Below are 52676 nucleotides of genomic sequence, written 5' to 3'. Positions count from 1 at the left end.
TCAGAATGTTGAATCATCCGATCACCCAGACAGATTCGTTGTTACTCTTCAAAAGGGTTTTTCGGATAAGTATGGAGATCGTTCCGGAGTTGTGTCATGGAGTTTTGATGCTGAAAAGAACATGTGGTGGGTTAAACGGAAGTCCGGGACCACTGAGTACTATAATAAGATGAAAGACTTTGGCTCTTGGACTAAAGTGGATCTCAGTGATTTGATAAACTCCCCATTCCACAATCCGACAAATGATAAACGTGATAGGGATTTCTGGAACTTTTTGAGAAATCAAGTTGATCAAGGCTTTCCAAAGATGCCAACTGCAGATTCGTTCTTGAAGAAAGCGAAGGGGGTCGTGGATCCAAAGATAGGAAAGACTATGGTCAGTGTCATGTGGCCTGCTACAAAGAAAGTCACTCGTATTCCTGTGCCTAAAGCTATTCCAGATGGTACTCTGGATAATATGAGATTCTGGATGTATGACAGTGAAACTGCTACCGTGGTTGTTCGTCTGCAGAAGGGCAAAGGGTAGTATAGATTTGTTGACCCACAAGATCTGCTGAAGCTTGAAGAGAAAGACATCAAGACACTCAGTGCATTTCAGATAATTGCCGACCCAATTTTTTAACCGGCTGCAAAAGAATATCCGGCCGGGAGATGAAATTATTTTTCAAGTCTACTACTTCGTAAGAAGAACCTTTGCTATGTTTAACAGAAAATTGATCCAACCTTGGAAAGTGATAGATATACTGATTCTGTGTTCTTAACTAGTGAAGTTATTAGGCCTAAAAGACATTAGAACAGTCATTGTATGTCATGGTAGCTTTTTATGGTGCGTAAAAGTAGAAGTGATACTAACTAAATCTACTCGATTTTACGTGGAAACTCCTTAAGAGTTGTGCATGTCTTCATATATATCGTTCCGAATGATAGGCAGAAAAGCGATTACCCAGTCATACACGAGCCCGTGAGTGTTCTGATTTCCGTGATTATAGCGTGTCAAGACACTGCAGTGATCCAGATTCGGGACTTGCAGTTGTTTACTACTTTGAAGTTTGAAAAAAAAATGTGAGTTATTGAGACATTCTAGAGTACTTACTAGTTAATCAAGATGCAACAAAGAGTACGGGAAGAAGAGACTAGAGATCGAAGAGTACTTACTAGTTAATCAGACACTACGGGTCGAGGTCAACTCGGGGTGACTTGGGGAAAGCCAAATACGCTTTGAGAATAGATAGGAGGCATCATAATCTCTGAGTTGTTGCCCACTTAAGTTTTGAGCTTAATTGAACCTAACCCGTATCACAGAAACAATGAAAACCATTCTAAGTCATTTACCTGCTTACAACCTGTTTCTTTATGTCATAATACAGCTAAACACGGATCTGTGTGACAGTCACGTAATAAGTATGATTCCTGTTCGGATCTTTTCTAAAACATGGTAGTCCCTGTCGAGACTGAAATTTGATCCCGTGTACTTTAATTTTTCAAATTTTCGTTACTTTTGTAGTTGTTTGATTTTATACCTGGTTACTTGGTCTTGATCGTATCATTTATCTCTTTAAAGGATGTTTTTAAAACTTAATTGCAAATTGTTCAAAGTATGGGGTTGTTTTGAAAAATTTTAATATCAGCGAAGTTGTGTATAACTTCGCCTGCAATAGTCGCCGGTACATCTGTGATCCTATATAAAGAAGTTTTTAGGTCAAACATGTTCATTATTTCAAAAACCTCAGCGAACTTATTCTTTCCTGTCAACCGGCGAACTTATCATATTATCGTTCGATTCAATCTGTGTTCATTCTTTCTCGATTTCATTGTCGATTGAAGGTCTGTAGGGTTTATAGTTTCATATAATCATTGTTTTTGAGGTTAATCATCGGTCGTTTCGACTCGATTATCGACCTCGTCTTTCGAACCTTAACACCCGATTTTCAAACTTACTTTCACGTGATAGTAAACATATTAATCGTCCAAATCGACTCAAAATCTTGTGTTAACTGGCCGAAATCTTCAAAATTGTCCAAATCGATTCGATTGAACAGCCTTAACTGTCGCCGTTTCATATTCGGCGAAGTTACAGTTTAGGCGAAGTTATCCGTAACTTCGCCTGAGGTTTAACTTCGCCTGATAATAGTTTTTGAAACAGTTTATGAGGCGATGTTGTGGTTAGGCGAAGTTCTCATTAACTTCGCCTGGACCTTTTTACTTAACAGTTAACAGACGAAGTTCAAGTTGAAGCGAAGTTGTTTCCCAACTTCGCCCCACCTTTAACTTCGCCTGTACAGAATAGATCACAACTTCGCTCATGGTAACAGGAGAACTGGTGATTTGCTTTGACGTTTATATAACTTAGCCTGTTTGTTGCAGATATGGCTGCTGTAGCTGGAGCAGGTGGTGCAGGCGGTGATGACGGAGGTGATAACCAAAGACAGTTCTTCCCGGGTCACAACATGTATATAACATTAGACCCGGAGGCGAGCGGAGTTGATGATTTCCGCGAAATCATCACGTTTCTGTTACGCTCGCGTATATTCCACGCGATCACTACAACATTGCCGATATCCTTGCCCAACATTGAGGATTTTTGGCAGACCGTGGAATATGACTGTAGAGTCGAGCCCCCGGTGATGCGTGCAACAGTCAACAATCAGATTGTTCAGTTCTCTTCTGAATAAATCCGGGCGGCTTTACGGTTTGGAAATGAGACAAGGGATGACCCGACAGAGTTTGTGGCTCCTTTCCGTGATGGAGTGTTTTTGAGGATGGGATACTCTGGTCCCTTGGGGGATACGCAGAGAAAGAAAGGGTTTTTGCTTGACCAGTGGCGCTTTCTCATGCATGTCATGATTGTATGCATGTCAGGGAGAAAGGCTGGCACTGATGGCATGGGCGCGACCATGCAGTCGGCGATGACTGCTCTAACTTACAACAAGCGATACAGCTTTAGTCAGATGGTCTTCTATGAGATTGATCGTCAGAGAAGGGCGATGGCGCGTGAGAGATTCATCATGTATCCAAGATTCCTACAAATGATCTTGAATCATGTAGCTCCAACGCTACCTCAGCGCCGTCCGATCAGATACGTTGAAAGTGTGAATAAACGGATCTTAGCCCAATGTAGATCTTCGAGTGCGAGGAGCAAACCTGAGCTCCGTCCTCGCCATACTCCACTGTTTGGGTACTTAATCAACCCAGGGTATGTGCCTGCTCGTGGGGACGAGTTTCGGGACCCGGCACCACAACAGGCAGGAGCACCTCAAGTTATACCTGCTGCACCTGTTGTGTCACCGGAGGAGAACGTGGACCTTGATGCTGAGTTTGGAGGTCAAGGCTACTTTGATATGGAACGGGTGGACCCTGGAGAGTATGTGCAAGTCTCGGTTGAGAGGGTGTCGACTGTGAATGTTACTAGGACAGCTGCTACGGTGGCTGCTTCTGATTCTAATGATGAAGTGGCTGAGGCAAGAAGGATTATGGTAACTAGAGAAAGACTACATGGGAAGAGAAAGAGAACTGATGATGACAGCGAGTCAGACTGTGAGGAAGAGGTACAACAGTTAATACGCAGATCAAGAAGGGAACGGATAGGTGCAGGTTCTAGAGCTGGTCAGAGCTCGAGGGTGGTACGTTTCACCCCACCCGCACTATCCAGTATGACAATGGTTCCCTCAACATTACAGGTTACAAGACCAAGCGCTACGGATGTTCCCGTGGTGGCTACCTCATCTACATTTGGCCTCCCACTCACTACTTTCCAACTATCGGCTCCTGAGATTGTCTCGTTGCCGCCTCCAACTCTTACTCCAACGGAGGTCGTGGCACGCTTTATTGAGTCGACTGTTGTGGCCACTGCAGGGTTATCGGTGACAATACCACCTGCGGTTACGTCTATTTCTACTTCTGAGGTCCCGGTGACATCAGAAATCCCTCCTTGGTATACTCAAGATATATCACATATGAGGTTCGATTTCGATGCAACCTTATCAGAATCTGAACGAATAGCAACACTTGAACGGGCCGTGGCAGAACAATCAAGGATAAATCTTATCCAGACCCAGGCTATTCAACGCCTAGTTGCAGAGAATCAGATGCAGTCGTCCCTGCTGGTAGAACATGGAAAAATCATAGATGCTCTGAAGGAGTTCTTGGCATCTCAGGGGGAGACGAGCTGTAAAGGCGATGAGTTGAGGACCAAGAGACGAAATGATAGAGACGATGATCCCAATGCGTCGAAAGATGCAGGTGGTGAGTTGCCAAGAACTGATCAAGCTCTTGGAACTTCCACAACTCAGGGGGAGTCGACAACTGCAGCTGGTGATGATGATGTGGTGGTAGTGGACGTAGAGGAAATGGATGATGAGTTGGTTGGTGATGATGATGTACTACCGAGTGATGAGATAGAGAAGATTGGTGAAGAGATAGTTATTGATAATGAGATTGAAGAGGGAGAGATAGTAGAGGAGAATGTGGAGCATGAGATACCAGAAGTAGATAAGGCAGATATGAGTCAACAGATTGGAAGTGATGAGACGGAATGGGAAGAGCAGCCTAGATGGAAAGAAGGCTACGCTCAGTGGTTCGTCAAAACGAAGAAACCGCGGTCCCTACTATGTTTAAGAAGACTTACAACATTAGAGGCTATGCTGAATTGAGAAAAGGGATTATTTGCTGGATATACGATGAGCAGTTGAGGCTCTTTGTTATTAAGAGGTATGATGGTGTTCAGTACTTCAAAAGACTTTTGAGATCGTTGAATACACTGCCAGAATGTGAAGTGAAAGACTTAGCCAGATTGGGATTGATAAACCGAAGTGATGATAATATGGCTAGAGTTATTGGGAAGATTGTTTGGAAGGAAAGTATAAAAGAGAAGAAGTTTGAGCTGTTGAAACCACAAAAGGGAAAACTTATCGAAGACAAAGATCGTGGATTGAGAGCAGATGGTAAACCTTGGATGATTATGAAGTATAAGCCGATCCGGTGCCTTAAAGAAGTGCCGATGAAACAGATGCCCAAGGATGTGCTCAAAGATCTAAAGTGGTGGTATGTTGATTGTGAAACAGCTGAAGCAGTGATGGAAGACGAAGATGAACAAGAGCTGCTAAGAGTTTATGATCTGATGCATCTAGTGAACTTGTCGCAAGTTGATCTGCAGGTGCTGAATGAGAAGAAAATCTTTTAAATTCCTGCTTGGAAAGACGAAGCGAAGAAATATCAAAGAATTGTATCAGTTTGTGTACGCGAAGGAGTTCATGCTTGAAGATGAAGATGCAAGGTCGTTGAAGATTACAAGACACGTGTTTGAAGATAAAGAGTTGAAGCTACTGCCAAGGGGGAGTCTGTTGGTGCAAGATGTCAGTAGTTCAGTGTCAAGTGTCTGTAATCGTGTTAGTTAGATTTATGTTTTGTATGTAAGCGAAGTTGCTAACAAGTTCGCTGATATGGGAGAACTTGTTAGACAAGCGAAGTTAGGGACAACTTCGCCTGAACATGCCAGGCGAAGTTGTCGTGTCTATATAAGCTGTTTAGGTTACGGATTCAAAAAAGAGGCGAACGTATTCAGTTTATTATTCAGAGAACGAGTTAGAGAGAGTCTGTATTTGGTGATCTTTGTATCACGTGTTTACGGTTGCAATATAACGTGTTTGTGTTTATTGTAACGTGTTTAATCGTATCGTCTTCTACGCTCGTAACGTCTTACGTAGGGATTCCGCACCTACGTAGAACGCGATATCTCGTGTAGATCCGGCTGGGAACCTACAGTTTGAAAGACGCTGACATCGATTATATGGAGCATGATTGAGAACCAAGCTACAAACCAAGGGGGAGATTGTTGGGCCTATTATTTGGTTTGTACTTAGTATGTTAGTATTGAGCTTGAGTGGTTAGTTCCATATATATATAGAATGCATTGTATAGGGTTGGGTTGTTGTAGTTCATTCACGTGTGGTTTTGGCCGTCTAAGGGTTATCATAGACGAGTATTGTACTGTTAGTGCTTAAGCACCCGACGTTAATATTAACGTGTGTTTTGAAGCCATTTGTGTGTTTTACGTGTTTATGTTTGTTAGTGTTCTTGAATCATCTAATGTTGGATTTCCGCTCCAACACCTAGATTGTTGATATCATATTTGTAGTGATCCAGATTCGGGACTTACACTAAATGAGTTTTCCATACAAATCTCGAGCTCAGGCTCGACAACTAAACAAGCTTGGTTTGAGACTCGGGCTCGGATCGAGCTCGAAAAAGTCTGGCTTCTTTCAAACCTTTTATCAATCCAAACTTGCGAACAGCCCGGTTTATTTGTACCCTTAACATTTTGTAAGTAAAAAAAATGTAATCCCATAGCTTAAAGAATAAAGACAACCCAAATGATAGGATATGTGAGTCAACCTTTTAAAAATTTTAACACTCAAATTTAGGTCACTAAACTCTATATACAACTCTACTCTTTTAAAAATCCTATTTGATCATCCATTCTTTTTATTTGATATTAAAGCTCATAATTAATTTATGAATGGGTTGAATTTCATTGACATTGAATTAGCATGACATACTTTATAAACTATCAAGAAGTTATGATGTTGAATTCAAAATTATTGGACTTGACAAATCAACATAACAAATTAACCATTGCCTTTATAGCACAATTCAAAACTATTTTTTAGAAAAGACTAGCGACAATTGTTGGTGAATAATCACATATAACAGGAGAGAAGGAAGACGATAAAAAATTTCTTATATATCATATTTAAAGCAAGTGGTACAAGTGTCTATATTATCAAATTTAAATACACATGATTCTCTCATTTCTCAAAATTTAAATTTACTTATATGATTGTTTTAACCTATTTTATGTGATAATTTCAAATGTATAAAATGAAACTTGCATAATGCTTAGTTAGAACTTAGAAGGCTAAATTTGTCTCCAATCATATTATCTAATGGAATTAGTTTATATATTTCACTAAACATTTTTGTATAAATCAGATCATAGTATTCTATCTCATCTTTTCTCTTCTCTTCTCGCTCACTCTTTTTCCTTCACATCTTCCGCCCTAAATTGCCTATGATGAAAGGTTCTCTCTCCTCTCCTTCTTCTCCATCATGTTACCAAAATTACTTAGAGATTATACTCCAATAACAAGGATTGGAGATACCTGAAGAGGTATGTACCCGCCTCAACAACGAGTAAAGGCGGGTCAACCCACAAAGATACAGAAGTGACTTGAAATCAAGACATTATGAAGGCACAAAACCAAAACCTACACGCATGCGCCCAAGCACCACAGATGCTCGCGCATGCGCCCAGGCATCATATGCCCAGACACCTTACACGCATGCGCTCAAGCATCATGTGCCCAGGCACCACAGATGCTCGCGCATGCGCCCAGGCATCATATGCCCAGGCACCTTACACGCATGCGCTCAAGCATCATGTGCCCAGGCACCACAGATGCTCGCGCATGCGCCCAGGCATCATATGCCCAGGCACCTTACACGCATGCGCTCAAGCATCATGTGCCCAAGCACCACAGATGCTCGCGCATGCGCCCAGGCATCATATGCCCAGGCACCACAGATGCTCACGCATCACCTATGCTCGTGCATATCACACCTGCGCATGAAATATCTGCGCGTGAGAATAAAGAGAAGACCTCGCGCGTCCTCAGGATAGGCGCGTATTACACGTGTACACAATCAACCTCATCCTTATCCAAATTAGGATAAGGATAACCCTGATTGTACTCGTCAGCAACCTTCCAGAAGGTATCCGTTAGAGGATAAGAATATGCTGATGCTGACAGCTACCAATGAAAGGTGGACAGCTCAGCGCAACCCATGTGCCACCATGTGACTGCACATGGGTCAGGTAAATACCTGAGTCAGAGGATAATCATTGAAATGTACCAGGTGTCCCAAGGACACGTGGCGCGAAGCAATATGAGGAGGCCCAAAGGGCCCTAACAGAATCTGAGCCCAATCATTGGAAAACCCTAGCACTATAAATACCACACCATTCCCACCAGGAAAGGTACACAGACTATTACACAGTATTACACATATTACTACACTATATCAAGTACTATCAAGCAATACTAAGCTGTACTAGGCTATTACATACTCAGATTATCTATCCTCCTACAAACTCTTATTCTCACACCGGAGGGTTACCCCAAAGAGGACCCCTCTGTCCCTTTCTGAGGGGTAAGTTCACGGTGTTGTTCGTTTTGTAGGTGGAAGATCTCGAGCTCCGGAAGATCATCGGTGAAATCGCATAATCACACCCGAGGAAAGTAGATCTGTTACCAGCGTGCAGATCCACGTTTCTTCAATACCCTTCGTACCATAAGTGTTATATATGTTTTAAAAAAAATGATAAATGAGTGTCAGTTGAACCAAGATGGTCGGTTTTGATTCATACTTAACAAGTACTTGTTTTTATTTACTGGTTTGGGTATGCTGGTACCAATTTCACTACACACTGTCTATAGGTATAAAATTTTAATAAAACTTTTATCTTTTGTCCTAGAAATGCGAACACTCGCCTAAAAGTCACAACATCTGAAGAGTTGTGAAATAATGGTAAAATTGTTTTTTTTCTTTTATGTTGCAAGTCATAATATGAATTGCGTGTGTTTTTGTTTCTTTTTTAACGTGAATCCAAGACTTTTCAATTCTTTGATGTTTTAAAGCCTTTGTTTTTGCCAATGGGCCACCAATCTCATACGTATGCATGGCATTAGTTGCATTAATAACAAACCGAGAATATATATTTGATTCATTTTGATTCATACTCAACCCATTTGTAATACCACCATTGCCGTCTTTATCTAGCTAAACAGTCTTTCTAAATCCGTCACTGCTGATTTTAATACGCACTTAAATTCGTTAGTTTGATTGTATGCAATTGACATTTCTAATCAACGTTTGTCTTGTTGTACCCGACCACTTAATGAAACCATTTCTTTTCAATCCATCGATCTTTGAGTTGTCTGATTTGCTTTCAACCTCCCATCATTAAGAATCTTAATAATTAATTTATATAACTTTTAACATTAAAAGTCGATTTCATAATTGAGACAAAATTAAAGAACCCGGAAAGGATGACACTACACAAAGTTTCAAACACAATTTGTATTTTTCTTAATGAGGTTGACTAATCATTAATTACCATTAATTTAGAATAAGCAATAAGTGTTTTTTACTTTCTATATTTTTTTTCCTGGGCTTCTTAATTTTGCCTTCAATTTTTCATGATGATTTACTCGCTGTTTACTATGATTGTTCTGGGCGTTCATGATGATTTATGGGAAAAATTCTCAAAATATCATATACATTCTAAATATGTCATCTCAAAATTTAAATTCAATATTTGTTCTTTTACTATCAAGTCGTCGCTTCTATGTTAGGAGTTCGAGACGACACTTTTTTTAACTCGTTGCTCTCTGCCATGTTAGCTCAAAACTCGTCGTCTCACCGTCATGTTAGCTCAAAACTAGTTGCTTCCCGCCATATTAGCTCAAAATTCGTCGTCTCCTCGCCATGTTAGCTTAAAAATTAAATTTAATAAATCTTGTTATTTAAAAAATTATATCTAAACAAGGTACATATAAAATGATTCTGATTGTGACATGAGTTTTCTTAATCGTATTATTCTTATCCAAAATTCAATATACAAGAATTTAAACCAATAACATTAAAAAAATTTTAATAATTTTTTTAATTAATTAGGATCCATGTTTGTAGTTTAGATAAGCTAGAATTTTTTTTTTGCTAACATGGTGGGGAGATAACGAGTTTTGAGCTAACATGACGGGGAGAATGGGTTTAAGCTAACATGGCGGGGAGGCATCAGGTTTTGAGCTAACATGATAGGGAGACGATGAGTCAATAAGCATGCCTTCTCAAACTTCTAATGTAAAGGTGACAACGAGTTAGAAAGGGGACAAAGATGGAATTTGAATTTAAAGAGATATTTAGAATCTCTCTCTTAAAATGAGATATTGTGGGAATTTCCCCTGATTTATGATGGCTGTTAATATTTGTTTAAGACGATGGTTTCGTCAGCTTTTTCACAAATACATGTTTTCGTTTTTATTTTAGATTAGACTTGTTTGAGTAAATACCCATTGATTGTGTAATCCGTGGTTGTTATTGACTTATTGGATTTTTACATATTACCGATAGATTTAACAAGATAGCAATAGCAATATGTCAAAACTTGTTATAAGTAATTTATACGAGAGCAACATGCTGGTGAATGGTGATTGTATATTTTAAGTCCTATCAATGCCATTTTACTTCAACCAGATTACTTAAAACCAAATAAAAAATTAAAATAAACATTAATACGATATATGAGGTATCAAGTATATGTTCATTCATAGCTATCATGATTTGGGGACCGAGGAATCTCTGTGGCTCTAGCATGCGAAGCCTTAGACCATTGGGGGTTCCAAGGGTTTGGAGCAGTATCGGGTGCGGTGGAAGGGATTAGTAGTAGTACCAAGCTCAGTTATAACACCGTGTCTAAGTTAAGCTACTACATAAAACACATTGCGTTTATTCAATATAAACCGCAGGTCAAGATCTTTTCGAATTTGTTGCTAGATTTTAATTTTCTTGATAAGAGAACATTGGGCGTGCTTACCACTTAACTCTTAAAACACAAGACACGCTAATTGTTTTTCAGGATTTTATTCGAATTCAATACAACTTGTCATTAATTTCTAAATGACAACATGAACTTGTCATATAAGAAAAACAATATTTTGTATAATTTTCAATGCATATCCATTGTTTATGTTTATTCATTCTTCGCTTAAATAACTTATAATTTTCAATACATGTTTGCTTGATTAAACTTAAACGAGCATAACCTTTTTAGTCTTCATTTTTGTTTACAGCCATCAAAACCAACAATATTTTTCCTTTCCGTTTCTAAAAAAAGAATTCTTCTCGATACATAAGCTAATATTTTATAAACAAAATTTTTTATATCAAATTTAAAGTGTCATGCAATATTCATCTATAATATATATAAATGAAACCCTTAGAATCCTACGTGTCGCGATGTGGTCGCTTCCCCCTTTTATGGAAGACACCAGATTGCTTGATTTTTAAATGGATGCCTCTCATTGATTTAACCCAAATTCATGGGTATGGGTTTTACCAAAACAAGATAACTCTTAAACGGGTTATAACATCTCATTAAATTAAAAATTAATCTTACCAATTATTTGATATGAAAATCCTATAAATAGAGATATACTAAAATTTAATATCCAATTTAAAAAGAAAAGAATATTATTTATAATTAATAAACAATTTTATAGTAAAAAACATAAGCAGGTCATGGGTCACAAAATCCAGATAACTTTTAAACGGGTTATAACATATCATTTATTTATGAAACTCTTTCATCATCAAACCTTAAGTATATTATTAGCTTTCTTACAATAAAGAAAATTTAATCCAAAAAATAAATCTTAAAAAACAAATAATGTAAAACAATCATTCTCTCAAGCCATCAGATTGCTTTATTCGTAAATGAAGGCTTGTCACGCATTTGACCAGAATTCACAGGTAAAGGTTTCACCAAACTCAGATAGCTCTTAAACGGGTTATAGCATCTCATTATATTAAAAATTAATCTCATCAAATATTTGATATGAAAATCCTATAAAATAGGGATATACTAAAAATTAATATACTATTTTATTTAAAAAAGATATTATTTATAATTAAGAAACAATTTTATATTAAAGAAAATAAACAGGTAATTGGTATCACTAAACTTAGATAGTTTTTAAACCAGATTATAACATATCATTTATTTGTGAAATCATTCTATTATCAAACCTCAAGTATATTAATTATTAACTTTCTTACAATAAATAAAATTAAAATCCAAATATATATATTAAAAACGAATATGTAAAACAACCCCCGTAATATGGGTGTGGGGAGGGGATCTAGTATTTCATATGGTAAGACATATTTTCTTTTTCTCTTTTAAACAAATCTCATCGTCAATATTGATTTTCTTAAAACCTTGAGGTTTTTTATCTAGGAACGTGCTTAGAAATACGGTAATGAAAAGAAAGATATACAATATTACAATTATCTTCTCACTAATATTATTAGAAGGATGATAAATATAATTAATTAAAAAACGGTAAATATACAACCACAAATCTATAATCCATAACTACAATGCATCAAGTTTACGTTAAAGGAATCATTATTTTTTTACAAAAATATATAGATAATTATTTTTCATAAACTACATTTTCCCTTATTTAAAAAATAAAATATATGTGCTTTAACAATCCCAAACCAACGTATGAAAACATGAATCTTTGACCACCTTGTCTTATAAGTCCGCCGGAAAACCACCAATTTCCGCCACCGTCCACGACGGATACACCCATGCATCACCCGAGTCAACCACCGTAGTAGGTTTGGTCAACTCCAAACTCTCTATACTCGGCAACTCAATAATCTCATCCAGCTCAACACCAGAGCTTACAGAACCATGTTCACCAGCAGGAAAGATATTATAACCATTCCCAGTCACTGACTGGTGAACATGATTTTGGCATGCAAATTCTTGCATGGTCGCCGCCTTGGCAGCAGCAGCTTGCACGTCCCGTGGGGAACCAGACACGGGACGTGGCAAGACGTCCTTTAGTTCAGGGAAGTTGAGTGCTGCTGAACTTCCCTTGATGGTCAAGGCGGCGACGTCATGAGCTCTGGCAGCCATCTCAGGTGTTGAGAAGCTGCCTAGCCATATACAGGATTTTGTGCGAGGTTGTCATATTTCTGACACCCATTTGCCCCAACTGCGCATTCGAACTCCATGGTACACTGGAGGACGAGGACGCTTCTTCTTCATAGGGTTTGGGTCGGTTCGATCGGTTTGTGCCATTGGTGGCCGGAGTGAGGGTTGAAAGGAGTGATTATATATAAGATGCAAATTTAATGAAGTGGCCGTTGGTGCTTATATTTACCGTTAATGGTGACATTTAACCTACCGGAAATACTTGTTCTTGTCATGATTAGTTTATGTTATAATATGTTAATAATAGTATTTATTTTATTAAGTTATGATAGAAAAGTTTTTCCTATAATCTAAATAGGATTGCACATGATTTGTAACAGTATAAATTCGAACTTGGATTTTAAATTGGGTATATTGGTTCCTATTAATTCCAACTATCGTGTTTTGGTCACTATCGGTTCTAACTAACGAATTGGCTGCTGATTGTCCCAACTTTTAATGTATTTGTTCCTAACGGTCCGCGACTACCAGAATCCTAACGTCGTTAGTTTCATGTCGCCGGAAAAACGTTTTTGGCCGGAAAACTCAATTTTTTTCCCCGAAAACTCAACATTTTCGTCCCAAACATCTTGGTAACTTTGTCTTGGGCCTTTAGAAGCCTTATCTAGTAAATGCCTCAATTATTGAGGTCGTCGAAAACCCTAGAATCATCGTCTGAATCGGTTGATGGTGCTCAAGTGGTGGTAGTTGGTTGGCGGTGAGTCAATTGGTGGTGGTTGCGGTGTTCCGGTGGTGTTTTCCGGCAACAAATTTGACTTTTCCGACCAAAAACGTTTTTCCGTGACCTGAAACTAACGGCGTTAGGATTCTGTTAGTCGCGGACCATTAGGAACAAATACATTAAAAGTTGGGATTGTCAGTAGCCAATTCATTAGTTGGGACCGTCAGTGACCAAAAGACAATAGTTGGGATTAATAAAAACCAATATACCTTTAAAATTAGCTAGTTTTTGACCCGCGCTTTGCCGCGGAGACGTAAACTCGGGAGAAGATAACCAATGCTGAAACGTTAACAACCTCATGTTAAAACGTTAAAGACATTCTTTAGATTAACGAAAAGTAACAAAATGCTTTAAACACCTCATTGAAGCTATAAACATTTTGTTAACAAACAACTCGTTGAAGCTCTAAATACTACACAAAATTCCGTTTTTCGGGATTAAGTAGTCGCATATGAAGAACTACCTATTTGAATAAGATAATGTAGTATTCACTATTCAGTTTACGGCTTGGTACAAAGTCGACCTTGTACCAAGCTGTAAATCACCACCGCCATCGTCATTGCAAACAAACTCATGGCGGTTGGCTGGTAGTCAAGTCGTTGTAAGAATCCATTAGAACTGTGTTGCATGAAGAACGATCGGAACGCTGGAGTCGAAAAGTGCAAATCTTTTGTCAGATAATTAGACAAAGGTATAGAACAAAAAGAAAGGATATTAACAAACATGTTGCAAAATGACCATGTAAAAACAAAGCATAAGCTATTTGTACATCTTGCAAAGTTATATTGGACAATTGATAAATAGTGTTTAATGTGAGTGTATGAAATATTGGTTTTTAATTTATATATATAATAATAAAAGCCTAACTGATTTTTAAAATAATGTACTATGTTTATGTATGTTGATCACATAAACTATTAGAAAACTGATTTATTTGCGACGCAAAATCACGCCGAAAATACGTCACAAACTAACAATCCTGAGTTTCTGGCGTAACATGCATGTCGGAAAAACTCTCATCAGAAATTTCTTTGTAACACAAAAGAATCGGTTTATGAAAGATGATTTAAAATAGTGTATCAATGTTTTGAAGATAATAAAAGATAGTTATGAAAGATGATATGAAATATCGATTGCTTAAACATTATCGATATTTATTATCGATATTTTGTGTTACACTTAAAACAGTAATTTATTCAATAAGTTTTAAGTGTTTATACAATTATAGGGTTCTTAATTGAGATTATTTACTATGATTATATTAACTTTGTGAATAAAATAACATTTTGTATACTAATAGACATGGTAATGACCAATCGAAAACGTAATGTTGGTGCCTATAAAATAAATAATATTGAAAAAATGAGTATTCATTGGATTTTCAACGTCCTTACATAAATATCACTTAAAAGAGGACAAATTCTAACATGACATGAAAATAGTTATGTTTGGGTTAGCAAATTAATCCATTTAAAAAATGTCATTAACCTGTTTAGTTAAATTGGTCAACCCTTTTAGATAAACAGGTTAAACATATCGTTTGCAGTCACGCAATTTTAAGTATATGTATGCTAAGTAAATATTTCTAACAAAAATAAAAAATACGAGTCGTATTCTGATCTAACAGTTCAATCCGCCAACTAGCAAGCTTGGAGAATTGAGTTGGGCTGTAGTTTATTGTATTGCAGTTGTCATTTTGTTTTCTAATGCATTTGTTTGGCGAGTACGTGTTTATCTAAACAATTTGCATATTGACTATTGAAACAACTTTGGTTAGGATACTCGGTACTATCATAGTAACCTAAGGTACACAAGGCACTCGCTTAGATCAATGCAACCGAACGCATGCGTACCGCCTTCAATCAATCAATCAAACAAACCGAGTAAAAGTCTCATCAATCAATCAAACACAAGGCTATATGCACATAAGGTATGCATACTTCCTTGCGTCCATTTAGGTGCTCTGGTCAAATTTCAGCATGATTCTAAAACAGATTTGAAATAGCTAAAAGCAACATAAAACATCAAAAAATGACCTTAAACCATCCTAAAGTTCAAGCTTGAGTAGTTAATAATTTTTTAACTTCAAGTTTAGCTTGTTTTTATTTTGTTAAATATTGAATTATTTTAGATATATAGATATAATTATTTACATAATTTTGTAATTATAGTTTTAAACATTATAATAAAATAAACACTATTTAGTTACTTTAATTATAAGTTTATAACTATGCATAATACTTCATTAAGTAATGCTATATTTATACTTATATAAATAACATACTTGTCTAGGCTTACAAGCAGTTAACTAGAGGTGAGTAAATGGGTTTTACCCGCAATACCAGACATGGATCTGATTAATGGTATTCTTAGGACCCGAGAATCGATCCTATTGTATTATAACCGGGTCTGGTCTATTCGGATCTTACGGGTCTTACCTGGTTTATGCCCACCCCTAATTTACTAATTGACATTCGACAATTACAAATCACATTGATAATTCTCAACCTAAACTAAAACTAATAATATATAATTAAAAATATATATATGAAACAAATCAAATAAAATAATAACTCTAATAAAAAATAATAGCAAATACTAATCAAACAAAATGATAACCATGTAGAATAATAAAAAGAACTAGATATTCTCAAGCTCGGTAAATGAAACTTAGTCCCAAGCTTGTTTATTAAATGAACTTCAATTTAGGTTTGAGCCAGTTTAAACCCTTCTAGTTTAAAGCTTTTCACAAGCCAATCTCAATTAGCTAGCCCCGCTCGTTTACATCCGTGGTCGTAAGGTATGCACAAAACCCTTCATTTTCAATCATTATTAGTATCATCTAAACAAATTTATTCCGTGGTGTTCAAGGAATTATTCTTGCTATAAGTTGCTGTACAGCTGTGAGAAAATGCGGGCGCCGTATAAGAATATAATGTACAATAGTTGGCAATATGGACATATCGGTTCATGTTCAGGTTGATCTGTTTTCACTGCTTGCTTATATCAAATTATTTCTAATTTAAACAGATTTTTGAATTTTACGCATTTGACTGCAAGTAGTAACCGGGTCGACCCTTGATTTGCCCATTAATTTTTACTATATATGGTTTCAGTTATGTTATGGGAGGGGCTGTAAACGAATTGAATGAGCACGAACAAGGTTGTTCATGTTCGTTTGTTAAGGAACTAATATGTTCACGAACACTTATCGAACGAGTTTTTATGTTCATGTTCTTTCATTAAGGAAATTAATGTGTTCACGAAAGGTTCACAAACACAAACGACGATAAATAAAATCGACAAAGCCTAGAGATTAAGATCGATGTATGTATTCATCAATGTGAATAATGAGAAAGGAAATGGAAACAATGCAAAAATAATGCGAAAATATGGTTTCCTATTTTATGTTATGTTATAAATTGAAAAATATAAAATGTTTAGATAAAATAAATAAATGTACAAAAACTTTCATGAACAGCATATACAAATGAACATGAACACATTATCGAATGTTCACAAACACAATTGAATGAACGAAGGCTCTGTTCCGCTGTTCGTGTTCGTTTGTTTAACTAATCGAACGAAATTTCTTGTTCATGTTCGTTCATTTGTTAAACGAACGAACATAAACGAACTTCCTGCCGAACAGTTCACGAACTGTTTGCTAAACTTTTGGTTTGTTTACAGCCCTTTGTGTTTTATTTTAATAAAAATGTGTAACCCTTTCACCATTAATCTCCAACATGCTTTCTTTGTTGGGATGCGAAATCAGGGGTAATATGTATCAATAATTCAATATTTGATTCCTTTTTTTGATTAATTGCATGTTATTCCTTTCTGATATAGTTTACTTTCAATGGTTAGGTTTCCAGTTTCATCTGTTTAATGTTTTTGTGAAGGTAACTCTTGGTTTGTTTAATACAGACACCAAATTTGCTTTGGTGAAAACATATATTTTCTTATTTGGTGAAAAGTATCTACTTTTGTATGTTTGTAACATAATTTTCAAATTGTTTAATATTTTGACCTGTTTGCGACTAAATGCACAAATGTGGCATCATTTTGTATAATTCCTTTTATTGAATAGATTGGGGCTGATTAGGCTCGGATTATATCTGATTGTTAACTTTAAGCATGCCTTTGTTTGCTTAGTTAACGCCTTCTATGGAATAGATTGAACAATGTTTATCTATGTGGATGTGTAGTTTTGTGTTTTGCTTTGAGATTGAAAAACACCTTTATGATGCGATCTTTTGGAGCTTTGGTTCATCTTGATCCAAGGGTGCGATGTTGATGTGTATAATTAGCTACTTGGGAAGCACAAAAGTTATTTTCTCAGATTATGGGTAAATTTAAAGTGGACCTCAAATTTAATTCATAGTTTTATTACTCATGTGATTTTCGAATATTCTTCGTTTAAATTTTTTCATAATTGGGTGCAAGTTATTGCGTTGTAATTGGTTGTTGGATGTTATGCACTAAACAGCTAACACTTTATATTGTATATTTAGCTATGTTTTATTATATGTTATGAACAAACTTGGGAAGTTTTTAACTACTTTGCCCACTAATCTTACCATTTTTCCAGATACAAGGAGTGATATATCAACAAAGGCGGCCAAACATCCTGCAATCAAGACCTTCAACTGCTTGGTTTGAGATGATGGCAGGGAATGGGTGTGCAGTGTAATATGTACTCTAGCAAGATTCATTTAAAGTTCATTGCTAAAGGGTCATATTGCAAGTTAGGTTACTATTTTGTGACAATTTTTATTAGTATTTTTTTGAGATAATGGTCGTATTATAACTTGGTTTTTGTTAGTGATACATCTAATGCATTTATACTTGTCCCGCCGCAACGCGCGGATACGAATACTAGTTTATATTATTATCATGCATATTTCTTTTCATATTATGATGTCAGGGGTCAACAAAACGTTACAAGATATAAGATTATAATCACATGAATTGATTATTACAAATGGGCCCGGCCACTTCATTCATTTTGAAAATAATCAAACAAATGGATCCAACAAAGCAAATGGGCCCACCACTACCCATATTTCAAATCAACTCAAAGGCTTGAATAGTGGAACACTTATGAATCAATGAATCACACAGAATTTAGAAAGCATGACAACAAAAAACCAAAATCCAATCATTTTCCATAAATTAAAAATAAATAGAAAAAAGAAAGAAAAACAAATGAATTGTTTTCCTTCCTTTTATTACAATCACAAATCGAACTTGGTTCACACCAAACATTTAAAAATCGCTTGAAAGGGGAGCATGTTCATGGCACATAAACACATTGGGGTAAATGACTCCGGCTAAGCCACCACCAATGAGAGGTCCAACCCAGTAGATCCAATGGCCAGAGAAATCTCCACTAGCCACAGCAGGCCCGAAGGATCGGGCTGGGTTCATTGACCCACCAGAGAATGGGCCTGCAGCCAAAATGTTGGCACCAACAATGAGACCGATGGCAAGGGGTGCGATTGTGCCCAATGCGCCTTTCTTGGGGTCACAAGCAGTGGCGTATACAGTGTACACCAAGGCAAATGTGATTATGATCTCCATCACGACTCCTTGGATCGCTCCGACACCTGCGGCTACTTCGTGGATAGGCACAGCCTGAAGGAAAAAAACGCACAATATAAGTATATATGCACAATGTACAACCTAATGTGGGCTTTAAAATTTTAAAAATATTAATTTGGGTTTAGGAATCACTTTTTTTAATTAAAGCTATGAATAATCATTTTAATAATAGTTTAATAATTATATTTACTTTATTAATTATCTACATGACTATTAATGGGCCCGGCCCAACATCACTTACGAGGCCTCCAGTAACATAGCTAAGAAGGTAGCACGCGACAGTCGAGCCAATGAGTTGGGCAATCCAATAAAGGACACCAGTTAGAATCGTGATCTGACCACCAACAGCCAATCCAAAGGTGACAGCTGGATTGACATGGCCACCGGAGATGTTGGCAGCGATGGAGACAGCAACAAAGAGTGCAAGTCCATGACACACCGCCACAGCCACTAGACCGGGCGGATCAAGGGCCGCGTCCGAAGTCAACTTGGCTACACATTAACAAAATTAACAAATTAAATACAACAATGTAAAATTTGCATGGGAAATTGTTTAATAAGGGAAATACTAGATACCGTAAGCAATAGCCGAGCCGACACCCGCGAAGACGAATAGGAGGGTGGAGATGAACTCGGCAATGTAGGCTTTGATGGAGGTCAAGCTAAAGGAATCATCAAAGCGACCAAATGCAATTCCAGGCATTTTTGTGTCAAATAAATAAATAATTAATTAAAAGAAATGGAGAGTGAGGGAGATATGAGGAGAATTGGAGTAGTGCTTTTGCAAGTGACACTAAAGCCCCTTATATAATGAAAATTTTCAATTATAATAATGATAGTTTTGAAGGACAAAAATTAAATAAATATATTACATAATATTTAAAAATAATTAAGATAGGTTTGGTTTCTGAATTATCAATAATTCAATATCATTTATTATTATTATTATTATTATTATTATTATTATTTTCAACATTATTCAGAATATTTGATGAACAAACAGTAATCAAATTATTATGACATAAGGATGTGCTAGTAGTGGAGATTTTTTTTTTCACAAAGGTCGGTTTTTTTAATGATCGGATGTCTCTTAATTAACTTGACTTCTAGATTTTCGTTTCAGGTTGGGTTAAGTCACATTACTAATAATAATATGTCGTGGTAAGCTATACTAAGAGTTACGATAAGATTTTGGAGATAATCATAGACTACGAAAATGAATACAACGCCTAATAGTCATTTAGAAAAATTCGCTACATTTTCTCTTTTAGCTTTTGAGTCAATATGTGCATACTTGTTTTATGAATGCATTATGTATACTCCGTTTTAAGTAACTTTACAAGTCTTAGGGTCGGTCGAAAAACTATAATATATGTTACATGTAAAACAAAAAGTTAAAGAAGTGGTTAACCCTTGGTCTTATATACTAGGTCAAGCCAAGTATGCTAGATTATTGCATTATTGTTCATATAAAAAGGTTGGATAATAGAGGTTTGTAGATAAAAAGGAATATAATGTTGTCTATGCAAATATGTAGGGGTGGGATCCTTCCTTGCTGTCCATAACATGCTTATTATGTGGAAGTGTCTAGAACTCATTTGAATTATGCATGTCTTATTATGTTTGTCCTTTCAATCTCTCAATGGATATTATTATTATTATTATTATTATTATTATTATTATTATGTTATAAGCTTAAAATGAAGATATAGATTTATAAATAATAAACGAAGTGTTAGACATATTATGGTTTGTGAGATGATCATGAATGTGATGATTTTGGTGTGAAATTTGTTCGGACCACTTGGGAGTAGCCAGAGACTTATTGCATGAGTCTGTTTCAATGATGAGAATGTTAGGAAGACTGGAAGAGAGTGGCACACAATGGAAAGAACCAATACGCTCGCACAAATGAATATCGTAGAAACTGAAAATAAATGATAAATACGGCCCAAGCATTTTTACATGGTCCAGTCATGGTTGAGGACCTCCAACCACGTGCTGCAATTAGGTTATTTCATTATATTCAGTCATAAAGATTACAGTTATATAGCAGTTGTACTTATAAAATATAGACTAATGTTAATTACTTAGGGAATAAGAAACGTAAACATGGTCCAAGCCTAACGCCTTCACAAAACCAAATAGTCTAAAGTCCTGCTAAAATCCGCAAATGAAGACAACCCACTCTCCAACCTTAGTTCTCGGTTTTTTTACCGCTATCGGATGATTGGTCAAATCCTTCGTTGTCTTGTGTTTCATTATTGCCGGAATCATCGGGTTCTTTGTTCTCTTGTGTTTCATTATTGCCGAAATCATCGGGTTCTTTGTTCTCTTATGTTTCATTAGCGTCAAAATTATCGGATTCTTGTCATTGCCCTTAGGAGTTGTATTAGTTATTAAAAATATTAATAAAATAAAATATTATATTTTACTTTTTCTTATTAGTAGGCCCTTGTGGTAGAGTGATTAAAGGTGTGTAAAAGGAGAACACAATGAACAACTTTGGGCCATTGTCCACCGACCATCTCCAATAAAATGATTAGACTTTAGCTTGTATTGTCCTGCTTCGGAGTGGTTTTATTTGGCTTCATGTAAATTATTGCTTGTTTATTTATTTACTTATTTTAATTAACTTATTGAAAAATACTTTTGTCAATAAAATAGTTCTATATAACTAAAGTATTGTATAAGAGAAGAAAAAAGAAAGAGAGAGAGAAATAAAACTAATGTTTTAAAATCAAAACATTAAATATATTATTATTTACCAAGTTATCAAATTTGAATGATTTAAAATTACAGAAAAATATGGTGTAAAGGTATAAATTTAGGGCAATAAGCCTTCTGGGGTAGCTCATCGGTTATGACAATGAACATAAGAACTAGACTTTTTTCTGGAGGATGTCAATTCGAATCCATGCCAAAACATGGGTTTTATCCTAGCTGCGTTGCAACAGAGGGTTTCGATTTTTGTGACGGCGTAACTGATGTCAAGTGACGTCAAGAGAGAAGGTTCCTCTGAAGACGTGGGAAGCAGGGGTTATGCTCTTCAGTAGAAACTCTTTGGGGATTCCAAATCGAGGTCAGCCGCAAACCGACCCATGACCATCCAATTATACAGTCTCATACCGGGACTGTCAATGTTATGAAAAAAATATTGTATTTAGGCCCTTATGGGTTAGGGCTAATGGCAATGTATGTAAGAGTTGGGGTACATAAGTACATTTTTAGAACTGAGCTCTAAGCTTAGCCCAATACAGGTCCATAAGAAGCCCAAAATATGGTTCAACTTATTGAAAGAAAGAATTATAGTAAATAATACAACTTATCTATCGTTTTACATAGAGAGAGGGGTATAATTTATTATTCTTTTCTATTAATGATTATTTAATGTAAACTAATTAAATATGAAAACCATATAAAAATACGAAAGGATAATAATCATATTAAAACATGGACTATATATATAAACACGAGACGAAAATTATAGATTTTGGAATTTGGATTGGGTAATATTAGGGGTGTCAATAACGTCGGTTGATGATTTTGCAGGTTGTATTACAACCTTTATTCGTGTAGAAAACATTAACTCTAATCCGCACATACTTAAAAGTGTGAAGCATGAATGCGGCACAACTACCTAAGAGTGTCAAACGGGTTGGCGTGTAATAACCAAGTTGTAAAAGTATTTATGACTTATGAGATTGGGGGGTTGTGGAAAATGGGTTAACAGGCCATAAACGGATTAGTGGGTCCACCTATTTAACATAAACACATGACCACTTGTTTAAATGGTTAGATATGCTATCCCAAAGTATGGGAAGTTTTGATGCGGCTCAAGTGAAAGAAATATCACCGATTCGTGTGGTCCCTACACCAACCTTCGTCAGATCAAACATCAAGGGTTCCTAGCGATTATGAGAATCTGAGTGTGGTGTTGTCGGAAAGGTATGTGGAGACTGGAGTGGACAAGTGAAATAGGAAAAGCGAAGGGTGGGCCCCACAGACTACAATGCTGGCTCATCATGCATGGGGAGGGTTCGTGTCCCCACTATGGGTGGAACTCATTGTTGGAGAGCGTATGGTTCGGCGTACCATTGGCAGCATGGCCGATGTGCACTGAGCAACAAATTAATGTGTGTGAGATGGTGGTGGAGTTGGGATTGGCGGTGGGTATAAAGTTGGTTTATATGGAGTATGCTTTTACTCCTAAGGCTAATTCAGTGGGTGTTGTGACAGTTGAGGAAATAGAAAATGGAATAAGACGTACGTGTGATGGAGGATAACAAGGTTACAAAGAAAGCGAAAGCAATGAGTGTGAAGAGTAGATCCGTGGTAGTGGAGGATGGGGTTTGTCATATGTCTATTAGCAGGATTATTCAAGATTTTGTAAGAAACATAATGTCACACCCCGACTAGCACAATGCGGAAGCGTAAAACGGGAATGTAACAGACACCTCTGATATCAATACATTGTTTATAAAGAAACATTACAAACTAATTTACAATATATTACATTTCTTTGTTCTATCATTGTTTAACAGTCTAAGCGATACAAACAAAACTAGTTCGTTAACTATACATTCTTACTAATAACGCCCTTGCTTCTATTCACATAGCATCAACCACACACTTCAGGCAAGTAACAGATCACCCAATCATTCCGATTTAGGTACACCTGAAAAGCAGTTTAAAACGGGTCAACTACTAGAGTTGGTGAGTTTCACGAGTTTCAAGAAAACAGTAATGAGTGTTCACAAGTCAACACTTGTAATTATGAAATAAGTATGTATGTATGTAAATGATGTATGTGATGTAATTATGTTAAGCTACAGTGAAGCCTGGACTGTTCGTGCTGCGTGCCTCCATTTCCCACGCTCAATCAACCACTGTGGCTCCCCTTCCGCCCACAACATGCCCCGGTAGCTATGTCTAACACTACATAGCCTGTATGTTTAAATATGGTCATGTGCAAACGGTGCTATGTGACACGGCAACCAGGCCGATTCCGTTTGGGTTTGTCAAACCAATAGTACTGTTCACAAGCCACCGGCTCGAAGTTAATCACTGTGATTGTGGGGACTTTCGTGTGTTAGCACTTAGATAATTCACATCATCACATGTTTCAGATAAGTATATAGATATAAGCAAACATGCTTTTCACCCAAAAAGTTCGTAAAACAGTTTAAAAGTGGGGTCATGAAACTCACGGTTTTGTAGATATTCCGTACTGTATCAACTCGTGGTTTGTTCAGTCCGCTATCAGTGGTTCCTATAATTAATATTATAATAATATTAATATTTTAATATTATTATAATCTCAATACTAAACTGGGTTGTATAACTAATCTGGGTGTAGCTGGAACGCCCAGAAAGTGGCAATAGGCTTAGGTTGTGATGTTGTTCAATGTCTAATACTTAAAACTGAACTTGGCTCAGATTCCTGTTTTCCCAGCTGGACCAAGTTGTTCGTTTACGCGTTCAGAAAACAGTTATGGGAAAATAAGCTTGGGTAAATGTATTGATTAATAAAATGATTAAGTTATAAAGAAAGATCACATACTAGGGTCCCGGATTAGCCACGGGGCCCGTTTCCGCTTATTCAGTTTGATTTGAGAAGAAACGCGCACAATCCACCCGGATTGTCCAGGTTTCTCATAGAAAAGTTCATTTTCACTTAACTAGTCCAAAAATATGATTTTTGATCACTCTTGGTGTTTTGATATTCCCGCAGATTCACTAGTCGCGAACTTGCCGGTTTTTATAAAAACTGAATTTGTTTAATATTCAGATTAGCATAATTAATTAATAGTTAATCATTAAATTATGAAAATTTAACCACTTATCAATTAAAATATGTAGATTTTTATAAAAATATTTCTGGAATTTATTTATTGATTTATTAATTTATAAAAATTCATTTTATCAGCTATATTTCGTCTGAAAATCGTCCGTTTACCCCAAACAATTTCCAAAAATTCCTGAATACTCAAATCATGTCCCAAAACAACCTGTATCAATTCCAGAATGTAAAAATCTCGTGCGATATTCTTTTCGGCCCAAATTCGGCTGTAAAAATTCACACGAACGCAAATAAACAAAACACCTTTAAACTTCTCCAAATGATCCCAAAATTCATATGTAACCAAAATACATCAAATCTGAGTTCCCAGAAAAATTTCATAATTTTTGAAGTATTTTAGCTATTTTTCCCAAATAAACGTCCCAATTCGGTAATAAATTCGCCAAATATTCTCGGATGGTCGAAAAATTACCAAATTTAAACAGAGACTCATTGACATGGTCCCTGATGTCCCTGAAAAATTTCAAGTCCTAAAAATATGCACATCACAACCTTAACCTAAATAGCCCGTAAGCGAGTGTTTCGGCATTACCTCAGCGGGTTTGGCTCGTTTCCGACCTTTTAATCAAGTTTTCAGGTTGTTGTGCTTCTAAGAAAGCTAGGTACAAGTCCTATATCACAAACCAAGCAATATTTCATCAACATAACAGTCCTTAAGTTAGGGTTTCGGCTAGTGCACAAAAATGAACTTTTGAACCGTAAAAACGTCGTTTCAACCCTTTAATCCGTGTTTATGGCCAAAAAAATTATCAAAACAGGTTCCTTACCATGTGTATGATCAAAACATGTTTATGGACCATTTTTAGGATTTTTACACGGTTAGGAATGATTTTTAGTAACCAAGACATGTTTTTATGGTATTAAACAAGTTCAAACAAGTAAAAAAATCTACTTATTTAAGCTCTTACCTTAGGGTTTTGGAAGTTTTATGGCTGAAACAGAAGGGGTGTCCAGAGTTTTCCAAGAAATGATGTTAAAATGGCTTGAACCTAGTTTAAATGTGAAAGAATAAACAAGGGGGGAGGCTGCTGATTGCGATCGGACCATCATAGGCCCACCTTGGGCCATTTTGGCCCAAGTTTCTGATTTCTCAAGCCCAAATACGAAAAGACCGGTCCAAATTTAGTTCGGGTTCGGTTTTTGGCGCGAAAAACTTATCGGGTGCGTTAAACAACGCGAAAACGAGTGTTTTTCGGCTAGTTTTTTGTAAAATTATAAAAACATACTATATGTTTGTAAAAATCAAATATATTTTCACGGATCGCTTAAAACATTTCAAATAAGTGTTTGGTAAGTCTTTTTCGGCTTAACGGATGATACAATGCTTGGTTTGTAACTATCTTTCGCGTTTAATTCTATGGCGGGTGGTTAAACGAGCATGTTTTCGTTTAACTTGTTTGCTATCAAACTAAGACCATATTTCTAATAATTTAGCTTGTATAGATCGTATGTCACTTATAAATGGCCCCCCGAGATATCTGGGTCATAACCCGACCCGTTCGGTTAATCGTTCGCTTGTTACGCAAAAGGCGTTTATTTGCTTAATCAGTAAATACGTACTGAGGTGTACCTTGTTTTGGCTCAAATGTCACACATAATATCTTGAATTGGACTTTTTCTAAGTTAATTTTGATGGGTCGTTTTCAAATGTTGGTATAACAAGGTGAACCACAAATGTTTATGAGTTATTATTATTATTATTATTATTATTATTATTATTATTATTAACATGTTTGGTGTCGCAAAGCTCTGATTGGGCCACTTTGTGGCATCATATTGGTAGTATTTTTTTTGTGTTTTTTAAGTTTCGGTCGTGATGAACGTAAAGAAAACCTACTGAATGTGAAATTTGTTTTTTGTTCTTTTATTATTATTATTTTTAGTTACGGTACGGTGCTGAACGCGACCGAAACCGATCGAATTTGCGTAGACTCACCGCGTTTTGTTTTAGTTCCAGTACCGTAATGAAATCCGAACGAATGCTGATTTTTGTTTTTTTTAGTTTCGATACCGTAGCAAACATGATGAAAACCGACTGAATTCGTGTAGACTCAACCGCCTCAATGTCTGGGATTGATAACAGTCGGGTTTTATAAATGATCAGGTTTTACCAACCGAAGCTACGCCATTGGTCCACCCCAATTTTTATAATTTTTTGTTCCGGTACAATAACGCACGTAACTGAAACCAATCGAATTCGCGTCAACCTACCGTATCAACGCTTGTGTTTTACCGCTGCCCGTGTTTTACCGACCTGCCTCACGCAACGCGCCGGGTAAAACACTAGTTTTCTACAATGTGCATAAGGGTTGGGCCGTTGGGGTACATTAGAACTGGGCTTTAAGGTTCACCCAATACAGGTCCATAAGAAGCCCAAATTATGGTTCACACAAATTTGAGATGATCATATGTGTTCACTACAATTCTAATGAAACATATTTACATTCAATTAAGCAACAAAAGAAGAATGGAAGAACAACCTATTTACATTTAGCACACAACAGGAAAACCAAACATCTAAACATGTTTCCTTTCCTGTTACGGCTTTTGCCCACATGATAGATTTAATCATCCACTAAAACCGAAAATAAAACAAAGAAATCAAAATATTAAATAACCCTTTTTACCCGTCATATTCCTTTCATATGGTTCTTCCAGTTCTCCGCACACACGTAATTATTAACATACGTTAGCGGTTAACATACCTAGCCCGATTGCTTCTGACCTTTTCATGATTCTTAATCGTTTGCATGAGTATACGAACATCCTGTGAAACCAAAATCATATCCTTTAACGCGAGTTCTTGATAACAAATTGAGTAAACGGCAGTTTTCGTCATTGTGGTTTGTCCAAATATGCAATTTTAGTCAAATAGTTTTAAATTTGCGATTTTCATCCATGTGGTTTCATTTTACTTGCGGTTAAGCTCGAGCACACTAACCCTGTTAAGTCTGGCCGTTCACGTGAGGGGCGGTTTTGTCCTTTTTCTCCCCAAATAAACTCCAACTATAATTCGCAAGCCCCCTCATGTGAGAGGCCGAGGTGTATTTGGAAAAAAAAGGACAAAAATGCCCCTCACGTGAGGGGCACGCTGATGGGTTTAACGGCCAGACTTATCGGGGCTTGCAGGATCGGATTTAATTGCAAGTAAAATGAAACCACGGGGACGAAAATCACAAATTTGAAACTATTGTACTAAAATCGCAGATTTGGACAACCCACATAGACGAAAACTGCAGTATACTCTAAAAAATTAATAAGCTGATTATATGCCTACAATCACACAACTTACTCCCAAGGGACATCGCCAACAAGCATCCAATCACCGTCTTTGTCTTCATATGTTAGCACACATTCATCGCGACGCAAAACATTTTTCAAGTTATTTTCACTTAACCCTTCTTTCGCTCTTATAGAACTACATTGACCTAATCCAAAACACAAGTCAACCATTGAATTAAACTCAAATAAAGTGACATGAATATGATGAACAAGAGTATACCAAGAGTGAAGCAATTGAACATCTTCTCGAGCGTGGTTGAGAGTTGGGTGTAGCTTTTGCAGCTTTTGAGATCAACCTTCCTTAAATATGGAGCACCATCCATGCTAACCTTCACATAAAGACACCCTCCACATCCTGACTTGCCTTCGGCCGCGCCACCATTTTTAGACGAATTAGGGGCCATCGTGTTCTTTCGGAAAGATCGAATTGGTGGCCATCCTACCACTTGAGCCCTGTTAAACATCCCAAACAATGTGCATAAGTGCATTCCTTAAAACAATTCACACAAATTTGAATATGCAATTTATATATAAAGGAGATCTATGCATAACACTAAATATTGCGAAAATATAAAAACAAAATATATACAAAGCGTATATATATGTTTTCAATCTTAAAAATTTTAAAATATAAAAATGCAATATTTATTCCTCCCTCTGAAATTTTTAAAAATAAAACATAGAACAAATCTTGTTTATGTATAACCTACGACTTACACATGCTAGTAAAGGTTAAAAAAAACAAAATACAAAATTAAAAACATATGAAGAAAATATTTTTTTATGTACGTAAGCATAAACATTTGTACGAAAGTACAAAATTTTAAAACTAAAGACAACTTTGTTATTTTGTTCTCACAATAATTAATTCAATGCTACTTCTCCTCACCCTTCTTACATACAACATTAATAATCTTTTAAAATTCTGAACAATTAACCCAAATACGCTCTTAATTCTTTATATGTACAAATAAACAACCATATTATTACTACTATCTAACAAATAAGAAGTTTGGTGTCGCAAGTACTCTATTGGCCACTTGGCAGCACCGAACTGGTCCGTAAATTTGTTTTTTGTATTTTAGTTCAGTCACTGTAACTAATGTAACAAAAACCGACCGAACGGCAATTTTTTAGTTCGGTATCATAACAAAAATGACGGAAACCGACCGAATTTATGTAGACTCGGCGCCTCAATGCCCGGCATGGACAACGGTCGGGTTTTACCAGCGCTCGAATTTTACGACCGAGGCCACCACATTGGTCCACCTCAATTTTTATAATTTTTTTTGCTTTATTTTTTGTTTTAATTCCAGTACAATAACACACGTCACCGAAACCGACCGAATTCTTGTCGACTTACCAGCTCAACGCTTGGGTTTTACTGACCCGCCGGATAAAAAACTAGTTATATATAATGAAAAAAAATTGTAAATGCTAAAAGGAGTTTGATGTTGCACCGGGTAAAAAACTAGTTGTATATAGTTATATATAATGAAAAAAAAAAGTTGTAAATGCTAAAAGGAGTTTGATAAAAACTTACTTATTAGTATCAGAAAACCCTCTTTTAGCTCCTGCAACATTTTTCTTTGTAGGACTGTTTTTGCATGAATTGTTTTCCAAGTCTTGACATAAACCAGGCAACCCGAGTCGTAGTTCGGTGGCTTTGAGGTTAAGAACATTCTTGTTGTCACCTTGGGATGCATTAGTGGAAGATTTAGAGGTTGAAGAAGCTTCTGATAAGCCTATATAATCATGTTCAAGTGGCAAAGACATAAGTGAAAGTGAAGGTTTTGGAAGATTGAAGAAATAGTGGAAATGGTTGGAGTGATTGAAGATGAAGAGTGAGAGGAGAATGTGTGAATAGAAGCATGTTTGTTCACATTTTATATATAGTATTTCTTATTGTATTTGTTTGCTTGGATTGGTTTTAATTGTATTGTCTTTTTAAATAATAATATAAAGATGAGTGAAATACGGTTTTTGTTCATGTGATTTGTCTAAATATGCGGTTTTAGTTCAATAGTTTTATATCTGTGATTTTCGTCCTTGTGGTTTCATTTCACTTGCAATTAAACACGACCCCACTAACCCCGTTAAGTTTGGTTGTTAAACCCATCAACGTGCTCCTCACGTGAGGGGCAGTTTTGTCTACCCAACCCTAATTCGCAGGCCCCCTCACGTGAGGGGCTAAGGTGTATTTGGGAACAAAAAAGGACAAAATTGCCCCTCACGTGAGAGATACGCTGATGGATTTAACGACCAGACTTAACGGGGTTAGTGAGGTCGGGTTTAATTGCAAGTGAAATGAAACCACAAGGACGAAAGTCGAAGATTTGAAACTATTGGACTAAAACCGCATATTTGGACAAACGTCATGGACAAAAACCATAGTTTACTCTATAAAGATTTTATGATATCTTTTTTTAACGACAAAGAATCTCATATGTATGGAAACCTATCCTTTCAGGATTATGTCCAATGTCAACTCCTCGATCGGCTGAAACCGATCCCCCTGATGCAGGGAAATCCGAATGGAATCTGTAAATCCTCACACCCATGTATGAAGATTTTATGATATCTCATGTATTTAATAATAACTCCAAATTATATCGAAGCAGTATCAAGTTCTAGACGTTCAACAGGAATATCTGGTGTTATACAAATCAATAGTTCAATATACTACCCACACATCAATAAATCATACAGGTAGTATGATATTTTCATCATTCCAATTTGGTTGTATAACCCTATGAATCTAGTTATAAGCAAATGGCACCAGGTACCGGTACTAAATTTTTAATAAAATCGGTGTTGGGAAACTCGGGATCAATACCGATACTGGTATTTACCGAATTTTTACTTGCGGTACTGGCACCGAACCGAGCATTAAACGGTACCAAGTTTTTAAGAAAATCAGGATCGGAAATTCGGGATCGATGTCAATCGGTACTTGTATGCAATGGCGCAGCTTTGTTGGGGCCAGGGGGTGCCCCGACCCCTACCGTGTTTCCGGTCGGTAGTGTATATTTTCCGATATTCGGCCGAAAATTTTTATAGGTATTGAGCTCGGCCCCCGGGATTGTTTTTATACGTATTGAGCCCGGCCCCCAAAAATAATTTCTCCATAGAATAATACCGGTTCCCACTGATTTTATTTTATAATAAACCCAACATTTGATTTTATTTTATATAAAGTCTGTTTGTTATTATAATTTACTTTTTTAAAGAAATCCCAAACTTTAAGGGCTTGTATTGTAAATATGCTAAAGTTTTTAAATCAATAAAATATATCAAATAACAAGTGATGGTTTGAATTAGGGTTTTGCACTTCTGCCTTCGCTCTTATGCACACGTCTCCAGACTCCATCGGCAATCCAAACGTCCGTCAAAAGGTGAAACGGCAATAGCTGCAGCCTGCAACGATCGTCCACAGCCGCCAGCGCCAGCCGATATGCCACCTCTTCGGCTCTTCTCGCCACCAACGCTGACCGGAATACCGGAGCCCGACATCCGTAACCGGTAATACTTAGTTTGGGTTAAAATAGGGTCGATTTTGTATAAACTCAGAGTCAAATTAGGTTAAAATTACTAAATTAGGTTTGAATCATACTGTTGCTTTTTTATGAACTGAGAACTCGATTTGTATGGTACATTTGATTCAGAGTCCATAATCAATTAATTCAAAGATCTAAAAGGTCGTCGGGCTGCTTTATAATTCTTCAATCAGGTACTCATTCTCAGATCGTCTTAAATATTTTAGGTCTTTCGTTGTTGAAAAACTATGTATTCGTTTTTTTGTAAGAACGGTCCTTTGAATGAATGAAGAAAAATTAGTTATTTAGATTTTATATTGTTTGACCCGACCCAAACCGAACCGCCGACTCGAAAATTTTTATATTGTTTGACTTTGATCGACTCAAACCGAACCGCTGACCCAAAAATTTTTTGATCCATAACTTCGGCCCCCCCGATAATTTTGCTCAAACTTTGCCACTGCTTGTATGGTACCAAACTCGTCCCTATATGAATCATATGATCTGCTAGAGTACTAGATCTGACAAAAACGTTCTACAAGCCTATATAAAATAAAAGAAAGGTGTTATACGAACAATTATACGTTTTCATAAAACTTTATTGAAACCGGTTGATTTGAAAGTAATGTATTACATACAAGGTTATACGGTTGTACGGTGTGAAAGTCTGCTTTATACCACTCAAATGATGTGGTGAAGGTAACACGCATGTAGTCTGCAAAAGTTATATAGGCCGTATAACTTCATATAATTTGTATGATGTATAGATGTACTGATATACAAATTATGATGTGCTCCTATTACCAATGTTTATGGATGAAAATTGAGTTATTTGAGCATGTTTGGGATTGATGTTGAAAAATGCTTATTGGTTTATTGGTGTTTTCAAAAACACAAAAATCTTTCTTATTTTAGCCTTTTGAAATGGTTAAAAAACAGTTTTTCAAAAGCTTCAAATCTTGGTTTTTCTAAATGACTTTTTAAAATAATCAATAAGCCAATAAGCATTTTTCTAACTCAATCCCAAACATGCTCTATCCTAGTCATCATGGGTATTTTGCTACATTCATTATCCAAATTTAAGACTATCCGCAACACTAACAAGCATCTGATAAAGACTATTATATTACCCATTGCTTTGTTATCAATTTATCAGTTAATTAACGACATTCAATTTAATATTGTCAGTATTTTAGTATTAAAAAACATTGACCATAACATAAACATACTTAAAATCATCTAAGCTTTAGTTTGGAGGGAGTCTGGTAAAAAGGATTAAAGAATGAGAAAATGAAAATGGATCGCACGCAATAAATAAACTTGATACAACCACTAACTTAGTCTAGCAGAAAAGGTGTATGCCTAACAACTAAACGGTGTTGGCTCTTAGTCTTACTTGAGATATGGTGTGACATAGGTGGAAAAACAATTAGCTGTAAAAAATTTTTTGTCACTAACGAAAATTAATAACTAAAGAAAAAAATTTAACCTAAAACAACATACTCTACGACCATATGTAGTGGATGCTCGGAACACTGCCCCAAGGGGCACTACGAGAGTGTTTTTGGCTTTGGGCGTTTTAGTGAAAGCGCCGGTGGGCAAAGCTTGGTCTAGTTATTCAACTCACCCCGACCAATCATTATCTTTTAATGTTTTTAAATTAACTAAAAATATCAAAAAACATTAAGGGTCTGTTTGGTATAAGGTAATGGAATGAACATGGGAATGGAATGGACAACGGAATGGAATGGGGAAAGGAATGAAATAAATCATTATCATTTCATTGTCTTGTTTGGTTACCACACATGAATGAAATAAATCATAACTTTATTATTATTTTTTTGTTTAAATATTAAACCATACACACATAATATTTTTGTCAATTAATGGAACGGTAATACATAATACGATATAATAATTATTATAATTTAATAATATAACAAAATAATAATGATTATAATAAAAATAATTATTATTATTATTATTGTTGTTGTTGATCATTTTTCATTCCATTCCTTTAAGAAATGAAAGAAAAAAACAAATTTTACTATGAAATCAAAAATGCTATATATGGAAGGAATTGCATTCCTTAGGAATGATTCATTTCATTGATAAATGACAACCAAACTTGTTTATTTCATTTATTTTGAACTATCCATTTCATTCCACCTATCATTACTTCATACCAAACACTACCTAAGTATACAATCATTGATGGGTGCTTTATCCACTACATCATTTTTATGTATCGTAATCCTTTGATGAGGTGACTACTACATGTCGCATAATGGTCTAATCTCTTAGATTTAAAAGGCAACTTAAAAAAATCTTTAAACTAACTTGTTGAGTTGTTTCTTGCCACTATTCGGGTCAACTCGCTTATTAAGCGATTAGTATTTGTAATGACATATTTCACAAACAATCTGTATTAATCAACCTAAAATCTTATTGGTTCCTGTCGTGTAAGAAATTGTCGCACCTTAAAGGAGAACAATACGTTAAATGCTGGGTTACACAAATACACATGTTATATAGTCTTTTAAGATATTCTGTTATTAAGAATGTTATTCGAATTTAGGCTAAAACTTAATGATAATATTATTAGGTCATACAAATAACAAGTATATAAAAATCAACTTATACCATACCAAAATAATGAAATATAACACATAAAATGGGGTCCATTTTCTCTGTGAATGTTATTTATGTAGAAAAAATTATTTCTGACATCAAACAAATTATTTTTCTAGTACAGTTTCATCACTTTTTGTTGGTCCATGCAATAGCCACCGACAGGTCACTGCAACCCCTTCACGTATTATCATTTTCGTGTACTTCAAATATCTAGAAATAAGATTTGTACGATTTAACTGGTATCTGTATTCGTTTTTATATGTGTTTAATATTACTATCATTCGGTTTCGGTATTTTTAGTGTACCGGTGATCAATTGGTATTGAATCGAACAAGATCGGGACACTGTTTGGTATTTATTGTATATGGTTTTACTCGTTTTCGGTATTGATAATGTGCCTGTTCGGATACGTGTACGGTACTTATCTCATTCGTATCGAAACTAACCGATAGTCGAATCGAAAAAGACACAACTAACCGGATCGAATGGTTTAGGGCGAGTTTTCAAAATTTATATATCTTTTTCTTTTAAAATCTTATTTATTGGTTCATTTGCCATTAAAAGTCTTTATATTTTATTTATTTCAGACTTTATACTTTTTAACATCACAAATTCACACCAAAGGTTAAATCAGTTTCATACTCTGTAGTAAATTAGTTATTTATACACATACATGTATAATTTTAAAAGTTTTTATTTTCTCTAATATGGTCCGATCATTACTCAGTTTGACTACCAGGAGAACCAAATAATAAAAATATTATTCTTTCATGTAAAACTATTTTCGCATTAAATTATTTTTTTAAACGATCAGCTTATTCACCTAGACTCCTATCATCATCGGGTTTTATTGAAATTAAATGATTGGAGCAGAAATCGGACCTGCGTCATTTGAAGACACCAGGTCCGCCTAAACTAAGCCTGGTTCAATTGAAATACCATCTTAGTACTTCATCAGTCCAACATCAACTCACTGCATTATTATTATTATTATTATTAATATTATTATTATTAATATTATTATTATTATTAAAATAAAATGAACAACAAAAGGACAACAGTAGATCAGGATGCTGTCCCCGTGAGGATGTTGATTATGTCCATCGAAAATAACAAATATATAATCTAATTAAATTTGAGTTAAAAGGGAGAGGCAGGTAGCTGACGGTGCCGAAAATTTTTTCAGGTGGTGCATTACTTTTAGAATCAGATATAAAAAACTTCGGATCAGTTAGTTTCGGGTCGGTTTGATGGTTCGGGCAAAGCTCATTAAAAACTAGCAAACTAACAAATTAAAACTAAAATTTAACAAATAACTTAACAATTAACAAGAACAACTAACATTTAACAAATGAATCTAAACCAGTGTTTCAAAAACCGGTATGAACCGGCCGGTTCAACCAGTATTACCGGATTTTGTATGGATGCCCGGTATTTTAAGCCCGGTTTTATTGGGCGGTTTACTAGATCTTTGAACCGCCGGTTTTTTCCAAAATACCGGTTTGAACCATCAAACCGGTTTTAGCCCAATATTTTTTAGCTGCTGTGTTGCGGGCTTGTGGCCCATTTTTTTTAACTGTTAATCTAGCCAACATAAGGATTATAGTCAGAAGAGTAAACAACGATTCCATCTCCCATTACAATCAACTGATAGAGCAAAATCCAAGGTAAAATTCTAAATCCTTGTTTAATAATTATATTTGTATGCTTGATCGATCAATGATAGAGCATTACAATTGAGATTCCATCATTCCCATTATAATAATTTTGTATGCTTGATCGTTGATCAATAACAGGAAAAACTGATTTATTAATAGTCTATAATTAAGATACTCATGCTCAATAAAGATATTTATTAATGGTTTATTCATGATTTATTATGAACATATGATGCTCTTGTGATGATGCTACTCTTCTAGATGGAAAAAACATCATTTAGAGTCTAAGTATTTTGAGTTATTTAACATATATGCATACAACATTTTGATATCATAAATCTATTGCGTACCTTTATTTTAAAAGAACTTTATTTCAAAAACAAGTATTTTTGTATTATTTTAGAATATGGATTAATTCTTGGATTATATTTTATAATGGAATCGTATATTTTTGGGTTATATTTGAGTTAAAGTTGCATTTATATAAAATTATAGGGTAAACTATACAACCCGGTTGAACCTTCCGGTACAACCCGGTTCAACCGGTTGTACCATTTTTTAGTCAAATCCGGTACGCATAAAATACCGGTTTTTAAAACATTGATCTAAACTTACCTTCACAGTGGGAGGATTCGAGGAAGAGTAGCAAGGTAGGAGGAAGGAGCAACGGACCAACAGTGGTGTGTGGTCATCCGGAAAAGCAGCAGTGGTAGTCGGGGACGACGGTACGGCGGTGGTCGACTCTTAACAGCGGTGGTCTGGTAGTGGTGTGCCGTGTGCATCAACGAAATATGAAGAGGGAAGAAAGGCATGCGTTTGTGTAACCGTGCGTGTTTTATAAAACCCAAAAATTGATATGAGGTTGAATTAAAAAAAAAAAGTCAAAAATTTCGTTTGGTGCATAGAATCAAACCTATGACTTCCAGCTTACAAAACCAACAACTTACCAGCTAGACCAGCGCGCATATTGTAAATAAGATGGTTCACTCTAATATTTTTTATATATCAGTACACTAATTTCGAAACTCGAATGGTTCCCAAAAACCACTCATTTGTTAGCTAGATCCGCGGTTGGCTGGCAGCATTTTTGTAATATATCTAATACATAATATAAATATTATGAAAAAGTTGTCCGAAACTATTTCGCCATGCATTTGACTATTTGAGAGTGGACATAAGTGGTTGAGTGCAATGATTTTAGCCATTGACCGAACCCGGTTCGGCCTGTGGACCACTCTTGTCCTGTACTCACTTTTGCTAGTCGGCTTATGTGAGCCCATTATAAACTGAAAAATTCAATGTAGCATTATTTGACGAAAATTATATCTTTTAAATTCCAACAATTTTCTTTTTTTCTTTTCTTTTACTTTTTAGTAAAATAACAATAAAAGTATTCTAAAGTCTTGTGTTGGTTTAATAGGCGGGATATGAATAATATCACGTAGATTATGAATCAACCTACAATACGGTCGGGTCGGTTTAGTTATTTTCCGGTCTGGCTGTGCTAGAAATTTTGGGTCGGACCGAAATCTGCACATCCTTAGTTGGTCGAAAAGTTCGGTCCTGGATTTATATCACATTAGGTTATCGGGTGGATCCCAGGTTATCTTGTTAGAAAAACCGTTAAAACTGAAACCCGATAGTAGAAAGTCGGATTTGGTGACGTTCTCGGCGATGGAGACGGAGTTAGTTATCTTTTGCTCCGATGGCTTCGTACTTGCATTTTACATGGACGAAATGAGTGACCTGAGATGCCAAATCACAAGCTTTCAACTATCAACTTTGTTCCATGGCCATCAAAGAAGCGTATGAATAATCCATGAACGCATGAGAAGAATGTTTTTTTTAAGAGATGAAGGAAAAATTATAAAGAGACTGGACGAGTCTCCTTTTCTCCATTGGTAAAATAAAGTTAAAAAGTGAAAGTAATAATATATACATAAGTAATAACTAGTGTGTATGTGATGCTTTTTGATGTTAAGTAAAAAGTAAAAATCTATTAATTATCATCATTGCAATGACTTTGGAAATCAGAAAAATACACGCGCATAACTTTGAAAAATGGTTTGTGAAGTGTGCCAGAAAAATACACGCGCATATACGATTTCGGTCCTTTTCTATCTACCGGAGCACCAAGACCGATGACACCCGATACCCGAAGTGAGTCAAGCGGGCCGACCTCAAATCTACCGTTTCTGTTTAATTAATTAAATTTGTATGCAAAAACCGGACGATGAGAGAAACCCTAGCTTCCACGTCATCATCATCGACGGCGGCGTCCGGCGGCACTCCGCCGGTTGAAGCCGCGTGGATTAATGCTTACGAACGGTTATCGCCTCGTTGGCAATCATCTGCTCTGTCTCAACAGGTAACGTTCCTGTAATTAATTAATATTAATCGTTTTCCGAGTTATTTAGGGTTGGCACTGTGTACTGTGTTATGTAGTGTTTATGTGATTATTAATATGGAGATTGATGTTTAGTATTCGCTAATCGTTATTAATATGGAGATTGATGTTTAGGAGTGTAAGCTAGACTCAGCTAGTCTTGAGCTCGGCGAGTTCTGACTTACGAGAGTGAGCTCAGCTGGTTTCGAGCTCTTATTTTAAAGCTCAAGCTCGACTTGCGACTCGTTTTCTCAAGCTTGTGCTCGGCCTGTTTATTATTTTATAAGTTATATACATTTTTTAGTTATCTTATTATGTAGTGTTTATGTGATTATGAATATGGAGATTGATGTTTAGTATTGAGATTATGAGTTTTGGATTTGTGAGTTTGGATTGTATAGTGAGTTTATTTTGATTTTGGTTTTAGGTTATGGAAATTAGGGTTCCGAAATGTACCTGTAACTTAGTAGGGGTGAAAGTGAGCTGAGCACGAGCTTGGCTAGTTCTGACTTATGAGAGCTCGAGCTGGAGCTTAGCTTGGCTTGTTTGAAGCTCATATTTTAAAGCTAGTGTTTCAGCTCGTGAGTCGTTTTCTCAAGCTCAAACTTGGCTCATTCTGATTATGAGAGCTTGAGCTTGCTTGTTTTGAGCTCTTATTCTAAAGCTAGAGCTCGCCTCATGAGTTATTTTCAAGCTCGAGCTCGGCTTGTTTTGACTTATGGGAGCTTGTTGCTTGAGCTCACTTGTTTCGAGCTTGGATCGTGAATTGTTTTCTCAAGCTCAAGCTAGGCTCGTTTATTATTTTTTAATTTACATACATTTTTAATTACTAAAATATAGTTTAAGAAAAACCTTAAATGAGCTTGAGCTCGGCTCGAGCGCGTGTGCAATACGTTAAACGAGCCAAAGCCGAGCTCGGCTATGCAGCGTGAAATTAATACATAGAACTATAGAAGCCCCAAGAGTTAAAACTTAAAAATACGCAAGGCTCGGACTCGGGCTCAATAACCAAACGGACTTTCTTTGAGGCTCGGGTTCGATAAGGCCTGGCTTGTTTCGATCTTTTTATTGATCCGATCTTGAGTAGCTCGTAAGCGGCTCGGCTTGTTTGCACCTCTACCTGGAGGTTGTTTGTGATTTGATTTTGCAAGTTTTTAATACTGTTGTTGTTAAGAGTAGTCCATGAATACATATTTTGATTTAGGTCAGGATCAATTTGGCAATTTGACTCTTTTTTCACATATCATCATCTAAGTATGATTTCTCATTATAGAATACTTTCTTAATTTAATGGTTTGGATTGAATGAGTTCATTTGCTTGTATCTTTGTAGTCTGCAATTCCAATTGCAATATCCAGAGTTAACCAGGTGGATGCAGGAAGGCTTGATATAGAAATGTCAGCCATGCTGAAAGAACAAATGGTCAAGGTCTTCTCTGTAATGAAGGTACATCACAGAATTACATATATCTCTATGATCACTTTTTCAAAAGTAAGCAGTTAATGGTTTTTTTAGAGGTTAATTTGCTACAACTGTCTTTTTGGGATTAGCCAGGATTATTATTTCAATATGAAGCAGAACTTGATGCTTTTCTTGAGTTTCTTATCTGGAGGTTCTCAATTTGGGTTGATAAACCTACTCCCGGAAACGCTCTCATGAATCTGAGATATAGAGATGAACGTGCCACATTTACGAGAGGAAAAAGTAAGAGGTTTTAACTTTTAATTATACCATTTATGTTTGAAACTTTAGGTTAAGTAGTAAAGCTTAACTGTAACGCCTATAAACTATACCTTACGGTTTCTGTTAATGTTAAATTACAGTTAGGACAGGGTTAGAGGGACCCGGGCTTACTGTTTATCAGAAGTTATGGTATTGTATTGCGACAGTTGGTGGTCAGTATATCTGGACGCGTTTGCAGTCCTTTTCTGCTTTTCGTCAATGGGGTGATTCTGAACAGGTATCTTGCATTCAATCGTTATACTTTACCTCAAATCATAGGTTTCTAATGATGGAATTGAAGAAATGAGTTAATAATATCGTCTTTTTGGTTGTTTGTTTACTGAACAGAGGACACTAGCGCGCCGAGCATGGCTTGTAGTACAACGTGTTGAAGGGTTTTATAAAGCTGCATCTTTTGTTAACTTGCTTGTGTTTCTTTTCACAGGACGGTATGTTATATTGTCAGGTTAATATGTTATATCCAATTTTGTTTCTTACTTTCTTTACTGATTTTTGATATTATATGCTAAATACAGGTACAGGAATCTAATTAAGAGGGTTTTACAAGCAAGGCTTGTTTATGGGAGTCCTCATATGAACCGTGCTGTTAGTTTTGAGTATATGAATCGGCAGTTAGTTTGGAATGAATTCTCGGTAAACTTTGTTCTTATTTGATCATCATATCATCCGTTCAAGTACATGTAAAGAAACGCTATGTATACTTATCTTTTATTTTTATTGTTCTGCAGGAAATGTTGCTGTTGCTTCTGCCCCTTTTGAATTCGTCTTCTATGAAGAATTTTTTGAGTCCATTTTCAAAGGATAAATCTTCAGGTTCAAGTGGAGATGAGACACTATGCCCCATTTGTCAGACCAATCCAACAACGGTCTATCTTGCTCTTCCTTGCCAGCACAGGTCAGCTTTCGTTATCCAGTCTATGTATTTTTGGTTCTCGCCCAAGTAAAATGACTAGAATACCCATAACATCACCAAGCTCTTTATTTCTTCTTGCTTTTTTGTACTTAAATTCATGAATTCTAAAGTGCTCGCAAACACTCTTACCACAAATTTCAGAATTCCCTAAATTAAATTCATACTTATTTCTTTAGAACCTCATTCCACTTCTATTTTCTCTGGAATCTGTCACCAAACTTTTAAACGAGATTCTGCCAATCTAAGTTATAATTTTAAACCCTAAATTACGAAGTTCATACCTTTACAGCATTGTTAGGATTTCGATTTTCTGAATTTCAAAGACCAATGAAGGTTAATCGGCTCTAGCTAAGCTAAGCATTTCTTAGTTTGTGAATTTATTGTAAAGACCTTTGAAATTTGTATTGTATACACGAGGGATGAATTTGAGTTTTCAAAAATATTCAAGAAGAAGAAATGTAGAGATTGAGGATAATTTGGTCATTTTATTTGGACAGGACCTAACGTGCAAGCAAACCAAACAATAGAAGTAGGAAGTAGTTCTGTAAATAGCTTAGACGAGGGACAATATCAATAATTTTCACTATACCTAAGAGACGAATTTTGTAATTTACTCGTTTTAGTGTGCCGGTTATAATTACTGCGTTCGTATCATTCCCATGAGAGGTTCGAGGGAATTTAGTAATGAAATCCATGGTTGTCATTTGCCACTTCCATATGGATTAGTTCTAGTTGCTATAATAAGCATAAGGCGGATGACTTCTAGTTTTATACATCATAAATACATTTTGCGTAGTTTTAGACCATATTTATTTAAGCTGATGTAAAATAATCACGGTTACAATTTTAGCTGACGATAGTGATGGTTTTGTGACCGACAAGTACTGTTATTACTGTCTTAGAACAAGGTGTGCTGCAACTCCATCGTTCCGGTGCTCCAGATGCAGTGAACCCGTTGTTGCAATGCAACGGCATGGTGGCTCCGTTCCTTAACACTGTCAAGAATCATTAGTCTGTAAGATCGGTGGCACAATATGGGTTTTATATTTAATCAGGAACTAATATTCCTTTGAAAAGTAAAGAAAACAAATCAATTTAGATCAAAATAATTAAATCAATTGTTTTAAGTGGGTGTTTGGACATATATTTTGAAAGTGATAGTGATGTTTTTATTACATTAATAGCCGTGTTCGAGCTCAAGTTTCAGCTCCGTTTTGTATTTGAGCAGAGCCGAACCGGCTCATTTAAAATTGAGTTTGGCTCGTTTTGTATTTCTGACACATACATTAGTAAAAAATAATTAAATCATAATTAGAAGAATCATATTATGTTAAATAGAGATTCTACTATTATATCAGTCTGTTCCTTAGGTGTTTAGTTTTATAAATCCTAGCTACATGCCTAATGCTTTTCTTTATTACCGGCGTTTTGATTTCGCGCCTCTGCGGTAAGCCATTAGGCCTATCAATCACCAATACCCGAGTTCATTCCCTTAGATGGAGTTTCAACCGTCCATTATTCGTGGACGCTTGACGGGAGGCTTGTGATGCTACATAACATAGGTTTACTAAACCACCATATCTGTTAGGTTGGCCCTTGGGTTCCTACTGCAATCTTTTCGGGTTTTATTTCCCGGGCGGCTCTGGCTTGGGTTTGACCGAAACACATCTAGGGGTGCAAACGAGCCGAGCCCGAGGGCTCGTTTAACTTACACAGAGCTCGAGCTCGGCTCGTTTCGAGCTCTATTTTCAAAGCTCGAGCTTGGCTCGTGAGTAGATTTTCAAGCTCGGGCTCGGCTCGCTTATTATTTATCAATTATTTTTGTATAATTATAATTATTTTTGTATAATTATAGTTATTTTTATATATATTTTTTTCTATTATAATTTTATGTATAAAAATATATATTATTTAGTTATGTTTATTTATTTTTTCATAACATTTTATAAATTAATTAATAATTATTAAATATATGTTTTAAAAAATTACATAAATGACAGACTCGTTTAGGCTCGGGCTCGTTTATTAAACGAGCTTACTTTTAGGCTAGAGCTCAGGCTCGGGGTCGATTCAGCTCAGCTCGATCGAGCTTTTTAACGAGCCGATCTCGAGTAGCTCGGCTCGTTTGCACCCGTAAACACATCCAGAAAATTAAATGTCATATAGCCTATACACCATTTAAACAACATTTAAACAATAGTAACTTTTATTAGTAGCTTAAAGACCTATATTCCAACATCAAATATTTTTATTAAGAGCTTGCTCTAATTAATATCATCATAATCAGGAAGTTTAGGATGAACATGTCTCGGCTGAGGATTCATCGTCAAGTCAAGATGGTACTTAGCCGCCCTCTCATTCAACTCCACCACCAGCTTCTGCAAACACTCCATCAGATCCAGTTTTGCATGTGGCAAATAACCCGTCTTTCGCCACAGCTTGTTCTTCACAAATGGTTCTTCTACAACCTTTTCATCGTCCCACTTTCCGACATTTAGACAATCATTCGAAACATCCCTTTTCTTTTTATTGCCAACATGTTTAGGGCTTCCACTTGTTTCAACATCATCGTTTATCGTTTCTTGAACGTTAACCATCCAGCCTTTTTTCCAGTCATCATCGTCATTCGGTTCATCTTCTTCCCAATCATTGTTTATCGTTTCTTGAACGATAACCATCCATCCGTTCTTCTGGTCAGTCATACCAGGTTCATTGTCTTGATAATCACCGACAGTTCTCGACCATTCCACACCATGTTCTTGAGCTATTTCGTGCATGAATCGAATTCTCATCTCCTTCGTCGGACAGCCTGGGTTCAACATATCAATAAACTGAAAGACAACATGATTTTCATTCAGTTTAATATCAAAAACATGTTTTTTTGAAGTATGTTTAAACAAGAACCGACCTCTTTGTTTACGAAAGATTCAAGCGAGTTTCCATATCGTTTGGAAACCAACCTTCTAAGTTCATACAGTTCCGGCAGATCACCAAGTCTTGCAGCTGCATACATCAAAGACGAGACCGCTTCCTTGCGTTCACGTGGGCACCCGTCGTTCATTGCTGCAACTTGGTTTGATATGAGTGTGCAATATCGTTCAACTAATTCATACGCCAGTGATCTATTCTCGTCGACATATAGCCTCTCGACCTGTTTTCATCGAATAATAAGAACCGAAAACTTAAAAATCATAAACTCATATACTAACCCTTCCAAAGGCATCAGAATCATGACCGGTTCTCAGGAGCTCAACGATATCACTCCGGAAATGCTTCTGCATTGAACTTCGTCTGCTCTTTATCGTCTAGATTCGCATCAACGTCCCCTTGATGATCATTTTCCTGCACAAGAAAAATATTGAAAACAGGAAAATTAAAACATAAAATCAAATAATATAAGTACTTACATTTTCAAAAAAAAAAAAATAAACAAATAAAAATAAAATAAGTACTTACATTTTCTTGTGAAATTTGAGTTTGCACCATGCTTCAGACATTTTTGTGAACAACTTCATATTGATAACTTGATATGATAGCTGCAGGCTAGAAATTACAGTCACAAATTGATCTGTAAATACAAATAAACAAGTATACTATTTATAATGATTTAATATTTTCTGTATGATACTTAAAGATCACTTAAATATTACTTTTAATTGCCAAGAGTCACAATATTTTTTCACTTTTTGTAAAAATTTGTAAGAATTTTTTTTTGACAGATAAAGATCACTTAAATATTACTTGTAATATTGCCAAGAGTAACAATATTTTTTTTACTTTCTGTAAAAATATGCAAGAATTTTTTTATTGAGTGATAAAGATCACTTAGATATTACTTGTAATTGCCAAGAATCATAATATTTTTACACTTTTGTAAAATTTGTAAGATTTTTTTTTAGTCATAAAGATCACTTAAATATTACTTAAGAAAACATAATTATGTTAATTTGCTTAGATAATAATGTGTTTTTAACTTGCATCGAAATAGATGGCAATCAGGCAATAGGTTGTGATGCTAGCCTCTTTTGGATTGTAATACCAAATTTTTTATAAACTACATTGATTGTTCTTAGAGTTATAATATTACTTGTAATTGACAAAAGTGACAACATTTTTTTACTTTTTGTAAAAATGTGTAGTATTTTTGAGATATCACTTAATAAACTTAGTTTGTTTCAAGGGGAATTTTTTATTTTATTTTGAAAGTATACTCAATATGTAAGAATTTGCTTTTTCTTTTTTTGAGATATCACTCAATAAACTCTAATCTGTTTTAAAGGTAAAATATATATTTTTATCTTGAGAGTACTAATCTTATCACCTAAGATAACCGAATATTTTTGTAACATATACATTCTAAAGTGTTTAATCTATTGCAATAATATATATTCTTTTCTAAACTTATGAAATTGCATATTTCCCAAATCATAATTGAGTTGAAAAGTATTGTATTAAAAACTTAACATATATGTAATTAAAAACTTATGTTTTAAGAAAATATATGTAATTTAAGAAGTTTAGAAAGAGAGATAAGAAATTCACTCTATCTTATCTATCTTAATACATGATCACTTAAACCGAAAATAATTTTCATGCATTCTTAAAACGCATATTATTATTATTATTATTATTATAAGGGCTAATAACATATATGTTGGCCCAGACGGATCAAACAATTAGATCAAACGAACAAACAAACACGAGATATTAGGGTAACAACCCTCGACTCTGTTCATATAATCAAACGAACTTAACAAACGAACATCACGAACATAACAAACTTACATGGAGAAAAGACTCCTCTTGACTCTCACAAATAAATCTAATAATCTAGACTCTATTTATAGACCTACTAAACTTGCTCTACAAGACAAACCTAACTTGGGAAACAAGCCAAACTTATTCTAGAATAATCCATAATATTCTTACCATACTTAAACAAATATTAATATCAAACTTAACAAAACAAACCCTCAACTTTATTAATAATTCAAGATTATTCTTTATTCACCCCCTTAATCTTGAATTGTTCCTCTTCTCGCTTTTATTCCTTCTTTTCAGCTGACCATAACATACTTGCTTCACCGATTCCTCAAACTTAGCATTAGTTCCTTCCGTGCTTAACTTTAAAGCAACATTGCTACTTTCTTTCTCAACTTGACTCTTCTCATCAATTCGTTCTTTACCAATACTTTCACGAACTCCAAACAAATCATTTGGAATCGTTCCAAACCGAATATCCTTCACTTTCATAATCGGTTTCACATCATAATTTACTTTCTTTTCAACTTCAAAGTTGTTAGGATTACAACATACCTGAAGCTTGATGTTGTACGTCCTATTCAGATTTCTCTGAATCTTCATCAACAATCTCTCTTTCTGATCATATAGCTTCAATATCCCATTGGCTATTTCAATCTTACATCCTTCTTCATCCAACTGACCCAAGCTAAGAAGATTGGTCTTCAACTTAGGCATATAGAAAACATCACAAAACGTTTTCTTTTCACCAGTCTTACTTACCACAGTCACATTACCTTTACCTTTACTTTCAATCTCGGATCCATCACCAAACTTCACTTGACCCGAAAATCGTTCATCCAAGGTAGTAAAAAACTCTTTCTTTCCTGACATATGATGACTTGCACCATTGTTTAAGTACCATGTTCCTTCATTCTTTTCATCCTTTTCAAACACACAAGGGATAACCCTCTCTTCATTCAAACTTACTCTCTTTATTGAACAAACTGTCATGAACAAAGAAGGATCAACATCTTCTTTCTTTGTCAAATTCGTTTCTTCTTTCCCTTTGTTTGGTTCTTTACATTCATTCGAGTAGTGCCCAATCTTATCACAGTTGTAGCACGTTACATACTTCCTCCTATCTTGCCATTCTCCCGGGTTCCTTTTCCGGTATTCAACCCGTTCATCATTCTCACGTTCATCATTCCATCTTGGATTCCCTCTTCCTCGTCCATTATATCTTCCACGGCCTCTACCACGTACTCAGTAGTTTTCAACTTTCTTTTCGGTTTGGGTGAACATGAGCTGACTTTGGGATGAACTTTCATTCACATCCTTAAACTTGTTTCTTTCTTCATATGCTTTTAAACGTCCAACCACATCTTCAAACACCATTGTTTCTATGTCCGCGAGTAGCTCCATCGAAGAAACAACAGGTAAATATTTATTCGGCATAGAGTTCAAGAATTTTCTTACCAAAACCTCTTCTTCAAGTACCGCTCCCAAGCTCTTGTATTTTGACTGTACTCCACCCAATTTCGCTGCATAATCATCAATACTTTCTGTCTCCCCCATCTTCAATCCATCTAACTCTGCTCTTAGCATTTGAACACGAGCTTTCTGAGTTATTTCTGCACCAAGATAACGAACTCTTAACACTTCCCAAACATCTTTCGGTTTTGAATATTTGGCCATCACGTCTTCAGGTAGGGTTTGGAAGATGACACCCAACGCCATAAACTTCTTTCTTTCTTCAATTCCTACACCCTTTTCTTTATCAATCGCATCATGCAAACCGTTCGCACCCAAAATAATTTTCACCATAACCGACCATGACGCGTAGTTGGTCGAAGTTAACTTCGGTACTTGTAACACAAAACCACCTATTGATTATTTCATTGTTCCTGAGCTCCTTTCTTTATCACTAGCCATGACCAAATCACCACGAACTTTTCTTTTTTGATTACAAACAAACTTGCACCAGACCGGCTTGATTCTTGTTAATTAATCGAACTAAACTTGTTTGTTACCTTTTTTTTTCTTCGATCAAATCTATGTATGGGATTCCTTTTATTTTATCTCCACTAAAAACAAAATAAAATTAATCAACTTCTTGTTTTCTTCTTGACTTTTGATGCACAACTCACAATCAAATAACGAGGGCAGTATATGATCTCGAACACACACAACAAACAATTATACTATCTTCGCAAAAGACAAAAAAACTTTACTTTTTTTCTTTAAGTTCAAAGTAACCACCGCTGATCACTTCAAACAAATCTTTCTTTCAATTTCCGATCGACTTCACTTTCTCACTACGATCAAACTCTTGTTATGATCAGCAGCTATCTTCGAACCTCGTTACGAGCTTGATATAGCTCTGATACCAATTGCTGGCCCAGACGGATCAAACAATTAGATCAAACGAACAAACAAACAAACACGAGATATTGGGGTAACAACCCTCAACTCTTTTCATATAATCAAACGAACATCACGAACATAACAAACTTACATGGAGAAGAGACTCATCTTGACTCTCACAAATAAATCTAATAATCTAGACTCTATTTATAGACCTACTAAACTTGCTCTCCAAGACATACCTAACTTGAGAAACAAGCCAAACTTATTCTAGAATAATCTATAATATTCTTACCATACTTAAACAAATATTAATATCAAACTTAACAAAACAAACCCTCAACTTTATTAATAATTCAAGATTATCCTTTAATATAAAGGCTTAATATATATTTATGGATGGGTAATATTATCATGAATTTTACTATCATCTTAAAAATGTTAACAACTTCAAAAAAATAAAATAAAAAATTCGTTCAAGTAGACAAACCATCAAAACCGAGCTGTTAAACAACCAAACCGGTAAGTCTGTCAGTCCGACCTGACCCTACCTAGACAGCTTATTTTGTTGTTTCCAAAACGTAGTTATCACTTTGGTTCATAACTTTTGTGGAAACTAATCAACGGGACCAAAAACAACTAATAAAAGATGTATACTAATTTTTCGGGGGATTTTATTTTTCATCTGCTGGCTTATTTTATTTTATTTCATAAAGAATGTTTCATTCACGTAATTGAAAAAAAAATGGTGTAAAATAAATATGCTAAAAATATTTCTATTATTAAATAGGTATATAATCTTGATTAATTTGAAGTGATATTATCAAAATATTTCTATTTTATGATGTGTGTTTCATGATTAATTTGTGAAGATAATTTCTATTATTCAATAGATAAATAATCTTGATGTGCCATTTTTTTATCGACTTATATGAAATGATATTATCATCTATAATTACTCTACATTATTACATTACATAATAAGCTCATTGTTATAATTCAAATGTCACACAATTTTCATTTAGAAGACTATATACATTACATCAAAAACATTTCTTACATTTATTATAACTTAGCTAAATAATCAGAGTTATGAATATTTGTAACAAGTTCAAAAGTTTTATAAAAAACGCGCTGCTTGCGGTGCACGCATATAATGTATACATGTGTGGGTCCTTGGATGGGAAAAGTGAAATTACACTAATTTTAACGTTATTTACTAATTTCGTGAAAATAGCATTAAAAGTGGCGGAAGGTTAATTAGGCATCATGTGGTCGCATTGATAGCCGAAAGACAAGGGTGCATACCCGGGGTCCCAATGGTTGAGTGTTATGTGCCTTATGTCCAAGACTTGATAGCAACCAATCTGTTTTTTTTTACACAGGCACAAGTCGGGTGTATTTCAGGCGTGTGTAGGATTGCTTCTGTTCGTTAAAATGGCGAGCCAAGAGCATCACGCCCTCCATTTCAAAATCTTCATATTTTTTTTCCTTTTTCTGTTCTGGCTGCATAGTAACTGAAAATCCTGAAAGAATAAAAGAACCTCACCATCCAAGCCGCTCGTGAACTACTTGAGATTGGCTAGTTAAAAATTTGCTTTGAGCGAGCTTAAACAAGCTTGAGCTTCACGTATCGAGCTTGAGTCAGCCTGCGAGCCTAAACAAACCTTTTATTTATATAATTTACACTTAATATATTAAATAAAAATTTATATAATTCTTATTATTATATATAATTTTCGATAACAAATAATTAATAACATACACTATGTTATATGCAAAATTAAAATTATAAATAAGTACAGATAACTATAAAATATATAAACAAAATCTATCTATAATAATATATATAAATGAAGACCTTAAAATCTTACGTGTCGCTGTATTGCTTTATTTGTGAATGGTGAGCTACCATTGATTTAGCCCGGGCGGGCATGGGTTTGGATCGGATCTTCAGCTATGGGTAACCCTTACGTGCTTGATTCAAATGTAAACCCTAATCCCATCTGCAACTTCTGCACGACACGAGCACATTGACTGCACCGTGCTACCATCACCATCTCTACTATTTCGTATGCATCTCCATCTAAGGTATCAAACTCGCTGCGATATTTGTCAACTACATAACAATTTCATCAATCGGAATCACGAATCTGAAGAAACCGACGCTTCATAGTTACAGTTAATTTCATATTTTAATGGAATCATTAGCAAACCATCTCTTCAATCGGTTATAACAGATATCCATACTTTTGATTTTCACATTCATTCAATTCATAACATGGATCCTACACTTTGATATTTTTGGTCTCTTCAACTTTCTTCCCATGTTTCCAATTTTTAGGGTTCAAACACCTGTTTTTGTTAAACTTTTGTGATTTGTGCAGGTCTACTATACGCACGGGATGAATCAGAGCTTTGGAATATCTAGGGTTAGAGGATGAAAAATGTTCGATGTAAGTGATAATTTTTTTATTCAATTCATTGTTTTTATGGTTTTGAGTATTGATTAGATCGATATTCGAACTTTCTGAATCTCAAATCTGTTTATGATGCCCATGATTTGAAGGTAGACTTTATCATAAAAAAAGGGGATGTTTTGTTAATATGAACAAATCATAATCTGTTCTATCTGTTTGTGCATGTCATTGCGGACCACTTTATTTTACTGCTAAAAAGGAACTTTCTCAAAAATGGGAGTAACATGTCACATTGGAAAGAATCATAGAGAGGTATTATCCTTAATCTTATATCACCCCATTTGATATAGTGGTGTATAATTGTATATGATAATAACATGTAAAACCATTTTAGGTTGAAAAGAATGCACGAGAAATTAAAGAGTATCTTGAAGAGGTTTATTTGGGTTTCAAGAAGCGGATTTTGGGTCATAGTAAAGGGGGAGTAGATGCAGCAGCTGCTTTATCAACGTATTGGCCCGATCTCAGAGATGAAGTTGCGGGCCTGGCTTTAGCCCAAAGCCCATATGGTGGTAGCCTGCTCCAGATATTATGTGAGAAGGTCAGATTGGGGATTATTTTAGCATCTGAAAACTTAAGGAAATATTTACATGGAAAGTGATAAAGGTACATTCTTTCTCCTTCAAATAGCAAGCATAACTGTTGGATCTTTGATTTGGTTTGAATTACTGTTTTTTAAATTGATTGAAAACGTTCTTGTAGATCATGGTGATTATCACATTTCTATACCGGGCTGCAAGTTATGTGCTCTGTTTCAGATAAGACAAAGAAGTGAATGCATGATCTTTATGTTTACTGCCTCCGACATAGGAAAAAAACGAAGCGATTGGTGTTGGGCTGTTTTTGAAGATGAGTTTCCCCATTTGTAAAAAAACAGTAGTCAATGCCTCATCCGCCTACTACTCATCCTCGGGTACTCGACGAGGACAAGCCACAGATCCTCATAGCATAGCCGAGCGTGGAAGACAATTTACCAGCATTATATGTATATATATTATGTATGAATTTAAGTATATTGCAAATGCATTATTGTTTGCGTATTGGCTTTACATGTTTCGTACGACTTTTAATTCAGTTTGTTTGATGTTGGATGTTGTTTAGCTAATTCTTCTTTTCTACTGACTGATAAAGCTACTATGCTTGATGAGATTCTGGATTATGTGAAGTTCTTACGGCTTCAGGTTAAGGTAAAAAAAATATCATTCAAGACCAATTTCATTAATGGTTTCAATCATGATCCAACAGTTGGATATCTCTGAGTAACTTTTGGGAAATAGAAGATATAATGGCGATGCTTATAAACTCTACGTGTGCATTTTGCTTTAGTGTTGCATTTTTTTTAAATGTGTTTCTTCTCTTTTTAAGATTTTTCTACTTAATAGTTTATTATTTAATTGGTTGACGCAACAGGTTCTTAGCATGAATAGGTTGGGCTGGTGCGTTGGCACACCTCGTATCTGATGTCCCATTACAATCTGTTGAGGTAACACACTCTAAAACTTACTCTGAAAACATGGGTCATGTCATACCCAAAATTAACGGTTTGAGTGGTCATATTTTTTGGCCCATAAGCCAACCCCAGAGCCACTCTTGAAGCTGTTTTATAGTATATTTAAAGTCTTGACTCAATTTAAAACGACGTATATAACATCATAAGTTGTATCTTTTATCATTAAGATTAGATGATCGTCATATTTTAGTAGCTTTAACTTTTAGTTTAATCGAGTATCCTATGATGCATATTATATATGTATTTGAACACAATACCCAACTTTGAACCCTGAGTTCTTTATAAAAAGTAAAAAGTAAATTTATGGCCCTCAATTGAATGGATAGAGTAAAAAAAAATAAAATGTCATGATTTGAGTTTTGAAATGGAGTTCACATGGAAAGGTAAAACCTTTA

General features: G+C 35.5%; 3 protein-coding genes and 1 pseudogene across 3 annotated transcripts; 1 reads left to right on the top strand and 3 right to left on the bottom strand.

Moving 5' to 3' along the window:
* Positions 1-12325: 12325 nt before the first annotated feature.
* Positions 12326-12931, bottom strand: LOC143540195 (ethylene-responsive transcription factor TINY pseudogene; annotated as a pseudogene).
* A 5792-nt stretch (positions 12932-18723) lies between these two features.
* LOC143540227 (aquaporin TIP2-1) lies at positions 18724-19933 on the bottom strand. The gene is made up of 3 exons (XM_077033348.1): positions 19746-19933; positions 19411-19661; positions 18724-19202 (listed from the first exon to the last, which is right to left on the bottom strand). Exons 1-3 carry the CDS (start codon positions 19870-19872, stop codon positions 18834-18836), a joined length of 747 nt encoding a protein of 248 aa, XP_076889463.1. The 5' UTR covers positions 19873-19933; the 3' UTR covers positions 18724-18833.
* Positions 19934-28320: 8387 nt separating this feature from the next.
* Positions 28321-31827, bottom strand: LOC143540194 (auxin-responsive protein IAA1-like). The gene is made up of 4 exons (XM_077033322.1): positions 31668-31827; positions 29858-30059; positions 28535-28767; positions 28321-28460 (listed from the first exon to the last, which is right to left on the bottom strand). The coding sequence occupies exons 1-4, from the start codon at positions 31825-31827 to the stop codon at positions 28321-28323; spliced, it is 735 nt and encodes a 244-aa protein (XP_076889437.1).
* A 6500-nt stretch (positions 31828-38327) lies between these two features.
* On the top strand, positions 38328-42347 carry LOC143540217 (peroxisome biogenesis protein 2-like). The gene is made up of 8 exons (XM_077033339.1): positions 38328-38510; positions 39861-39974; positions 40079-40232; positions 40352-40488; positions 40599-40699; positions 40787-40904; positions 41000-41176; positions 42067-42347. Exons 1-8 carry the CDS (start codon positions 38376-38378, stop codon positions 42175-42177), a joined length of 1047 nt encoding a protein of 348 aa, XP_076889454.1. The 5' UTR covers positions 38328-38375; the 3' UTR covers positions 42178-42347.
* Positions 42348-52676: the final 10329 nt, after the last annotated feature.

This window comes from Bidens hawaiensis, unplaced genomic scaffold (assembly GCF_021521415.1).
Source record: "Bidens hawaiensis isolate Kalapana, Puna unplaced genomic scaffold, B.hawaiensis_p1.1 tig00012182_1, whole genome shotgun sequence".
In the NCBI taxonomy this organism is placed as follows: Eukaryota; Viridiplantae; Streptophyta; class Magnoliopsida; order Asterales; family Asteraceae; genus Bidens; species Bidens hawaiensis.
The sequence above is the reverse complement of the archived record's forward strand: the minus strand, read 5'-3'. Positions and strand labels throughout refer to the sequence as shown.

Bases quoted from the DNA above. Each gene is read 5' to 3' on its own strand.
- LOC143540194 (XM_077033322.1), bottom strand. From the start codon at position 31,827: ATGTCGGGCTCCGGTATTCCGGTCAGCGTTGGTGGCGAGAAGAGCCGA. The intron at 28,768-29,857 runs GTAAGTTTTTAT...GATGTTTAACAG, and splicing joins GGGTTTTCTGATACTAATAA to GGCTCAAGTGGTAGGATGGC. The intron at 28,461-28,534 runs GTATACTCTTGT...GTTTTGGATTAG, and splicing joins GTTCAATTGCTTCACTCTTG to GTCAATGTAGTTCTATAAGA.
- LOC143540217 (XM_077033339.1), top strand. From the start codon at position 38,376: ATGAGAGAAACCCTAGCTTCCACGTCATCATCATCGACGGCGGCGTCC. The intron at 40,905-40,999 runs GTAAACTTTGTT...ATTGTTCTGCAG, and splicing joins TAGTTTGGAATGAATTCTCG to GAAATGTTGCTGTTGCTTCT. The intron at 41,177-42,066 runs GTTATCCAGTCT...GTGACCGACAAG, and splicing joins GCCAGCACAGGTCAGCTTTC to TACTGTTATTACTGTCTTAG.
- LOC143540227 (XM_077033348.1), bottom strand. From the start codon at position 19,872: ATGCCTGGAATTGCATTTGGTCGCTTTGATGATTCCTTTAGCTTGACC. The intron at 19,662-19,745 runs GTATCTAGTATT...GTTAATGTGTAG, and splicing joins CGGCTCGGCTATTGCTTACG to CCAAGTTGACTTCGGACGCG. The intron at 19,203-19,410 runs GTAAGTGATGTT...TTTTTCCTTCAG, and splicing joins GCTATGTTACTGGAGGCCTC to GCTGTGCCTATCCACGAAGT.